General features: G+C 42.9%; 1 protein-coding gene across 5 annotated transcripts; it reads right to left on the minus strand.

Moving 5' to 3' along the window:
• Positions 1-14861: 14861 nt before the first annotated feature.
• Positions 14862-57851, minus strand: TTC12 (tetratricopeptide repeat domain 12). Of its 5 annotated transcripts, XM_036221153.1 has the most exons (22): positions 57810-57851; positions 56190-56262; positions 49616-49779; positions 49044-49065; positions 48343-48420; positions 47465-47586; positions 42648-42707; positions 37788-37859; positions 33717-33777; positions 33108-33296; positions 31857-31926; positions 30931-31019; positions 28770-28938; positions 24297-24389; positions 23140-23200; positions 22225-22362; positions 21625-21723; positions 21083-21151; positions 18541-18642; positions 17135-17234; positions 16056-16281; positions 14862-15015 (listed from the first exon to the last, which is right to left on the minus strand). In XM_036221153.1, exons 2-22 carry the CDS (start codon positions 56245-56247, stop codon positions 14940-14942), a joined length of 2118 nt encoding a protein of 705 aa, XP_036077046.1. In that variant the 5' UTR covers positions 56248-56262; positions 57810-57851; the 3' UTR covers positions 14862-14939. The 5 variants fall into 5 exon arrangements, with proteins under 5 accessions (XP_036077046.1, XP_036077048.1, XP_036077044.1 ...); XM_036221151.1 differs by lacking the exon at positions 14862-15015 and having other exon boundaries at positions 15032-16281; XM_036221152.1 differs by lacking the exon at positions 14862-15015 and having other exon boundaries at positions 15032-16281; positions 57556-57827.
• Between the last annotated feature and the right edge of the window lie 7331 nt (positions 57852-65182).

Below are 65182 nucleotides of genomic sequence, written 5' to 3' on the forward strand. Positions count from 1 at the left end.
ATGTGACTGACTCAAAATTTAAAATGTTCACTCTGTGAAAGGTCTTGTGAAAAGGGTGAAAAGTCAAGCTACAGATGGAAAGAAAATTGCAAACCACATATTTGACAAAGCGCTAATTTTCCAGAATATATAAAGGACTTGCCAAATCAATGAAACAGAAAAGACATGAACAGATATTCCGTTGAAGAGGATATACAGCTGGCAAATAAATGCATGAAAAGATGTTAAATAGCAATAGCCATTAAGGAAATGCAAGTTGAAATCACAGTGAGATATTACTATACACCTACCAAAATGGCTAGGAAAAAAAAAAAAAAGTGACAACACCCAGTGCTGGTGAGGATGCAAGGAAACTTGCTGGTGGGAATGTAAAATGATACAGCCACTCGAGAAAACAGTTTGGCAGTTTCTTATAAAACTAAACATGCAATTACCATACAATCCAGGGATTGCACTCTTCGGCATCTGTCCTAGAGAAATGAAAACCTATGTTCACACAAAAAAACTTAATTTTGATGTTCATAGCAACTTAATTTGTCATAGCTAAAATCTGGAAACAGCTTAGATGTCCTTCAACAGGTGAATGGTTAAACAAATTGTGGTGTGCTTATGTGTATCCCATGAAACACTACTCGGCAATGAAAAAGAACTGAACTATCGATACACATAACAAGTTGGATGAATCTCTAGGGAATTATATTGTCTCCATTTATATAACATTCTTGAAATAACAAGTTTATAGAGATAGAGCACAGATTAGTGCTTGTCAGAGGTTGGGGGAGGTGGGTGGGTGTGGCTAGGAAAAGGGTCCTCGCGATGAAACTGTTCTGTCTAGACACTGGTGGTTGTGGCATGTATTTACACATGTGATAAAACTGCATAGAACTAAACACACACAGAAATGAGTGCGCGTAAAACTGGTGAAATCTGAGTAAGGTCCACGCGTTGTATCACTGCCAATTTTCTGACTGTGATATTGTACTGTGCTTAGATAAGATGTTACCATTGGGGGAACTAGGCAAAGGGTATAGGAATCGCTGCATTACTTCTTACAATTACATGTTTATCTGTAATTACCTCAAAGTTTTTTCTAAGGCATGTCTTCTTCCTCCTCTAATTTTCTTCTCATCTTCTTTTCCTTCGCCACCTCCTCCTTTATCTCCTCCTCCTTGTTTTTGTTATTTCCAGTCAATATTACATTCTCAGAAGCAAAATCTTTCCATAACAGGAGAAAGGGAATAATCTAACATGCAGCATGTTAGCCTTGAGGAGGCTGCCTGGCCCCTTGTGAACACAGAGAAACCCTAAGGAAGGAGAGAAAAGGCCACTGTGATTAAGTGTCTGAGGTAGGAGAGGATGGTGGGATGATGATGACTAGTTTCCTCCAAGACTCGATATCTAACCAGGGTGCTTTGGTCAGATAAGCTGACACCTACTGATCACACCTGAATTACATCTGACTAACCAAATTTGAAACAGTCCTTCAGAGAAAGCCAGAAAAAAAGAAGATCAAATTGCCATTCTCAGAATCGTTTCTGGGCTCTATCTATTTGGCATACCTCACCGAAGCCCATGGGATTGTGTGTTGGCAGTTGACATGTGCAGGCATATAGACGTGGGCTGAGCTGCAAAGTGGGGGACACCAGGAATGGCTTCACTGGGGCCACGGCATGTCCCCATGGATCCTGCTACTGCTAGTCTGAAGTACCTAGATGGTGAGTGCCTGGCATACAGGTCTGATTGTTTCTACCCAGACAGATGGACTTGTTCCTGAAAAAAGAGCTCCTCTCAGGGTCAAGGTAGTATATGGAAGCAGGAGTGAGAATGGAAACAGACCAAGAACGGAGGAAGTGCATTTCTGGATTGATGGGATATTGATTCTCTCCCTGCAATATGGAAAACCAGACTCACCTTTGAAGGGCTTTTGATAAAAATGATCTTAAGTGTCGAGAAGCCAGAAACGGAAGTCCTGTGTTTCAGGAAAGAAAATTCTCATTGTCAAAATTATAACCACAGGTTCTCTGTGGACTTGGATGCTTGTGATCTTGGGTCAGGTCTATATAAAAACGAGAACCAAATGTGCCAAGAATTATGTTACCTTGAGCAGCTTAGAAGAAATACTTGACTATGGCAAGGCTTTAGAGAACTTTGGTCTTACATAGCTTCTTCACGCTTAGAGCTCATCACTGGATCCAAGAAGTCATGGTCAATACCTTCTTTGGGAGTTACGAAAGGGCTGTGAACTTAAATATGATCTCTTTTAATTTAAAAATGAGTCAGGAAGGGAGTGTAAAGAAATACCATGTGATTTCCTTCAGAGTGGATCCTGGTGGGAAAATACCCCCCAGATGTCAACTGTGAGAGTGGTCAGGGCTGTGTATTTGGGGCCAGGCCAGCCTCCCCCTTCCTCTAGGCCCTTCCAGGATAGATGAGAGCCAAGAAGAACTGGGACCAGGGAAGGACCTAAATACTGAAGGGCAGCTTTCTCAGCTTGTACAACAGGAAGCATTAGAAGATTTCTAGCTCCATAGAAAAGAAAGGGACTTCTAAGATGTGACTAACTTTATTCTATTTTCCTTACTGTTTAGTAAAGTTCCTTCTTCCTTACTTTTTCCTTTCTTCGTTTTCTCTGTGAGAAAATAGTCAGACTACTTTGGAGACACTAAAAAGGAACCAAGAAAAGATTTTGTCTGCTTGCTTGGCTTTTCACCAACTGGTTTAGGTGGTGGTAAAGAATGCAATTTTTTAAAAATCAAGGCCTATTCCCTGTCCTATACCAATTAAGACCGATTGAACCCCAGGAATGGGTTCAAGTATCAGCATAGATCATAACTCTTAAAAGTGAAAAAATAGACTAGTAGAACGTAGGCTCCTGGACAGGAATTGCAGTCTGTCTTGTTCATTGCTGTATCCTTAGCACTTGGTTATGCATGAGGGAGCTCATGTCATATATGATAATGAATGAACGAATGAATGGGAAGGTGGAACTCAGTGGGAAGAGGTCGATTTTTGCCGTCTCTCCCACCTTGCTATGGGGTCTTCTTTAGTTCCAATGAGCTCCTCCCTTTTCTTATAGTTTCCACTTCTGTCCACATCTCAGAACCAAACACCCCAGGCTGCTAAGACCTCTAGACAGTTAAGCTCCCTAGAAGTTAAGCTTCTGGAACTGCCAAGGACTTCTTTTCCCTGGGAAAGATTCCTCAGAGATGCCCATCACCACTGAACTCCAGTCAGATTCCTTATGATCATTAACAATGCTTTGTGCATGTTTTTATAAACACAGTTTTCTAAGCAAAGGGCTTTTCCGATAAATAAGAAATTGATAGTGAGGCTTTGGGGACCAAAGCAATAATAAGACCTGTCTTTGCTTTGTTCCCACATCATCTGCAGTAATCAACCTGCATTATCTCATTTAATCCAATTCTCTGAGGTAGGTACTATAATTATTTCCATTTTTTCAGACTTAGAGGAGCTAAGTCTATGGTGATGCAGTTGGTAATTAGGTGCTCCAGGATTTGAACTTGGCTTGCCTCTTGCCAAGTCACATGCTCTTAACACTGTAATATGACCAGACGAGCCTTGATAAAAATCAAATATGGACCCTCAGACTGTGAGGTGGAGTCATGGGCCTTGAGTCCAAGATAGAGGAAAAGGATCCCCTGGGGTATAAACCAGCTGTAGGTGTTCAGGGACATCCCCTATCTTCCATCAACCCCTCAGGCTAGTGTGAGGGTGAGTGGACTGGTACTAAAGGTTGATATGACAGGGTAGGTAGATATGAGTCAAAGGGAGAGGGACAATAAAGGGTTAACCAGGCCCCGAGACAACTCAGCAGAAGAATGTACAGAACAGGTTATCGTGATTAAACATATATCCAAACTAGGCAGGCAGGTACCTTGCTTCCTTGCTTCCCACCTGCATGGTTAATTAACTGCAGATGACCATTTTATGAACTCATTCTGGGTGCACTTGACAGTATGGGCAAAATTAGTTAACTGAGCATGTGCCTACCCTCAAAATCCCCAGGGTGCAAGCATATAGCATCTATGTGCACACGCTACTCATGCCCAGGCCAGAAGTAGATGGGTCTGAGATGGAACCAGGGAATTCAAATCAAGGAATTCCAGGTAGGAGGGAGCAAAGGAGAACAAAGAAACTCTATGGCCCATTAAAACCCAGACCCCCGGTTTCTCAGTGCTCTCGACTTTTATCGAGCTGCCTGCTTGGACTTTCTTCCAAGTGTATTTTGAGAACATTACTTGATAAAATCGCTGTTTGCTACTTTTCATCTGCTCTTTCTTATCCCAGCTTTGGACTCCATGCAAATCTTTCAAGGGGGATCCAAGGACGGAGTCCCAGATTCTTACACAGCACAGACACGTGACTGCCGGTAACAGATCTTTGACTAATGTTAGTCATCAGGACTTTGCCTGAGGCTGAAAGACATCTTTGGAAGCTGTGCCTGTAGAAAAGTCTGTATTAGCTTAATCAAATTTGAGTTCTGGAGAAACTTTAGGATGACTTAGTCACAGTGGAAATGTGTCTTTGTTTCTGCCTTTTTTACTGGAAAGAAAGCACGGGTTTCTGGACTGTCAAAAACCCTTCCCATCAGTAAGAGCAGGTATGTGCTGGTAAATTTGCATCTGAGTGTGGAAACCTGGCACATAGGGTCTCAAGCAGATGGAGGTTTGGGCCAGGAGAAGAGAACCCTTTCTATTTCATCAGCTCTCAGTTATCTACTCTTTCCTGAAGGAGTCACTCAGGGATGACTTCAAAGAGGAAGGAGAGATAGTTGGTCCTGGGAACACTGAATCAGAGGCAGTTTGGAGTGAAGGAGGGGAGTTATTGAGGATGAGAACTGAAGCATTGTTCCCTTTCCAGGTATAGAGTGGTGGTGGGCATGGAGTGCAAGAGTTGGCTTTTCCTGGAAACCAAGACAAGAGCCTATGTATATTTCCAGATGATGGCATTGAATGACGTGGGAACAGGGAACCAAAGGAGACCATGTTTTTTGTTGTTGTTGTTTGGTTTTTGTTTGTTTGTTTATTTGTTTGTTTTCTTTGCTATGAAATTCAAAAGAGAAAAAGACTCCCCTTTACAGGCCTAAGAGGGAGAATCTGGTCTGGTGGCAGAGAATGGAGCTATCTTTAGGTCAGTCCAGACCAAAAAAAAAAAATACAGTGAAATTGGTAATCAGAACACTTTTTCCTGTTCCAGGCTTTGGTTTAGTTTGAGTTTCATTCATTTCCCCACATCTTCTCTCCCTACACACAACCCATGTCCATTTCCACCATGTCTTCCTTCCAAACTGGGAAAGGGACAGTGCTCAGATAGCACCCCTTCTAGGAAGTAGTCGCTGACTCCTGTGTTCCTTGCTGGACTAAAGGCCCTATCTCTGTATTGCAAACACTGCACGAGGCCCGCTGATATGTGATTATCTCTGTGATTATTCCTTCTATCTTGACCAGGCACGCCTTGCTTGAAAGAAGAGATTGTCTTATGTGTGTGCCCAGCACTTATCTCAATGAGTGGCATATAGTGGGCACTTAGAGGGAAGCCGTAGTGTTTTAGCCCAAACCATTACGGCCATTGGGGAGTTGGAGGCGCATGGAGAGTTTAAAGTGGGTGGATAACCAGACTCTACCCCTGGCTGGCACTGGCAAAAGTTCCCTAATGCTGTCCCCTGCTAAATTTTAATTATTTAAGCAACAAACGTTTATCAAGCATCTATTATGTGTCAGCACTTTTCTAGGCACTTGGTCATGTTAGTGATCAAAACCAACAAAAATCCTGAAGTTCGCATTTTGGCAGCAAGAGACGTAGAGTGCAAACAATAAATAATATATCCTGTTAAGTAAATTGTGTAGTGTGTTAGAATGACATGTACCTATTAGGATATTATGTTGTGGAAAGAAAGGAGCTGGGGGACATAGGACAGGAACACAGCATTTAAACTGATACTTAAAGGGTAAGTAGAACTTAAGCAAGATAAAAGGGACAAGCGGAAAAGGTGACGGGTATCGTTAAGGGCTCTTTCGGTACTGAGTTTCACTCATTTCCCCCTATCTTCTCTTCCTACCCACAACCCATGCCCATTTCTGCCATGTCTTCCTTCCAAATTGGGAAAGGAAGGGAAAGTGACATCTCATATAACTGGAAGCCCAGTGATATCCTTAGGCGCAACTGGAGCTGGAGGCTCAGTGATGTCAGGGCTCTCCTTAACTCTATCTCCTGGTCCTGCTTTTCTCTATTTTGACTCCATTCTCATTGAAGCCCTCCTCAAGGATGGTAAAGTCACCCACACAGCTCCAAACTTATGTCCTATCCCCTGAGCCACCTCAGTGAAAAAAGAGCTTCTCTCCTTTGCTCTGGCACAAGTCTGGGCTGAGCTCTGATTGGCACTCTTCAGGTCACACGACCATCTCTGCACCAATCACTGTTATGAAAGTGATATGCAATGCTGTGGATTCCATGCTTGTCTCTGGAATCAGGGTTAGAATTGCTGTACCTGCATTGTGTGGTCTAAGTACGGAGGAGGCATAGTTCCCTAAGAAACATTAAGGTGGCATTAGTGGAACAGGGGGAGTGGGTACTGGGTAAACAAAAACTAATTGTCCAGTCTACAAGGAAATAGAAGCCAAAGGCCCAGACCCAGAGAAGTGAGCCAATCAGTCCGAGGTCATAAAACTATTGAGCGCAGGGCTGGGACTCTGGCTCTTGGCCTATGCTGGTTGAAGAGTGCCTTCAGGAAGAACGCACTGGGCCCACCTCATCTAGTCTTTCGTTGCCGAACAAATGACATTTCTCTACTAATCCCTGCAGATAGTGATTCTCCTTTCTCAGCGACTCCAGTTACAGCAGCACACAGCCCAGCTATTTGGAAAGTCCTTATTTCAAAAAAACACCATTCCTGTTTCAGTTTCTGATCTGAATTTCTTTTAACACTAGTTTGAGAAACACCCCGCCCCCCTCTCCCCCACCCCCCGCCCCACCAAAGGCACATGTTTCTTTATTGCTTTTTTAATGATCCAGAGCCTCAGATGTGTGGTCCACCCAGGACTAGAGACCCTACACTTAGCACTTTAATGGAGTAGGGTGTCCCCAACAAACATATAAATGAAAGACAAGACCAGGTCTAACTTCGATTGTCAGAGGTTATGCATCGGTACTCCAAGGATGTCACTGCTTCTGCTGATTGGACAAATAGGGTAGACCAGAGTTCTCTTGGTGTACTTCCAAACTGCCCTCAGAAGAAAAAGTCACAGCTGAGTTCAGTGCAAATAAAGACTACGAAGGAGAGGCTCTGTTTCAGCAGCCATGATTCCTCTGTTTATAAACTGCTGTGGTACCGACAGCACACTGATGGGAGTCTGAAGACTTCTAAATGCCTCCATTTGCTTGCAGGACACCAGGCACCCTGCATATCTGGACTTTGGAGTGACAGCCCCCCATAATCCGAGGGCCAGGGTTTGGAGGACCTCTGCCTTCAGTGGACATTCCTTGAATCCTTGATGAGGCCAAGACCGCATTAGCTCCAAGGGGAGGTTTTGCTAAGTGTCTGATTTGTTTTTCACCCTGATGATGCCCTGCTACTATCATGATAGAAGTATTATACCTTTTACCCAAAGTCATTTTATACTTTGTAACACAGTGCTTGGCAGCAGTAGGTACTTGATAAGTATTTATTTAATGAATGAGGAGCTTTTCAGGACCTTGGCTGAGGAGCTGCTTGATACAAGAACAGACCCTGGGCTACCCTCTTCCCCCATCTGAGGGAGGACAGCAGCATCTGGAAATCTCAGCACCTCCATTTTCACAAAGAAAGTGAACTGGCCTCCTCACGCTTATCTCCATCCTATGCCTCCTTTAATGTGTCTTGCTGATCAGATGGGAGGGTAATCCTTTGCAGTGGGGGAGATTTAGCTGTTATCTAACAGACTGTTGATAGATTAGCAGGGCTTTCAGATAAAACCTTAAAGGGGTTAGAGTTTCATTTTCCCCTTCACGCTCAGGGAGCAAGTGAGAAGAACTGGCTACTTCACCCAGCCATAGTCTGGGCCAGAGTGTTAATGACAGGCGAGACAGGGCTGGGCAGTGGGCAGTGGGGATCAGTGGAAGGCTGGATTCTGGTCCCGGCTCAGCCAAATTTCTTTGGGAAATTTTGGAAAAGGCATTGAATCTCAGATGAGGAATAATACCTGCCTGACAGGGGCGTTGTGCACATGAAATGAGAACAGTGACGTGAAAGCCCTTTGAAGCAATTTAAAAGAAATTTTTCTGTGTGAGGCTATTATTATCTTGCTACAGGAAACAGACTGTAAGGCAGAGGGCTGTGCCTAAAACACCAGGATGTCTGGGTGGGACTTTGAATGAGACCACTTGGCCTATATATGCTCAGAGAAAGCTTCCCATTCTATGTCCTCTGGATATTATGAGGGAGAATCGTGATAGTAGCCACACACTTCTTTGAGGAGCAGAGGACCCAGCGGCTTGGGAGCCAGATGAGAAAATGCCATAACCAAGAGGGAAGCCACTATCATTACTGGTGACTTACCCACCAGTAATGATCTTGAGGACATGACCAAGCACAAACTCAAGGACGTGCCATTCCAAATGATGTGTGCTTAGAGTAATGTCATTAAACACCTTCTGTATACACCTAATTCTCTTTTTATTGTCTATAAGGTTTCTCATAAAAGAAATCTTCCAGGGCCTCCTATGGAATTTAAATTCTAGTTGTAGAGAAAAAAATAAATAAATGAAGTATTAAAAAGGACAGCACATACCACAGTAGGATGTCAGAGAAAGGACGAACAGTGTGGGATGAGGCAGGCTTCGTGCCAAGTGCATGAGTGCCTGGATGGACTCACTGCTTCATTCCTTCGTGCCTCAGTTTCCTCATCTGTAAATGGAAGATAGTAATAGTACCCACCTCATTAGGTAGGATCTGAAATCTAGTAAGTATTTAATGAAAGGTACCAGCCACGCTTGTTGTGTCAGGGCTTCAAAGACGTGTAGGATTTCAAGAGAGGGAAGGAGAAACGGTGGGATGGCCGGAGAAGGAGCAGGAGGACGGGTGTGAGCCTAAGAGAAACGAGAACGTGGTGGGGAGCCACCATTTAACAAAGAAGCCTCAGGCTTCCATGAGGCGCTGGGGTGCCACATGAACCACAAAGACAGGGGACCCAGGGTCAATACTGAAGACTGGCTAGCTTAAGTGGGGACCAGAACCAGACCCTAAAACCAAGCTGACTTTAAGGCTCAGCAAGATCACACTGGATGCGAATGTGCAAACACTGTCTGTAGTTTTATTAATATTTGTGGGGTAATAATAGATACACTTATTTTAAATTATACCTAAAACTTATGAGTCATAGCTCTTATTCATACTTAGCACAAGAAATGTATATAATTCTTACAGTAGTTTAAGTAAGATAATGTGAGTGCTTTATCAGCAAAATACCATAAAATTATAAAAGCCCTATGATCTTATTACCTCTTTACCCATCTGTATCACACACACCCACACACATGTGCACATGCCTACACCCACATGCACACACGCCAGCAGAGGGGCTGCCATTATCGTGTTGGCAGTTGTGAGAAGGTGCCTGAGAAGGAGAGCGACATCATGAAAGTGAAATTTAAGAGGATTATTTTGGCTTCAGTGCAGAATGGCTTAGAAGCTGGAGTGAGACAGGAAGATCTGCAAGGAAGCTATTACAGTAATGCAAGTCAACCTAATCGGGTGCCTGTCTTTGGCTTATTCCTTCCCACCCCACAATGATAGTGTAGTGCAGAGTTCAGCAAAGTCTGATTCCATCGAATGCACACCTCAATCCTTCATTCCTTCCTGTGCATGCCCCCTGCTCCACCTGGACTACCACCAACCTTCCTCAGCAACCCAACCCTCCACTTCTGCCAGCCGGTCTACATTCTGGATCACATTGAACTTAGAAGCCTGTTCTCTATCCTACACCTTTTGGTAAAGTCAGACCCTTTCAATCCTGACAAAAATCCTCGTTTTTAAGAACTTTGGGAAAGAGCACACATAGGTGGCTAGGCAGGGGCATCTATAGAAGCAATGCACTCTAGTATAATGACAACAATGGTGGCTGCCATTTCCTGAGAGCTACCGTGTGCCCAGAAGGATGCTGAGAGCTTTACAGAAATCATCTCATTTAATCCTTATGACAAACCCATGAAGTAGACATTATACTTCCCACTCCCACCTTTTATAGACAAGGCAAGTACAGGACCCAGCGATGTAAGAGGTGGGGTCGGGCTTTGAGCCCGGGCCTCAGCATGGCTGCCTGCAGTCCGGCCACCGCACTTGCTGTTTCCCAGCGACGGCCTTGAGTCCCAGCCCTTTTTGGTTCGGAGAGTTCTGCCACACTGGGGACAGCTCACCTGGCCTTTCAGAGCCCTGATCTCCTTATTTGTAAAAAGGGGGGGTGCACGTGGCCTACACATTTTTGAGCCGTGAATCGTATTTAGCAAATGACATCAGATGGATTCCAATAAAACAGAGACCGGATTAAATGGTCCCTGAAATATATTTTCGGCTTAGATATTTTAGAAGCCTTTGTCCTCACCGCCTGTTCCAATATTTCTCATTATCTTGCCATGCTTTTGATCTAGTTTAAATCCTCATTGTACGTGAACTTACCCATTTTTATGTGGAAATCCATCTCTTGGCAGCAGAGAGATGGAAGCTGCATGTGCGTGTGTGTCTGGGTGGACGCGTGGCTCAAGGGGAAGCGAGGGATCTAAATGAGCAGATGGAGCTGCTGAAGGTTAAAAGCACAAATGTGAAGTTGAAGACAGACGAGTGGCGAGGGGAGTGATGCTCAGGCTGAGCCGAATCGGCACATGTGGCAGACTGGCAGGCTTACGCGGGCCACCTCCTTGCAACCCAGCTCCAGAGCTGGGCAGACCAGGGACTGGGGGTGGCTGTCAGAGCTGATCATCAGTCACTGCTCCCACTGCTCTGCTGGCACCTAGGAGTCCCTTCCTGACTCGTGCCCCAGGGCAAAATCAAACCCAGGGGCAGAATGCCTCCAGGAAGAACCCATTCTTCATTTTGCTATTTTGATTGAGATTAAATTTGAGGTCTTGTTAAAAAAAAGTCATTCAGCAGACTTCAGATCACAGAAGGCCAGCGCTTCCCTGGCGTGTAGCAGCAGTAGGACTGGGAGCTGTCAGAGGTGACGGTCAGCTGTCCTGCTATTCTTTATGCCTCCTTTCCAGGGCACTCAGGGAGCGGGGTGGTTGTAGCCCCTGGGGCTTGAGGAGAAAATAACTAAAGAGATCCTGATGAATATGTACTTGGAGTTGCAATCTTTGAAATCAATAGGTTTTCCTGAGTCTAAATTAAGGACAAGCAGTAAATGACAGAGGAACATCTGTTTGGGGAGGGGACTTAGGGGTATGGCTCCCAGCACCTATGGCTCTTCCAGTGTCATGGCTGCCAGTCCACTGCACACTGAGTCTTGCTGATATAAACGCAGCCTGGCCCCTGGCCCTGGCAGGCCCTAGCCATGCAGTTCCCGGTCAGGAGCACTGCCACCACACTCAGGGGAACCCTAGGCATGCTCAGAACCCCACCCTGCCCAGGCCTGGTGCCGGCAGCACTTGCTGCCTCAGACGGTGTATAAGAAGGCAGACTGCTGGCAGGCAGCTGGGTCTTGGGGGACCCTCACGTTTGCCACTGGGTACAGGAGAGAGGGAAAGGCAAATAGAACAGCCACATAACTGCTTGCCTTCCTTAAGATGGAGTACCTAGGAGGATGAACAGATTGGTGAGGGTGGCAGGGGGAAGATAATGAGGCCATGGTAATTTCTTGCCTAAAAATAATAGTCACCATTAAGCAACTGCCTTCTACTTTTCCAGTTACCTATGCCAGGCGATGCATATAATTATATCTAAACCACAGAACTCTGTAGGTAGGAAATATTGCTCCCATTTTATAAGAAAGGACACTGAGGCTCAGGAAAATTAGATGACTTTTTTCATGCCACATTTAGTAAGTGGAGGGAAGTTTTACATGCAGAAGTTAAAAACACAGGCTGAGGGCAAATTCTGACTTCTCTACTCATCGGCGATGTTGACCTGGGTAAGAAGTATGTGTTGTCTTTCTTTTCCTATCTTAGCTTCTTTACCTGTGAAGTGGAGATGATGCCTACCTCACAGGGTCTTTGTGAAGCAGAGTCCTTAGGCACTTACTAAAGTGCTGAGTGCAGAGCACATGCTGAGTGTTTGGGAAGGATTTACTCTCTGCAGGCTTGCAGGACACATGTAGACGAGGACAAAGAGCCTCTCACATTAGAGAAGGGAGTGAATTGGGAGTGAATTGGGAAGGGGTGTGAATTACTGGACCATCTGAAGAGCCTGTATTTTCAAGGCATTCAGAATACGGGACCTTTTGGAAAAAGGTCATGGAAGATTAGTTGTCATCTGGCCTCAGGATACTTGTCAGGTAGTAAATACTATTCTTCACTGTTCTCCAAGCCCAGTTTTTGTCCTAACAAATCCTCAGGAAAGTGCTTACAAAAGCGTCCTGACCTAACGCAGCGCGTCCTGCCCTTCCTGTCCTTTCTGCCCAACATTTAACCTTCACCCTGCTTTGCTGCCCTCCGGAACTGCCATCGTCACATTGTCTAGGACAGCTGTGACCATTCATTACCTAACCCCTCTGCTATGGCTTCAGGGTGGTTAGTAAGTTCCACCTTGGTCACATCCTCCTTAGGAGGGGCAATCCCAACTTTTCGCTGGTGGAACCAGCAGACTGCGTTCCCAGAATAAAGTGTGCCCCTCCGCCCGCCCCCCCTCCTGCCCCCACAGCGTGGTGCAGACCTTGTGCTAGTGGCTCTTAGCACAAAGAGGTGAGCCCTGTCTTCGACATGTAATTTGATTTTTCCCATGCTGCCTGGGAGCCCCCTGTATGCGTATGCTAGAGGTGATGAGATTTAGGAGGGCTGGCTCTGCACTGGGGATGGAGCACATGGTATGTAAAACATCTCTCCACCTGCAAGAGGAGGGAGCCGCTCAGGTGCAGCCAAACCACCCTCAGAAGCAGAGATTACTGCTCTCAGCAGGAACTCGGAAGCAGAGATAATAATATAATTTGACATTCCCCACTCTTTGGGGAAGAGATTACATGTATAATAGCCATTATCAAGAGCTGGGAAGGAGGAGTGCAGCCAAAGACGGGGAGAAGGAGGGGCTCGAACTTCAAATCAGAGGAGACAAGCCTGCTGGTTTGTTCACAGGCAGCCTTTTCCATTTTTAAAGCTCCACTGAACCCTCTCTGAAAATAGCAAATTTTGCGGCCTCTAATTTTCTTCTCTGCGCTGTTTAGCATCAAGTCATCTCTCTTTGCAAGTCTGTAACCTCTTGACGTGTTTGTTTGTATGGTGAGACTAAGTGGCAAGGTCCTGGCCTCTCTCCTGTGGCCTATCACTTGCCTGCCACCCAGGGACAGTGCGGTGGCACCATCGCAAAGTGCTCCAGTGAGCTTACTGCAGCCCCGAGGGGTGCGCTGATCCCAGGGAGGGGCTTGGGGCTACTCATTTCCTTCTAGCCCCACAGAGTGCCAATTGTCTATCTTGATTTCAGGAGCAAAGTTCTTAATTTAAGCTAAGAACTACCTCACTTATGTAGAACCATTTCTTTGGGTGTGATGAGTAAAATCTCCTAGGAGAATTTCCTTTCCTACATGGTTTCAAATTATCCTTAAAGGACATGTGCTTTACCTTTTCCAAGGTCCCTCAAATTTAACCCAACTGACGGCATAGTGAATCCCTTCAACAAGACAGAGCCTGGTCATCTCTTATATTTGTGTGTAGCACTTTATAATTCCCAAAGTGCCTTAACCTCTAAAATGTCGTTTAATCTTCACAACAATATAAGAGATAGGTTGGACGGGTATGGTTCGAGCTTTTCCAGAAGCAGCAACCAAAGCTCAGAGAGGTTAAGGGACTTGCCCAAAGTCACATATCTGCCAGGTAGCAGGGTACAATCATCAGTCTTTGGAACTTTAGTCCAGGACTCTTGGCATTCACCGTTTCATGCAGGTCATGCCCCCTAAAATGGCCGAGTGAAGGTACTGAGAAGTGGAAGAGTCCTGTCACTTATTGGACTTTTCGATTAGGATCTTGGGGTCCAGAGGTGGCCTTAACAGTTTAAGTGGATCTGGGGCAACTGCAAGGGAGCAGGGCCTTTTGGGCAAGGGGTGAGAACGCAAGGTAGATAAGGAAAATAAATATCACTGTATTCGTGAGAGTTCAGTGCCGATATAGATGCCCCCTAACACATGAAATGGTGTGCTCACACCACCACTGGACGGGCTGGAGCGGGGCACCAGGTGGCACTTCCAGGAATGATTTCCCGATTGTACAGAGCTCCCTGCAGGGGAGCCACCGCCCACCACTGGACCCACCAGATTCAAGAGCACGTGGCACAGTGCCAGGCCAGGCCTCAGGAAGCGGCCAGCACGGCTGCTGCTGCTGCCGCTGTCTCTCGGCACTTTAGGTCTGGAAAACGAATGCTGAAATGCTGCTGTTGACAACTTGCTGTTTCTAGCATGTTACCACCAGAAAACAGCAAAAGGGGCAGGAAGGGTGTTAGGTTGGCAGAATTTAGTTCCTGTCTAGAACCACTGCTTACGAGGGAATCTGCGAAGTGTTGGATTTTGTTTGCTGGTGTCCAGACTCTATGGAACAGGAAGGGACATTACAAGGAGGGCATGATGGACACAGGCCAGTGCAGTTCCCACCATGGCAGCCAGCCTGATGTCCACTCCCTTGCTACCAAGGAAAACCATCAGATGAGCACTCTGAAAATCAATGTTTAGTTCTGGAGTGAATATTTTAAAAGTCTTTATTAGCACAGGAACAACCCTGAGCATACAGTCATGTGTTTGCATACACACCATGTCTCAAGAATCATTGAGGTACTTCATGGTAGAGTTGAGAATTTCTATCCCGTGAAGCTCTCTCAGTTGAGCAGCAAACCTGTCATAATCAGAACACAAACTCCAGTACATAAATGCCATAGTGTAGACACTTGGTGCCTGGAACCATCCCCCTTTAAGAAGCCATCCCCCCTTAAGGTGGAAAGGGGCAGTGGCTATGGCCCTGGGAGCCTTCAGGGAGGCCCGCAAAATAGTGCGGACACTCTTGCTGTGAGTGGCAGATATGACAGGCTGATCTGAATGGGACCTTGGTCTCAGAGACGCCCCAGGAGGTTGCCACTTTGAGCTCAGGCTAACTAATGTGCCTTGCTTTCTGTGGAAGAGTTTATCCATTCCTTCCGCTTGAACCATCAGACAGAATGTGAAAGGACCTTAGATGTCATCCAGGCCAACCCTCTCATTTCTGAGGAGGAATCAGAGGCTGGAGGCTGTAAAGGCAGCTCAGGAAGGCACCCCACAGCTATGCCGGGGCTCCATCACTCAGCCACAGGTGGGCGCCTTCCAGGACTATGAATGATAGGTGTTTAAGTGAATCAGAATAAGATCAGATCAGAACAGAAGTCTGAGCTAAAGAGAAGCAATGTATACAGTTAAAGCAAAGATCTCCTGCCCTGGCTTGTCAGGTGGTCTTCAATGCGCCGCTCTGTACCTCCCTTCTGTTTTCTTCATCATGGGAGATCTAACTTCTTCTAGAAAAATTGAGGACAGAGAAGGAGGGAGAGAGAAGAGGATACGGTGTGGGAGGGAAAGGAGGCAGGAGTCCAAAGAGGGGAAGAGAAAGACTGAGAGAGTGGAATGGAGATAAGATAAAGGCAGCATGTGCCTCGAATAAATCCCTGCCACATAAACAAATATCTTCCCTCCCTCTGGGTGGAGCCCGAGGGTTCCCAGTTCCCTCTGGGAAGTCTTCCCCCAGAGGAGCAGCTACTGGGGCCCAACACCTGTCTGCACAGAAGGAACAGGGACTTCTGAGCTCCCTACCCAGTTCTGTGTGGCAGGGTCCTAGCCACAGCATGGCGCCTCGGCTGGGCCTGGCCTGCTTGTTCTGAGATGTGACTGACACGGGGTACCCCATCATACCTTGGCTCGGCGGTACACAGCTTCCCCAGAGCGATCCCTGCGTTCAGCTGCACAGCTGTCTTTTGCGCATCGCCGCCTGCGAGCTTCAACAAGACCTGCACGATGTCTGTCTTCAGCAGGGAGGACGCCGCCTGCGGCACCTCCATGCAGTTCCCTAGGCAGAGGGCAGCGTTGCCCACCAGAATCTCATCCTCGGAGCTGAGCAGCTCCTTCAGAACACTGAACTCTGCAGGGAGGGAGGAGAACAAGCATCGGTCCCTCTAAACCCCAAGCAGGAGGCTGGGAAGGGAACACGAGTGGCGCAGGGAGGTGTCAGTGGATGCCGAGTTCCACGAAGCTCCTCGGCTCCTTACTGTGTCCCTGACGTATCTCAGGGGCCCAGAGCAGTTCCCAGCACAACACAGACGGTGCGTGGATGAATGCTCTGCAGCACCCGGACAGGTCTGCCTTCTCTAAAGTCCTCGGTCTGAATCTCTACTCCCTACCTGACAGCCCCTGATGTGGAGGCCACCGGCCTGCATCCTGGACTGTGGGGCAAGTGACAGGCTCCAGAAGAAAGGTTCCTATTTCTGTGGCGGGACCCCATTCAGTTCTCTTCCCAGTTCCCTTCCCGTGCAGCCAGAGGAGGTGTTAAGGAAAACAGTAGGCTGCATCTGTTGGGAATTCTGCTTCCAATGACTGCAGCCAATTTCAGTTACTAGACAAAAGCTAGGCTCAGACTATGATGTTTTCCTTATTTCCTAATCATCGAGGCCCTGTCTCTCTCCCTTCCTCTGGAGAGGGAAGAGAACCGGTGTTAGGTCAGTTTAAGCAGAATGTTTTACATACAATTTCAATTTAACTTGGTAGCCCCTAGCTTCGACTGGGCCTGCTCCCTGCGTGCCGCCGAAGCCTAATTAAATACTGTCAGAGCCCGAGGTAAAATGACATCTTACTCTGCAAACACTGCTGAAGTGTGGGGTGAGGTTTGAGACATTATGCTAAGTCTTTCCTCACTGCTCATCCGCAGTTCCCTTTGCAGCTCTGAGGCTAGATTAACCTCTGGGACGTGGGCTCCACTAAATGAAACCATCACTTACTTTTATCCAGTCTTGTCACTTCTTCTCGCGCTTCGTGATAACTATTAGTGCAGATGGCTAGTGTCTTTACTGCATAACGTGATGCAGTCTGGCCACCCGTCTAGATTTCCAAATGAAATTAGAAAAATAAAATCAATCCTATGATTGTCCTTGGCCAGAAACCACCGTGAGCGGCTATGATTGTGCCAGTGTGTTCCTGAACTCCTAAAAGAGAGTTCCACTGAGAACGCCATGCGTTTCCTGGTGAGTGGGCCTGGTCCCTGCCGGACGGAGTGTCACTCACATCCTTTCTAACACAGCCCACACCCCCAGCATGCATGTAGGCCTGTCGTGTACACCTGAGTGATCAGCTGTGGAAGGCTTTCTGAGAGAGTGGCTGAGAAGAGAATGATGCTGCCTACCGGCAGGTCTACCAAAAAGGGAGGACAGGCCCTCCCGTGTCAGTTCGCCATTTGCGAATGAGGGCTGACTTGCCAAGGCTGTTAGGCTGACAGGCCTGTACAGAGAACATCACAAACCTAGATCATTTTAAGAAGTCACGGCTGTCAAATCATAACCCTTAATATCGCCCACTGAAGGGTCTTTAAAATGCCTATGTACGTGTATGCATGCATAATGTACATGTGTGTGCATGCAATCAGCAGCCTCTGACAGATATGCAAGAGCTACACAGAGTAAGTGATAGTCATTATGCAACTGGCAGCCTAAACTCAGACCCACTGTCCTGCCCCCTCAACACTGCCCTGCCTGGAAGCAGCCCCCACAACAGAGCATGCTTCCTGGCCCCACTCAACTTGGAGTTTTATGAATAAGTCTCCCGTGGGGTCACCATACTGGTGTAGGTGAGTGAACCTCACTGGGCACATATATCGGCAGCAGGATCCAGTTATGGCAGCCAAATAAGTCACCTCGCCCTGTCAGGCGAGTCTAGTTAACTGCTGTACTGACTTGCTTAGGTGCACTGGACTCACATCACAAGGAAAATCTGAACGTCCTTTTGTCACGTGGTAGCTCTACACCATACACATCTCATAATGGAGTTACATCCCACGTTCTCCAGCTAACTAGAAAAAACATCACGAGTGGGAAAACACAAGCAAAATAAGGGGCCTGAGAAACGGTTGAAAGTCACTCAGATCATCTTTTTCAAGGACAGAGGCTGTGCATTTTTAAGTTCGGCTTGAATGGGAGGCAATTTTTATGGATGTGTCTAATGAATAGTCTGTTGATTTATTCAACAATCTTTTGCTGAAATTCCGAGCACAGTCTGGGTAGACAGGCGGAAGCGAATCCCATCCAAGAAGCTTAAACTCTAACAGGGGAAAAACAGCAGCACCTCAGTTCTGTTCTCCAAATAAGATGTTCCTGGAGATTCAAGAGGTTGTAACCCGATGGCGTTATTTTACCTTCAGGAATTTAATCATTTTCTTCACAATTCCTGCTCTGAGGGCTTCCTCAACAATTTTCAGAGAGGAAGAAAGGGTGCGGCTGAGAACGCCAGCAGCTCTCTGAGGGAAGCAGAAGGTAAAGGATGATTAAAAGTTCTTTTCAGAGGCAAAAACAACCACTAGTATTAGAAGCAAAATATGCACCTTGATTTTAAAAATACAATAATGGCCAAGTAATACAGAGCAAGCACTGTTCTTTTTCATACAACTGCTGGATAGGCAATTCGAAAAGCTGCAAACGTTGCCCCTTGGCACACAGAGGCCTGACTTCCTTCAACTTTCCACAGGACCAACCAGCTCGCCTCTGGGAAAGCAAGTCATGCCCTGGATACTCCGAGGTGCTGGTATTGTCAGCACCCTTATTAGGTGGGAGACCTCCCAGATTGATCCTTCTGGTCTCTTAGCTTTTCTTTTATCTGTTCTGACTCTTTGTCTTTTTTGTCCGATTTTCTGGGAGACTTCATTTACTTTTTTTCCCTATTTTTTTTTTTTTTTTTAAATAGAAAGCCATTATTGTTTTATGGCTATAACACTATTTTGATTTTTTTTTTTGAGGCTACAAATGATTATTATTAATTTTTTGTTTCCTATCTCATCTCTATTTTTATGGAGGCAATTTTTTCCATTATCTTGGTTTTCCTATTTATGTGTATGACTTCCCCGAAATGCCTGATAACCCGTAGCTGCCCAGTCACATTTGTGAAAAAGCAATAAAAATGTTTCAGTCTGCTGTGTTTATGGGGAGTCTGTTGGCTAGCACGCAAAAAGGTGGCACTACTAAATAAGGAGAGCAAATTTTTTTCCCCCTGGTCTTTCAATTCCTTTAGAGAAAGAGTAACCTGAACGTACGCCTAAGGGATAGACCAGGTGCCTGCCTGGCTGCCAAATGTAGTCTCCTCATCTCTTACTTCTGCCCTCTGCTGGACCTGACAGTTTGAAGTTTCAATCTTCCCTGGTTGCTGCAAGACAAAGCTGCCGCCTTCCCACCTGTGCTACCCGCATCTGCACCCTACACCAAGGTTTCTTCAGCCCTGCTTCATTAATTACCACTCTTCCAGCTGTTTGGCATCTTCCAGAAACTACTTACCCACTGGTGGCCTCCTTCCTCTTCACTCTGCCCATATGAGTTTTCTACTCCCCCCCACCCCTAATGCCTTTCATCTCATTTTAAAGTGGTCTCCAGAGGGAGAAGGGATAAACTTGTACATTACCGTGTTATCAAACTTGTTTCCCTAACCTGCTTCCTATAGGTGCTAGAAGTGGCTACAGTTGACACTACAGGTCTTTTTTCAGTCCCAAAATAATAGAGAAAGCACCCTATCGAAATCCCAGATTCCTCTGCTGAAGCCACTGCCCTGCTTAACAAGCTGATCAGCACCCAACTGTGGCACACGCAGAGTCCTGGGGAAATGTGACCAAGGAAGTCCCTGAAGGGTGAGAGTAAAACTAGTGTAAACCCAGCTTTAGGTTTAGACCATCCGGAAAAGTCCTAAGTACCCAAGAACAGTGGTGCTTACCGTTTTGGGATTTATTTTTTTGAGGATCTGAGGAAAGCTATGCTGCTCCCCACAACCCCATGAAAATGCACATATACTCAGAATTTGCTACCCAACTGCAGAGGTTCCACATAACTGAAGACCTACCACGCATTCCTGGAGTTCAGGTTAAAAACCTTTGCCCTACGATGTCTGAGTTGACTTCAGGGAAGTCGTGGTTATCCCAGCTACAAACAGGACACACTGGATCTACCTAAAACTTTTATTATAACCCTGAAGCTGGTCCCAGTCTTAGATCCTTAAAGGGCTGATTTCCCAGATTTGCCTTGGATGTGACCCCAATTATTTCTCTAGGCTTTAGGGCTCTGACCTAACAACTGAAAAAGTTGGGGGTGATTCTTAATGTGAGTGAATAATACATCCTAGACTGATGGCAAATAGCTTCTTGTATCATATTAATATTCTCCTGATGCACTGTGTTAACCACTGGCCTTTCTCAGTTTTCTTATCCAAATGTCAGAAACAGAAGTAAGAAAGCCATTCCAGCATATATCTCCAAGGGGGCTAAAACTATTATGCATAAACAACCTGCAGGATCACTGGCTTCAAGATACGGGCCTGGCTTTGTTGATTATGGAAAAAGAGATTCTACATAAAATCACCCGGCCTCCTTCCATTTGCACAAGGATATCTTGAAATAGGACAAATCAGGTTACACTGTACAAGCTGTTCAGACCAGACAGAAAAGAGATTCTTAACTCGGGCTCCTGGGTTCTAGGGGATAGACAGATGTGCACTGGGTAGGGGTTATCAAATCCCCTGAAACTATAGGTAAATTTGGTATTTATGTGATTATGGGCATCATTCTGAGGAGTTTGTCCTCCCTGTACCTCAGATTAGCAGAATTCCAAAGGTGTGGTCACTTCTAAAGGGTAACAAAAAAAACAAAACAAAACAAAAACAACAAAAGAAGCTGTTTCTGGAACTCCCTGGGAGAAGCTTACTGTCAGGATTCCTCCATCCTGGCTGTTCAGTAGAGACATGCACCTCCTGCTCACCTCCATGGCCCAAACCTGCAACAACGGGCACAGGGCGGAGGCAACGTCAATGTTCTGGTTACGTGGATCCTCCACGGAGCTCCTTCTGAGCATGCGAATAAACTGGCCACTGCCTCCTTCTCACCCCTGCCACATTTCTCTCTCAGCACCTTCTATTGCTCTTATTCATTCCCATGTCTGTCTCTCCTATCTACAGGGCGATACCTCCGGGGCAGAGACCACATTTTATTTGACTTGGTAAATGCAGGGCCTAGCACCATGCTCAGCACTCCCTGGACACTCGGTTTTCTGAATGGATACCTGACTGAGTGACTCACTTATCCCTCAGTGGAGCAAAGCGACAGAGCATCCACCCAGCCTTCCCCATCTCCACCGCCAGTGTTGGAGTCCTGGGCTTCTATTCTCTTTGTGAAAATGAGAACAGTTCTGTGCAACAGCAGGTGCTTAGGTTGTCCCAGGATTTCACGTAAGGAGAAAAAATGCCGTACCTCAGAGACAAAGGGGGACTGAAGGCACAAGTTCATCATGAATCCCAGGAGTGCATATATGACCTCTCTAAACAGGTCCACATCCTCCTCACACCTGGTCTTTGGAAACAAAACAAGGTAATCCGTGACCTTTCTGCCTTGCAGCTTCGTTTGGTCATCTCTTCCCCCTGGAAATGGTCTCAGCGTTACTCGTACTCCCTAAATTGTCAGTGTCATAAACCTGAGTGATGGTGGAAGCTCAGAGAACAGTCTACGGGCTAGCGTTAGTATAGGAGACTCACAGGGAGTCTCTCATGACTCTGGTTCAGCCTGGTCCTCTGTTTAAGCTGAAGAGTGACCTGCTCAAATGGGTGGTCACACCAACTGTACCAGAAAACCCCTCCGGCCTCTCCAGGGAGGATAAGACCTGATGTGAAGGGCTCTTTAAAGCCAGCTGCTCATGAAATCTATGGTTACAGAGAAGGGATAAGCCACTGGCTCCAGCATCTTCAAAAAGAAATTTTGAAAAAGCCAGATAATTAAGAAGAAACCAACTCTCCCCGCCCCCAAACCAAAGCAGATAAAAAATCAACTAAAATTTAAAAAGAAAATCTAAAATACCATGAGGCTCAAGCAGGCATTTCCAAATTCTTCAGAGGCAGACATCTGTCCTCGGGTGCTAGCCTCGGCACTAAGGTTTCCCATGAGGGCAATGCACTGGCTGAGAGCCGAGGTATTGGTTACCCTGGGATCTCTCTTCTAAAAGTCAATCAAGAGAAAGCAGATCAGCAGGGAGCAGGCCGTGATACCAGTATAACCCCTCACTCACAAAGATGCCCAGGAACCAGACAGCACAGTATCATACGGGGGCATCAATGGGGTCACGCTGGCAACAGGACAGAAACACACAGGGGTAGACCCCAGAGCACCTCGGCCTAGAATAGGGAGGCCTTGGGCTTAATCCCAGCAAACCACCAATCAGCTCAGAGCACGTGGGCAAGCCCCATCCCTTCCCGGAGCTTCCATTCCCCATCTGAGACACTGGGGTTTGGACGTGCTCTCTAAGGTCCCCTGAAACTCCCATGGCTCACTAGGGACAGGGCCTGATCGCAGCACACTCTCCTGGAGAGCCCTCTATCCCCTCGCTATTTTCTGTCTCATCAGCTCAAATCACCATATTTGCCCTTCTGACCAGGATGATGACTTCCATTCAGGGGACAGGGCTGCATGTGGTGCTTGTGCCAGGACTTAGGGTCAGAAGGGGCCTGCTGGAGACTGGCAAACTCTGCCTTCACCTAAGGTAGAGTCCACATCCAGCTTTTTCTCCCCTGTAATTAGCTTTGTCCATATGCCGTCTCTACCTGCCCTAACTACAGTTGTTTCAGTAACTAAGAATTGTGTAAATTCCAGCCATGAATGAATGATTAATCAACCTGATAGACAACAGGAGTTCCGGGGTGTAAACTGTGTTTAAACAGCTTTGCTCATGCTCTTGAGAGTGCCTGTCCTAGACAATAAAAACAAGGACTTGCTCACCAGAACACCTGTGAGTGCTGGGAGAACACTTGGAAGGTTGGCCTGGAACCAGACTTGGAATCTGTTGAGAAAACATCAGCCATGATTTATTTCTACATTATACAAACTATACGGTAAATACAGTGTCTTGGGTGATGGAGCAGACAGCCATAAACTCTGGGCCCATGTGATTTGCAGTGTGCCTGGATGGTTCATTCTGAACCATTCACTCTGAAAGAGAATATTCCTAGGCATATAAATGTGGCTTTAATTTCCCTAAGTCTGAAAAACTGCCTTTGATGTTAAACAACAGATCCAGACAGCAGCTCTCTTATGCAAAACTTGCTTGAATTTCTAGGCTTCTACCAAACTGACCTACCACCACCCCTGCCTCCCCTCGCTCTGGTGTGTGCTGTACAAACAGGAAATACAGTGCAAGCATGTTTCCTTGTCACAGCCATGAGGAGGGCCCAGATATATACATGTCTACACATGCTGGAGCAGCTACTACACGTTTCCATCTTGTGCCGATGGCCTGTCTAGGATCACAAGCAGGTCTCTCTCAGATGACCATTTCTAAGCAAGATGTCCAAAATTGGTGAGGTAACTAAAACAAACAAATAAACAAACAAACAAAACAAACAAAACAAACAAACAGAAGCCCAAATACACTGGGGAAAAAAAAAACACTTAAGAATTATGAAAAACCTAAGACCTTTACTGTCTTCCCCAGCAGATAAACAAGAAAGACAATGGGGGGCGGGGGCGGGGAGGGGTTGGGAATGGTTACACATAATGCCATTGGCCACTCAAGAGAAGGCTACATTTTACTGTGAATTCTCTCCCTCTCACTTATATTTATTCAGTATACGTTTGCTAGGCAATTCCTATTAGGCTCCAATTAAGGGGAAGAAGCTTCTCCAACATACGGGAGGCTTGCTTACTGTGAGAAGTACTGTTTTAAGTACATTATTGCTTCCAAATTCATTGAGGACTGGGTCCTCCTCCAGCCAGGGGGACTGGAACAGGAGTGGCCAACCATAGCCCCGCTGGAAGGCATCAGCCCTCCTACTCAGTGAGCCTTGTGATACTCAGCTTCCCTGTATGCTGCACATTTCAACAGACCAGACAGTTTAACAAAGAGTGAAGAAATGTCAATTTCTGGAAATAAAAATTACCTTTCTTCCAGAGCCAAGTCTATGAGCAGTCCCATGGCTGAGTTGGCCTTCTTATCTGAGAACTTGAGAAATGACACCAGGGCTTCCAACAACCTGCAAAAAATCCGTAACAATTTCAGAGTGGGTTGTCCTCCAACTGACAGCATCCTCAACAAGGAGACCTTGGAGACCAGGAAAGAGTCAGCATCCAGGTGAAATAAGCTGAAAAAGTGGCCTTGCCATGCCCTCCTAGAAGCCCAGCTGCTTGCCCATCCTGACGAGACAGACATTTTCCTATGAGAATGGTTCCACCACTTAATGTGAAGTCCCAGGGGGTTGAATAGTTTTAACCAAAGTTCACTGATTCTGAGATGCCAACTTGGAAGAAATCTCTGGTGCTTCTGCCCTTTGACTCTGGCTCGGCCAAGTTCAATCACATGGATGACATCTAAATGGCATGCTTACTAATCTGCTAATAACTGAAGTGGGAGGGCACCCTGATGAGATGAGGGATGGAATAAAGACATCATGAGACTTTGACAGGCTGCCGAATCTATTAGTTGAAATTTAATATGGTTAAACTCAAATTCCTCCATTTAAGAGTTGGACATTCTGTATAAGTAACTGAATTGGGAGACCTGGTTTATAACTGTTTCATATGAAAAAAGATTTAAGGGTTATTAGCCAATTGAAAACCCATTATGAGCAGTCTGGTGCAGTTGCCCAAAAAAGCTACTGCAGTCTCAGGCTGCCCTAACAGACTGACTGGCACCAGGTCACTGGAAGTAGGAGTGGGACGCAGTACTGGGCTCCCGCTCTCCTACAGTTACATGTGTATTAGGTAAGCGGTCCCCAACCTTTTGGCACCAGGGACTGGCGCGTCTATGAGAATATAAAGCCTAATGATCTGACGTGGAGCCGAGGCGGTGATGCTAGTGCTAGGGAGCGGCTGCAAATACAGATGAAGATTCCCCTGCTCTCTGGCTCTCACCTCCTGCTGTGCGGCCTGGTTCTTAACAGGCCACAAATCAGTACCAGACCATGGCCCAGGGTTTGGGGACCCCTGTGTTACGTGATATGTTAGAAACAGACTCATGTAAAGTGGCACAGAGTCTAACTGGTGGGAGGTGTGGGATGATGGAGATGAGGAAAACTTCAGAAGGGAATGGGTGAATGCCAGAGATGCTGAGGACGCAGGACTGACCATATATCATCTCATTACAGATGTGGGGAGGGAGCCATCCAGGGCAGCTCTCAGGATTACAGCTTAGGCAGCTGGGGGATAGAAATGCCACCACCTATGAAGATAGGAAATTTAGGAAGAGGTCTGGTTTGAAAAACCACTTTGACTTACTAAGTTTATAATACCTGGGACAGTGAGATAGAGATGTACAGTGTTAGGATGATTCTTTCTAGCACTTAAGAGAGAGGGATTTATATATGATAAGGCCATGGATGAGAGGAGGTCCAAGGCTGGGATTCTGGGGTCCCTGACTTGGAAGGGTGACAGCACAAAGGGGGCTCACAAAGGAACCGAGAAGAAAAGCCAGAGAATGGGAGAAGGACGCTATCGACAGGGCCAAAGTTCACCAAGCGGAAACGGAAGATTAAGACAGTAAAGGTTTCATCGGATTGGACTCTTAGGAGTGTGGGCACTGGTCACCCACATCTATGTTACTGGCTCTACTCAGCAGCTTGTTCGAGAAGGATTCTGGAAATCGAGATGGATTCTGAAGGCACTACTTGCCATCGCCTGAGGGATGGATGGTCAAGGCAACCAGGGTGCTTATCCTGGTTATCAGTGTGTTTGGATACCTCAGGCTCTGCAAAGTGGGAGAGGTGGTGCATTCGGAAGGTCTGCGACAGACTGAACCAAGGCCTCGATACAAGGAGGCAGAACTGTGCCCAACTGGAATGCGGCAGTTTGTGGTCTGTGTAAGGAGATAATTTTATATTAACCAGAACTGTCCTGAATAAGATGGTCTGCCTTGGGAGGTGAGATCCACATCCTTTCATTAGCTGGGGAAAGACCCCTTCCTCCCAGGCTATTAACTGTTATAGCACCCATCCCAGTTAAATGGAGAAAAGTATAATGAAAACGCTAGAGTCATCCCTGAAGCACATCATGCACATCATGCACAGCCTGGGATACCCCAGAGGGAACACTGGTGCTAGCTAGGTGGGGCTGGATGGGATTGTTTTTAAGGTCCCAGGTAACTTCGAGCTTCTGCCAATCCCCAGCTTCTTCAGGAGTGTATTCCAGGATTCCTGCTGTCAAAATCACTTATTTTACAGTCAGTTCAGATTCTTCCTTTACCAATTTAAATCTGTTATCATCTTGGTTTTTATCCTGGGAAACACAAACAACTAGACTTCCTCTCCACGTGACAAAATGCACATCCTAACTGGACTAAAGAGGACAGGGTGTCCCTTTTTACCCTCTCATCTCCTTTTTTGGTTGCACATTTTCTGCTCTGCTGGCCAGCATCTGTCCCTGTAGATGAATCACACGTCAGAAAATGGTCTAGTGTAACCCATAAATGCACTTTCATGTCAGTTTAGGACCTTGAGCAACAGAACCTGAAGAGAGAAAATGAGTATAAATGTTATTACTGAGTCCACACCATGTGTCAGGCATGACACTAGCTGCTTTCTTTACTGTGGCGGATGTTGTTTGCTGGCAAACCCCGCAGACACCCTGCTCTCCCTTATCCTGCCTGACTCTACTATAGAAGCTGGAACCATTTTCCCCTCCAGGGGTGGCATGTGACACAATTCTGACCAAAGAGAAACAAAAGGGATAGCCCTGGCTGGCGCTAACCTGTTTTAAAGAGGGCTGTGATGCTTGGAGTTGCGGTAGCTTGTGTGACCATTATGGATGGGTCAAAAGAAGGATGAAGACCTTGACCCAGACATCTTTAAGCCACCATATACCAGCTTTTGCCGTCTTTAGTCTTTTTTGTTATGAGAAAAATAAGACCAGCTTCTCTTGGTCAAGTATTCTGTATGAATGCAACAGAAAAAAAAAAAAAAAACTTAACTGGCATATATATACTGGCTCTCTTAAGCTTCATCATACGTCTGTGATACAGATGAGACACTGGGCTCATCAAGGTGAAGTAACTCTTGGGTCACATAGGCAGACAAAGACAAGACCTGGGCTCTTAACTGCTCGCATCTAAAAACCTAGCACTTGCCACAAAGTGATGCTGGCCCTCACTCAGTACCTGTCAACGTACAATTGTTCCTTCAACATCTCATACAGGTAAAGCATTTTGGGAGGAATACATTATTATGCCTCTTTGTGAGGGTTATGGAACCTGTGTGTAGTCCTATCTTGCTGCAAACCATCTCATTTTGTTTTGGAGAACACATTCCATTTCTTTCTGGCTTAACTAGAGATAGAAATTAACTGGAATGGCAAGCATCAAGGTAAGAAGCTGATGTTTCTTTGACTCTCTAAAGAACTGCACAGGATGATCATGAGTGCTACTCCCCAAGACATGGGAAAAATTAAAATTGAAACTCAAGCAATTCAAAGGTAGCTTAGGGGAGAAAATCTTATGATAACTTTAGCTACATTTACTCAAAGAGACCAAAACCAAATGAAAAGATATATAATGAAGGTATTGAGGAAATGACTGCAGAGTTGTTCGGAATGTGAAGTGTGCTTTTGAGGATTTAACTCTGCGAACGATCCATCTGCCTGTGTATATCTTGCCTATATCCCAGGCTGAGAAGAGATAAAATGAGATAAAAAAAATCAGAAGCCAAATTCTGTCTTCAGATAAAGTATCAAGCATTCATAAAGCATGCTATAATTACTGCTACTATTTCTATTAGGTTGAATGACCCACGTGAAATTGCCAACATGCACCTTTCTTTATATATGAAAATGGAAATTTCACATATTCAAACTAATAAATCCTTAGGCTGAAGAGCACTGGGCAGAATCACTATGGCTTAGTATTTTTTTTTTTTAATAAAGTCTACTTAGGAGAGAGGCACGTTCTAATCCTATCATGGAAGACCTATATGTAACAGCATTTGAGATGTGTTTTATTTATTTATACTCTACCATGCTCCAGAAAGGGTTTAAAGATCAGAAAGTATTACCTCACACAGGAATGAAGAAGAAAAGTAAGGACAGGAATAGTGCTAAACCAGGATTGAGGCTCACAGGGCAGAAGCAAATAACCTATTTTAAAGTTAGTTCCCTAATCTGGCTTTGGAAGAGCTGTTGTCTACACCACCCGAGATGGAATGAACTCAGGAGAAGCAAATCCATCCACGGTACTAGGTTCAGACAGGTGTCTGTCCTGGAGGTCCTCATGAAGGAGTGTTCCTTTCAAAGGTTTTTGCTATTATTGATTCTTAATAAAGTCTGATGGCACCTCTCATGTCATGTGTGAGCAGGGAGACAGGCCATTCTTAACTTGGTAGGTGATGATGATCTGAGACGCTGCAGGGACAATCCCGCCAGCAGAGCCTTACCGGGTCAGGTCGAGATGGCTAACGACCAGGCTCCGGCCGTTCTCTGACTGGGTGAGCTGTAGCATCAGGGCCAGGCTCTGCTCCTGGATGGTCAGGACATCGGAGGCCAAGAGGGAGGAGAGCACCCTGCCTGTGTCAGGGCGCATGACAAGCAGGCGCTGGTTTTCCTCTGCAAGACACAGGGATCGCCTGCCTTGTGTACCTTATGACAGCAGTTAAACCATCCCAATGGGAAACATAATTCTTCTCCACTAATTTGAGAGGTGGGGTAATGAAGTATGAGAGCACAGACTAGAGACCCAGATTGCTGGGTCTGAATGACTGGTCAAATGGCCTTAGCCCAGTTATTAACTCCTCTGCTCCTCAGTTTCCTCATCAGTGAAATGAGGAAGATGACCTGCCTAACAGAGTTGTTGGGAGGCTTAAATGAGTTAGTACTTAGAGCAGGGACTGGTGCACATACATTAGCTATTATCATTATTCTTGTCAAAGGCTCCTTGGCATGTGTGTCTATCTGGAATTGTGAGAAAAGGAAAATAAATCAGCTGAATTACGGAATATCTTTAGACCATCAATTTTCAAGTAAAGGCCAGAGCAACCATTTGAGTTCTTTCTAGAAAACCAGAATAGCACAAAAACATTCATTATTAAAGCATGCCCTTCTTCCTAGACTATAAACTATTTCCAGGGTGGCAGCATCGGATTTACCCCCTCTCACCTGGTTCATTTTCTAACCAGGTATGTGAATTCGTTTGAGGGCAGGCAGGGGGACAGCTGGAGTATGAGGCTTAGTCATGAAACAGAGCAGAGTTTGTTTAGTTTATATATTTTTGCTTATACGGGAAAAGTGGCTTGTTGGAGGCAATTCAAATAACAAAGGAGAATAAAGCTGAAAATGAAACGGCCCCTTTTCTCTTACTCCCTTTTCTCTTATTCCCAAAAGGAAATATTATTTACTCTTCGTATGAATAATGTTAAAAATATGATCCATACACCCTACCCTGTAATTGGCTTCTCTCTCCCCCTTAACAACATATCACAGATATATGTCCTTACTTTTAGGTATTCCCTTGTTCTTTTTAAAAACTGCTGTGTATTTATTGAGTTGGATACGCCAAAACTTTACTGATCTGAGATAGAGTATTTACATCACTATATTTTCAGAAAAATGTGACCCCAAGGTTCACACAAAGTAGGATGTCGGCTAAGGAAGTCGGGACTGCATGAAAGGAGAGCTTTGTCTGCTTCACATCATCACCAAGCCCAGACTCCCTGACCGGCCTGTAGGGGGCCCTGCAAAGTCACCTCCCCAGGCAGCTAACACCCTGTAGTGATATTATTCTGAGGATAATTCCCTTCAGGAAAGAGGTCTCTGATTCTCTAGTTTTTTTAGAACTTAAGATGATGCCTCCACTTCACTAAATCAAAAAAAATATTACATTAGCTCATATTCAGCATGTTCTAGTTTACAAACTACATTTACAAGCTCTAATGCTGGCTCCCCACAGGAGCCCTGTGGAAAAAAGACAGCTATCATTATGCTCATTTTCCTATGAAAACACAATTTTTTAAAATAAAGGAAATATTAAATTTTTAAATTTACACTGAGGTCACAAAAGTGATAAAGATTCTACAAAAACTTAGTGAACCTCAGAAGATCCTAATATGTAAAAAGCTAAGAGTTAACAAGGTAAATGAAATCCCCATAGCATTTTGCTATCCCAATATTACACACTAATCAGTGTCACAAGATGCTGGCAGGGACAATAATAAAACTCATGATGCTGAAATGGGTACTGTGGTCTGAAAAAAAACCAAAACCAAAAACAAAAAAATAATATTTTTAGGCAGATAGCAAAATCTCTTCTACCCCACTGCAAACATATGAACAGAAGTTATGAGTCTGCATAGAGCACAGTGCCCAGGTAATGAGACCACTCATTATGCTGACAGTGACCTGGGCTATGGCGAAGGTGGCTGTAAGAGCCCGGGGGACATAACTTCAGTGCAGGGCTTGCTTATGATCCATCCAATTTTTCTTGGGAAAGGTCTAGAGATCAACTCTCCAGGGCCTGGCCTCCAGCGGAACAAACACGTCTGCCCATGGAGTTCCCAAATTAATGGACATTAATATCGATTCATGATGACGAGCCAGGCCTACCGTTCTCGGTGCACACTGCTTGCCAGAGCCTGAGAACAGACACACACACAGTCTCTTCCATTGCTTCTTTTCCTGCTGTGGAAAAGCACCTAGAATGAACAAGGGAGAGCAATATTAAAACTGGAAATTGGTCTTGATCTTCTTTTCAGTTGGTTTTATTTCACCTACAGGCTCCTCAAATGTGGGGTTAGGAAAGAAACTTTATAATACAGAGCTGCGGGGCCAAGGGACTGCTAAGCACTGAGCTGAGAGCTCCAGGACAAGGATGCAGGCTGAGGAAGTCGAAGCTGCACCGAGGGCGGGTGGTGAGCCAGGGGCCGTGGGCTATCGTCACACTGCAATCAACAGTGGCCCAGCAGACCACTTAGGATTCAAGGGCCACCTCATGCATGCAAACATGTGCTGGTGACCAACCCACAGCAGTGTCCTAAGCCTCAGGAATTATACCAGAACTGAAACACAAAATAAAATAAACATAAATTTACCAAACCACCTCCTACTATATAGGTCTTACTTTAGATGAAATTATAAATGGGATAAGCCAGGACTCAGCTGATCGCGTTTCCTGATATGATCAACAAATTCTAAAAGAAGAAAAGAACAAGTAGCAATCTTGCACCTGGTAGGAAACCAGCAAGAAATGGTCATTTCTGTGATCTGAAGTGCTTAGAGAAAACTTGGGAAAGTTTGCTGACCTTTTCTCTCTCTGAAGTTTTTAATTGTGGCATAATTCAAACTACCTGACGCTCAAAGTTCAGGGGTGTTCATGTAGCAGCTTTGCCTTCTTCAAGGGGCCACCAACATTGACTGAATGCGGTACCATCCTGTGGAGTCTCTGCCTGTGTGATTAGTGTCTGATTTTAAGAGAAAGGGTTGTCCTTCCTTGCTTTGATGCTGATGCTGGCTGTCTTTATAAACATTCCTACCTTCTTATGACCTCATTCCCACTGATGATACTGAATCCATTTTGTGTTCTGAATAAAGTTCGTTCTGTGCCTGAAAAAAATTCAGAGGAAGCCACATTAGACTCCTGAAATGTTGGCTGATGTCTAGCAGCTATAATAGTCAGCTAATAATGAGAAGCCCCATATGGAATGTCAAGGTCACCAAATTACAGTTTGAGCAGAAACAACTACCTTTACCTTCTATAGGTGTTGTGCACGAATACCTACAGCTGTCAGTAGCCACTTGGTGCCCCAGTGAGAGGGACGTCCTGCTCAGAGAAGGAGAACTAAGCCTGGTTGCCCTGTGGGTTATTTGACAATTCATCACTTTGTAATCTTTAGTCTCCAGAAGCTGCTTAACCTCTGGGAAGAACTGGCATATCCATCTCTTCTTAAATATTCACTTTGAAGCCCCTCTGGAGAGGAGCCTCTAATTTCCAAGAAACTACTGAAGGGAATATTTGAGTATCCTCCATTGTATACTAAAGGGAAGCAAGAAACTCCATTCGTATAAACAACATCCTGTCACTGAGTCACAAAAATGGTTTAAGGCCCGGTATCAGTGTTTATAAGAACTGCTAAAAGAGGACAGTATGGCTCTCCTTAGGAGCTGATGTTTGCTCGGAAACTATTTACATGTCCTAGGCAACCATTACGTGTTAACTGGGGTGAACATTATAGTTTAATAGTACAACATTTCATCTTCCATTTCCCTGTAGTTGGGGGGAGATTTGTGGGGGTGGTACAGGGTGTTTGGTGTGTATATAGGGTATGTGTGAAGTACGCAAAAGGTGTGTGTATTTGTGCAGGGCATATGGAGCACATGTGAGGGGTAAATATGTGTGGTGTGTTATGTGACAAAAGTATATATGGTGTGATATATGTCATGTGTACGTGTGTATATATGTGTATGATGTATATAAGTAGATATGTGAGTGCATGCTGTGTGTGTATGTGATGTAAGTACATATGGCATGAGTGTGTACTGTGTGTTTGTGTTGTATTTGTGTGTGGTGCTTACTGTATGTGTGTTGAGTGTATGCATGCTCTGAGGAGAGGATGGAACTGGGATGGGGGTATATTTCTTATGTCTTCCCTTTACCACCTACATTACAGTAGGTCTTCAGCCTACATTTGTAGAAGGAAGGGATTCTTTGCTTCATAAGGGCAGACCTCTAAACTCTGTCCCGTATGCTGACAATAGTCATGAAATCACACACATCTCTGGCTTACAGTCTTTCATCATTTCAGTCAGGATTTCAATGCCTCCTGCATAGAACAAGGGGTTCTGATCAGGCTTGGAAAGAGTCTCCAGGAGATTTTTGGTTGTGACGGCTGTGTTCTTTCCTGAATCCAGCAAGTCATGGGCTTCCTTCTCTTGGAGGTCAGCTTTCTCCCGAAGATCTACTTGATGCAAGTAATCTAGCGAACCAAGAAGAAAAACAGAAAACAAAACAGAACAAAACTCTAACATCGACATTACCAAAGAGTAACCTTTTTAGAGGAGGGGACATTGAGAGGTATAACACATTAAAGAATTTCAAACTTGTCTTCAGCAAGGAAAGCTCCAGGACTAGTGTACAGTTTAAACCCAGGCTTCAAGGACATTATTCCCTATAAATATATATGGAGGAGAGTGTAGAAAGAAGGAAGGGCAAAGACTTGAGTTGGAAAACAAAGGAAGAGTTGCACGGCAGCCTGCTAACATAGAGGACTTGGTTGTGTGGGCATGGCGAGGCTGTGGCTTTGTGGCCGAGTGCGGCGACGGTACAAAGGCAGCCTAAACCAGAGCATAAGGGAAAGCGGAATTCAAGCGAAGAACATCAGCAGGAACAGTCTCACCTTTCACCTGTGTCTGCAGCTGGGGGTTTATTTCTAAGATCTTCTGAAAACACTCTCTAGACTGGAAAAAGAAAAAAATGAGACCTTGACAAGTGTTTAGGTGATTACAAAAAAGACACTGGGTATCACAGGGCTTGGCTTCTTCATTACTTCCTCCCAGCCTCTTCCTGCTTCTAGCATAGGAGGTAGGCATGGGAATATAGCATGCATTCGACATTTTGTTTAGGCTCCTCTTATTCTGTGGGGCAGCAGGTATTATTTCAAAATTTATTTAAAAAAATAGTGTTGTCAGATACAGCCTGGAAAATATCCAGTCCTAAATTCCCATGGATCAAGTCTGGCTCGGATAGGAATAATCATAAGGTGAATGCAAAATTTAGATATGATATTTGCACTGAGAGAGAACAGGAGGCTACCTGTCAGATATGCCCTTAGGGAGTAAGAAAATAAAGCTGGAGACACTGCTGACAGAGACTTGGGCACAGGAAACAAGAACTACCTACTTAAACATACAAGGCTGCAAAGAGAGCCAGTAAGGGGTCCATTCACTGGCCATATAAGAGGCAGCCAGAAAACCTGAGAAGGAGGGGAACTCGTTCGATAGAAAGTTCCAGGAAGAAGAAAGATTCTAGTTCACAGGGCGCGATGATGCTAGGTTTAGGGCAGTACTGTTCTCAGGAATATCAAGAACTGCCTGGAGTATATAATATGACCAAGTAACAATGGAAAAAGCTCGGGGAAAAAAAAAAAATAGTTCTGAGACATTTTGAAAGCTCAACGCTTATCTAGAAGATTAGGACTAATAAACTGAAAACAAAAACAATAACGTCACATTAAAACAGAGAATAGTGTTGCAGAATAGAAGCATACATATCAAACATGGTAACTGCTACAGACTAAATGTTTGTGTGCCCCCAAAATTCACGTGGTGAAACCTAAACCTAATGTGACGCATTAGGAGGTGGGGCCTTTGGGAAGTGATTAGGTCATGAGGGTGGAGCCCACGTGAATGAGATTAGAACCCTTATGAAAAAGACCCCAGGGAACTCTCTCACCCTTCTGTCCTGTTTAGGAACTAGGAAGCAGGCCCTTATCAGACACCAAAACTGTGGTGTCTGGATCTGAGAGTTCTTAGCCTCCAGAACTGTGAGAAATATATGTTTGTTGTTTAAGCCGCCCAGTCTATGGTATTTTGTTATAACAGCTCAAATGGACTAAGATAATGACCCTGTATCCAACTTCTTTATAGCCCAAGATCTAATCTATCGGCAGTTTCTGTTGGCTTCACTGTTAGTATATATCCAGAATTCAATCACTTCTCATCACCTCCATCATCACCAACCAGGTCCGAGTCGTCATCACTTTACTTGGATAATTTGTTGCACAAGCCTTCTGACTGGTTCTCTGTTCTTTTTTTTATCATCCAAAATAATATTCTCCATATAGCAGAGTGATCCTTTAAAACATGAGTGAGATCATTTCACTCCTTTACTCAAAACTTTCCAATGGCTCTCAGCTCACTCAAAGTAGAAGCCAAGGTAGGGGTATAGCTCAGGGGTAGAGCATTTGACCACAAAGTAAAAGCCAAGGTCCTTCCAAAGCCTATAAGGCCCTAGCAAATCAGTCCCTGCACATGTCATCACCTGCCCGACCAACCTCACTCTTATCACTCTCTTCCTTGCTTCCCTTCACCTGGACCACTCCTCCATTATATATCCACAAATCTGGCTCACTTTATTTCCCCTTTCCTTTAGAGAGGCGCTCCTTGGCCATACTAGATAAAATCACTCTCACCTTCACTGATTGCTCAATAATACTTATCACTACGCAGCATACTACATGTCTACTCATTTTGTCTTTGTCTCCTGGTCACCTCTATCCTAAGAATGAGTTTAGTTAAGTCAAGGAGTTTGTTTTGTTCATTACTGTAATCCTTGCTTAGGACAGTGCCTGGAATATAGGAAGCATGCAACATATATTTGCTGAGTGGAAATGAATAAACGAATGAGGGAATAGAATTTGGTGGCCTTATTACAATACTACTTTTACAATTAAAACCCAACAAAGAAAATACATTTTTAAAAAAATGTACAACAGGAGGCAATTTCTTTTTTAAAATAAAATATAAACATAAAGACATCCCATATTCAGAGGTTGGCAGATCTAATATTGTTAAGATGGTAATACTCCCCAAACTGACTACAGATTCAATATGATCTATATCAAAATTCCATCTGGCTTCTTTATAGAAACTGACAAGCCGATCCTGAAATGTGTTTGGTAATCATGGGATCCAGAATAGCTAAAACAATCTTGAAAAGGCAAAGCAAAGTTAGAAGACTCACAATTCTCAATTTCAAAATTTACTATAAAGCTATAGGAATCAAGATAATGTGGTATAGGCATAAGAACAGACATATAGATCAATTGAGAGTCCAGAAATAAACTTATGCATTTATGATCAGTTGATTTTTTTGACAAGGGTGCCAAAATCACTCAATGGGAGATAGAATAGAGTCTTCTCGACAATGGTGCTGGGATGACTGGATACTCCCATGTACAAGAATGAAACTGGAACTCTTCCTCACATCATATAAAAATTAACTCAAAGTGGTCAGGGATCTAAATGTAACAGTTAAAACTACAAATCTCTTAGAAGAAAACTAAGTAAATCTTAGATTAGGCAATGGTTTCTTAGATATGACACCACAAGCAACCAAAGAAAAGTATAGGTAATTTATACCATATCAAAATTTAAAAATTTTATTCTACAAAAGACACCATCAAGAAAGTGAAACACAAAGAGTGGTAGAAATATTTGCAACTCATTTATCCAATAAGAAACTTGTATCCAGAATACAACTATAGCAAAGGATCTGAAGAGATATTTCTCCAAAGAAGAGATGCAAATGGCCAATAAGCATATGAAAAAATGCTCAACATCATTAGCCATCAGAGAAATGCAAATCAAAACAACAACGATATATCACTTCACACTCATTAGAATGGCTATAATAAAAAAACACATAATAACAAGTACTGTACAGAATATGGAGAAATTGGAACCATACATTGCTGGTGGGAATGTAAAATAATGGAGCCACTTTGGAAAACACTCTGGTAGTTTTTCCAAAGTTAACACAAAGTTATCACATGACTCAGCAGTTCCACTCATAGATAAATACTCAAGAGGATTGTAAACATACGTCCACACAAAAACTTGTACACGGATGTTCATAATCGTCAAAAGTGGAAACAACCCAAGTGGTCATCAACTGATGAACAGATAAATACAATGTGGTATATCCAGACAATGGAATATTATTCAGCAATAAAAGGAAGGAAGTACTGATATGTATCGCAACATGGAAGAACCTTGCAAACATTATGCTTAGTGAAAGAGGCCATTCACAAAAGACCACATAATGTATAACTCTCTTTATATGAAAATTCATTTATGTGAATTAATGTATAATTCCCTATATAAGAATAGGCAAATGTATAGAGACGGAAGTAGATTGTCCAGGGTTGGGATGGGGGTGGATGGATGGGGAGTGACTTCGAATAGGCATAGGGCTTTTTGAAGAAGTGACAAAAATGTTCGACAATTGACTGTGGTGATGGTTGCACAATGTTGTGACTACTCTAGAACCACTGAATTGTATATTTTTCATAGATGAATTGGTTAGTATGTGAATTATATCTCAAAAACGCCGCTATTAACAATATATAATATCTTAGTGTACATATGTATCTGCGTAACTTCTTTTGGATGATAAGATTACGAGTGAATTTTGTTTTTATCTTTTGCTTTGTCTTTTCCCTCTAGAGATGCTCTTCCTGGGGCTGAATGAACACTGGTAGAAGATATTGCAGAAGGGGTTCCACAGCAGGTGGCACTGTACTAGATGACGCTAAACATCTTTCTCAACTCTAAGATCTTAAGATTTACCCTGGAAAATATTAAAAGGTGGATTAATATCTAATCAACTTGGAGGAACATGGTTCTCCTCTGAGTTATCTGAAGTATCACTCTGTGATCAAACACATCACATTCTTTTAAGGACTTACCACACTGTAGTTCTTTAGGGCCAGGTGGGCTTTTCCCATGTGGAAATATGCTTTTGTGCATTTTTCATCACACTGCATAAAAGAGAATGACTAATCAGATGTTTCAGAAGATCTGAAGTCATCAGCATCCCCTAACTGCCTAGCTAATAGAGTTAAGGCTGAGCTGTGTTCTCAGGATAGCTCCCAGAGTTGACACCTAAAACTTCTCCGTTACTCTGTGATCAAACTAATTGATACTTGAAAGGATCCTGGATACACAAGAAAGCTCTCTATCAAATTAATTAATGATATTTGTCAGTATTCATTTCCACTTAATGACACTCAATCAGGAAACATACTAGAAACTCTTAACTTAGGAGAGCTCTTGACCTTGGTGGAATATAAGAATTACTTTCAGAGGCTTTTAAAAATCCTGATGGCCAGTCTGAACCCCATGCCAATTAAATCATACTTTGGGGCAGGCATCAATATTTTTAAAAACTCTCCAAGTGATGTAAATGTGCAGCCAAATTTGAGAACCACTAGTTTATTAGAAGAGAGGCAAATTTACTCAGGGTAAACAGCTGAGGTTACTATAATATCTCAGTAGGCCTGGGAAATTCCTCATCAGAAATAAAGCACAATATATATATTGGGAGCTTATACTCTTATCTTTTAAAGTCAAGAGGGATTCCTGTTTCTAAAGCCAGGGTTGAAACTCAAGGTTAAGACTGTACCATGTGCACAGGGGGCCCTGCCTCTACCTGCCCCTAAGTATTATAACTCCAGAGGGAATGATCTGGCTCAAACACATAAACTATAATTTAAAATATACGGTTAAGTAATTGAACCCCTTTTATGTACAAGACACTGTGCTGGGTCAGATGTGTCTTCGGGGGTTTAGATTTAAATAGATTAAGAGTGATGTTCATGAGTCTAAAAAGTCCTGGGTGATCTCCTGCTCTGCCTCTCACCGGAAGTGGGATGTTAGCTAGGCCACCTCACTTTTCAGATGCTCATTTTCCTCACTTTGGAAAGTGAAGACAGTAATAGCATTTCTCTCTCAGGTTGCTGTGAGGAGGAAATGCACCGGCTCATATGGCATCATTGGCTACTGCTGCAGTTATAATCGCAATCCATTCAAGGCAAAAGAGAGAGTTTAAAGGAAAGCTAAATAACAATAGAGGAGGTAGCAATAATTGTTATTGGAGAGCCTCTTACATATGCATTTTTGTGAGTGTCATTTCCTGACTTGTTGCTAAGTGAATGGCAGTAGTAAAAATAATAATAATCGTGTGCTAATTGGTCTTCGGTCCTTTTCATGTAGTTCATATGAATTTATCATATAAACCTTGTAACAACTCTATGAAGTACAGTTATTATTCCCATTTTATAGATGAGGAAATTAAGGGATGGAGAGGTTCCAGGTACATGATACACAGATACTAAGGAGAAGAGCTGGAATTTAAAATCTGGCCATTTGACTCCAGGTCCCAAAGGTTTAAAAATTATACCAAATCTCCTTTACAAAAGTGCTATAGCAGTTCAGTAGAAGGAAATAAACTGAAGAAATAGGCTGACAAAGGGCTTTCAAGGAAGGAGGGGTCAGAGCTGGACCCTGAATGATGCGAAGAGTTGAAAAGAGAAAGATGAAGGGAGAATGGGCTGAGCAAGGAAGTCCCAGAGGTCAGAGAGGGGCAGGTGCTGGGTGCAGGGCAGATCAGGATGGAAGGAGTGAGTTAGACAGTAGCTTCACGGGGAGACCTTGAATACCAGTCTAGAGGAGGGTGAGTGATCAATAGTCGTGTGTGGGAAAGTTGGACTGGAGGCGGTGTGCAGAACTGACTAGAGGAGGGAAAGGCAGGGAAATAAATGAGGGGATCAAAACAATCGCTTAGAATGAGGGGCTAAGGGGCTAACATCTGATGTCCTACTGATGCTGGGAGAGAAAGAAAAATGCAGACCCGGAGCTATGTCAAAGAGGGAATTAACCAGCATCAAATAATCATAAATGATAAGGGGGAAGGAGCATGTTAAGTCAAAAGTTTGGGGTTCAGATGCCTGGGAGACATCATGTGCCATTAGCAGAAAGAGGTAAGTCAGGGCAGGTAGTGAGGAAGGTTGAGTGGGAAGACGAAGAAATTGTTTCTAGACATACCGTGTTTCAGATGATGCCCAGGGAGGCAGCTGAAATGCAGCTCTGGAGCCCAGGGGGTGGTGGGGAATGGAGAAGTAGTTATAAGAGCCATTTGAAGAGATGAGAGTTGAACCCATGAGAAGAAATTAGAACTTTGAGGGAGAAACTGTAGAGAGAAGAAAGGCAGAGAGCCAAGGACTGAACCTCGGGGAATTCACAAAGGGTGGAATTGAGGAGGCAGGAAAGGAATGGTCAAGGGAAGGGAGAACTCCAGCACTGTGGCTCATGAAAGCCAAGTGTTCACAGAGCTGTCACTAGCAGAGCACTGGGGTTACAACAGGGGGAAACAGGCTCGAGCCTCGGAGCCTTGTCCAAGTCATTGTCACTGTGAATGGGAATCATTGTGACTACACTTCCCTCAGACACTGAGGCAAAGGGCTGCTGCTAATGGATTTTCTCCCTTTTCTTTCTTGACCATGTGTCAATCCTCATCAGGATTATCTTGGTTGAATCCCACATCCCCTTAAAAAGAATCCTGCCTTCAGAGGATGATGTATTTTATTGTGCAGGAAGTGCTTTGCTGAGAAAGAAATGATTCTGATCCGAATTGAAACCAGCTTTGCTGCCTTATCTTCTCTGACAAGGAACATTAGTCTTGAAATAGCACCACATGGGCTTGTCTCTGCCAATTTGGAAGTGTCAAAAAATATTAAACTGACATTAAAGTACTAATACTATTAATAATGCAGTGCCAATGACAGTCATTATTGATATATTACTTTTAAAGAGAGTGAAACTTTTAACTCACAGCTTTTACATAGGGCCAACCATTGTTAGATTTTTAGAACTCCTTTATCTATTTTTTTCCATCTCTCCAAGTGTTTATCCAAACCTCTTCAGCTGAGAGCCTCACTGGGCGCTTAACGAGATTGGCTGCTGAGTGTCAGCGTTTTTTAATGTCAGCTCTGCTGAACTTGCTTTGCCCCGGCTTCATTATTAATTACATTGTGCTTCAATTAACATTTGGGAAAAAAACAGTGTGTTATCATGAATCAGCACGATGGCGTGCCTACTTCTTTGGCCCTTTTCAGATAAGAAAAGATACTCCTGGAAGTCCGATGAGGAGAGACCCCCAGCCAGGGATTGTAGGGTTTAAGTTTTCAGCGGAGAGGCTGTTTTACCAAATGGTTCAAAGAACCAGCTTACAGTTAGATCAACATTAGCCGTGTGATCCTGCATAGGTTACTTAGTTAATCTCTGAAGCTAGGTTTCCATGTCAGAAAATAAGTCTTGAACATAAATGAATAGACTGTTGTGAGGCTCAAATGAGACAGCTCATGGCCAGCAAGCAGCAAACGGTGGCTTTTGCTGTTATTGTTAGAACAACTGAGGAAAACATCCTTGCCTCTGCTGAATGATGGTAGAAAAAGAAATCAGAATCAAATAATGTGACAAAGCAGGTTAGTGGTTCTATGCTGGAACTGTGAAGAACCTGATGTCGTTAGTGTTCAGCAGTTCCTGTAACTTAAAGACTGTAAGGACGCAACAGGACAGGATTTGCCGTCACACTGTCTAAGGGATAAAGAAATTAAGCACTCCAGATGGCAGTTTTGGACAATTTCTAGTGTTTTATAAACCGTTATTAGTAAAAGTGAATTTCTAATTCACCCCTTTCCCTAGCTTACCCTCTTATTAAAAAATAAGGAAGTAGGTGTGGCCAATATGTTGCTATAAAAATGTGCTCTTGTCTTGGGCCACGTGTTCACTCAGCTAGGGGAGGTGTGCTGTACTGGGGGAATCATGTCACAAGATAACCTGGCATGTTCTCCTGGCACTTCAACTTTACTTGATTGTAAGTTATTTAAAATAATATAGATATATTAAGACGAACATAAATTTTATGGAGTACAATGCAAAATTCACAAGGATTCTTAGAATAAAACACACGTCTAACAAGAAATTTCATGCTCTCTGCTTCTAGGTCCTTTAGGGGCTCCTATCTGTCCTGCTGGCAGCACTTCAGCAGGAAAGTCTGGGTGGCACTGGTTTGGCTTATTTAGTTAAAGCCCCTAATCATAAGAGTAATAATTTAGGGGAACGAATTAAGGATTATTTAGATATTTCCTCACCTAAGAAGTGATCATGACATTTCTTTTTTAAAAACTCTTTGAATATTTCCACCTTACTTCTCCCCATCTCTGACTGTCTATTTTGGTAAATTTTGGAGGAAACACCATGCACAGTATTATGCTGTCTGCCTGAGGACTGATGAGTATTCAGGCTGAACAACAGGAATTCTTTTTTCTGATTAATCCTCTACAAATAGGGGATGCCATAATACATTTCTAAATTATTAGAGCTGGAAAGAAAAAGTACTAACTGATGAGGAAAAATGACACTTGCAGAAACAAGCGCCATGGTTGGCTCTGGAAAGAGGAGGAGGCATTACCACTATCACATGAAGCAGATGTCTGGTAATGCAACAGCAAAGGATGAGTCACTGCAATATAAGCCTTGAAAACCAATATTAACAGCAGCTTCTTTGGAGTACTAGGAGCTAAGCGTTTTGTGTATATTGTCATAATCCTCAAAACAATTCTATGCTACCTATTTTACAGATGAGGCAACTGAGGCTCTGATCGCAGAACCGGTACCATTTCCCCCCATGATACGCTGGTAGTTTCCCTCTATTCTGGCCCAGGGAAGCCCAACTCCATAATGTGGAAAAGGAAATATCTTCTTACCTTCAGAGCCCAGTCACAATCCACTAGTGCCTTTTGGTAGTCCCCAAGTTTTATATAAGCCTGTAATGACACAAAAAGCTGATATTCACACACAACCCAGTATCAAGCAGTCCTTAGTTAACACAGAAAGAGCAGTTGAGCAGCAGAATGATGATGAGAAATAACTGGTCCCTATCAATATCAGTCAGGGTCCCTGCAGGAAACAGATGGCATACTCATGCTCAGATGGTAGCTGAGAAGAGTTTAATAAAGGGACTATTTACAAGGTGAGGGCAAGGGAAACCAACAGGAACGCTAAAGAATTTCAGGGCTGGCAACGGCGGACAGCCATTACCACTGCTAGAACTGCAGGGGCGGAAAGAGGAGCAATGACCAAAACAGGAGAGGGCAGCTTTGTGAAGAGCACCGCCTGATGGGACCTGAGGCCTTTAGTAGAGACGAAGCTGAGATACCCAATGTCACTGTCCTCTTTCCTCTGATCTCATTTGCTAAACCCAAAACGGAAGCTAGAAAGCAGGGAAGTCAAGGGGCCAGTCCAGAGAGGTCAGTCCTCAGGGTATAGGGCAGGCCAGAGAAGATTTGGAGAAGCAAAAGAAAATACCCAGCACACAAAAAACATCCACAAAGGTAGAGTTAGCTTCTAGATTCTTCTCCCTGTGAATATTCCAGGAGGAAACTAAATGACAATGGGAATCAAAAAGACAATAACGAATGTTGGCAAGAATGTAGAAAAATCAAAACCCTCATACACAGCTGGTGGGAATGTAAAATGATGCAGCCGTTGTGGAAAACAATCTGGCAGTTCTTCAAAAGACTAAACATTGAGTTACCACACCATATGATCTAGCAATGCCACTCCTGGGTAGATACCCAAGAGGATTGTAAACATATGTTCACAAAAAATTAAACTGGTACACAAATGTTCACAGAAGCATTATTCATAATGGTCAAAAAGTAGAAAAAATTCACATGTCCATCAATGGATGAATGGAAAAATGGGATATAGCCATGCGATGTTATATTCTGCAGCAATAAATATATAACATAGATGAGCCTTGAAAACATTATATTAAATAAAAGGAGCCAGACAAAAAAGGAAAAATATATGATTTCATTTATATGAAATATCCAGAAAAGGCATATCATATATAGAGACAGAAGGTACAGCAAGTCATGAGATAACATTGTTTTGTTCAATGTCATTTCATTATTACGTTGATAAAAAGTGATAGGAACTTAACTCTTGTTTCTACATTCATTAGCCTGTGGTAAAACTGGTTTCGTTATATGTTATTTTGGTAAAAGTTGCAGAATTTAGACTTACTATAGATTAGTGGTTGCCTAGGACTGAGGGTGGGGCGGTATTGGGGTTGGTGGTGAAATGCCTAAAGGGTTTCTTTTTGGGATAACAAAAATGTTCTAAAATTGGTTGCAGTGATTGTTGTACAGCTCTGTGAGTATACTAAAACCCACTGAATTGTATACTTTAAATGGGTGAATTATACATCAATTATATTTCAATAAAGCCGTTACCAAAAAAAAAAAAGAAAGAAAGAAAGAAAGAAAGAAAGAAAGAAAGAAAGAAAGAAAGAAAGAAAAAAAGTTGTGCATCTTTCCTCATGAACAGAGCAAGAAGGAAGTGACACAGGAAGTAGCCTGACATTTATGAGTCAGGCGATCAAGCACCATGAGCCCTTGGTGCCAAATGCCTTGGGGTTCTCTTTTGGAATCCCCTAAAATTGAGGAAAATCTGGAAAATAAAGAATTGATTCAGAATTCCATGGTCTACTCAAGCTAAACTGAATTTAGTTCACTTGTAATTTCAAAGAACTAGTGGCATATAAACAAATGAAAGGCTGTTTAACATCAAGCACGGTGGCTACGGTACCCTCTACTAATTACTGGACACAACAGGTGGGCAATAAATTCTTATCAAGTTGCACTAAGTAGCCTTTAAGCACTCTTCTTTCAGAAAGTTCCCTAAGAAACAGCAATGATCATCCGTTATAAGAAAGAAAAACCAGGCACCAGGAGGATAAGTAACTTTCCCAGGGTTCCATCAATCATCAATAGAAGAGCCAATGCCCATGATCAAAACTGTACCAGGGCACTGTGACATTCTTAACAATAAATCTGATGAGATATTTACACGGTAGAGCCAATTATGGGATCAGTGTTATAACTGATGGGGAATGCAAGCATTCAACCGTGAGGAGGGAGCAGGCAATAGCCAGCTAGTGAATTTATGCAGTGCAGCTCTTTGCATTGATAGGAAGGAAGCTGCTAAGTAGTGCTTTCATTGACTCAGGTTCTCTCCTAATTAAAGTTGATGACTCTGAGTTTTCTGTTCTATAAAGCACCATTCTTTCCTCCAGGGTTTGGGGCTGCATTTGAAGGTCAGAAGATACAAGGAAGAAAGTAGCATTCTTCTAGACAACCGTAACGATGAATTCATCACTTTGCTATTCAGGATACATACGAACTTGAAAAAAGACTATATGAGCTTCAACAAGTTCTCTACACAAGCCTTTTACTTTTTTCTCTTTTTAAGGCTTGGATGTTGAATCCAATAACTTCCCCATTCTCTTTTGCTTTTCTGCATTTTAAGAAGAACTACTACTTCCAAATGATTTATCTAAATTACACAGGCAATCTATTGATCATAACATTAGCTCCAGGAGAAAAACAAAGCTATGAAAGGGTAGGCTTTTTCTCTAGAAAGCAGAAACACTCAATTCACAGGGTCCTTATTAAGTGTTTTCTAACACGGCATGCAAACAGGGGAGGCATTTTAAAAACAGTCTATGGTTTAAATGATTCATAACACTAGGCAGCACGTTTTGCATTTATTTGTCTCTGAATAAGCTTTCTCCTTGGGAAAAGTAGGAGGAATTGTTTCCTCAAAGCTTCCATTGAATTTACTTATTTTTATCCACAGTTAGTCTTAATGTGGATAAAACTAATCACAGTGTTGTTTAAACTTGAGTATAGTAAAAAAGTAACTAATTTAGATTAGTTAATTAGGGCATAGACTTTCTGAATTAGACATATCTGAATTACATAACATTATAAAAGAATTCGATTTTACTGCTTTCAAATAAGTTCTGTGTAACAAGACTGAATAAGCATCACTAGGTAAATGCTTTGGAGACCCATTTTAGTGATAAATAAAAAGGAACTGTAATTATTATATTAATTGTTTGCATTTAAATGTTTCATTCGGAGTGTCAACAGAAACTTAAATTCCCTTAAATGGACTTATTGTGCTTCCAGTGTTACATAACTTAACAAGGATTTATTGAACACCGGTTATGAATAAAGCGGAAAAGTTTATGGCAGCTTTTGGCCTCAAAAAGTTTATGATTTTGTTAGGGGTATAAAATATACACTGTTAAATCAAACTCTGGCCATTTTATTTACTAACTCGCTTCTTTATGACAATTTTTTTCTACAATTGGGACTAAATGACATCTCGACTCTAGCCTGACTTATTTAAATTGCTGAACTTAGGGTAGGCTCCATAGTGTAGTAGTTAGTACGTCTGCTTTACATGCAGAAGGTCCAAGGTTCGCACCCCAGGTGGAGCCACGGACCATACCCCAGATGCGCCTGGCCCTGGGTGCACCAGGCCCCCCGAGGATGCTGGGGGTGCCAGGCCCTGGTGGGGCGCCAGGTCCTGGGTGCATGCCCTGACTGTGTGGGAGGAGATGCCCCGCCTTAAGAGATCCAGTTCTTAAGGTGAAATGGCAATATCCATAGGTCAGGAGAGGAAGTGGTAGGCAGGCGAGGTGGAGGACTAAAAGGGGAAAAAAATAAATAAATAAAAAATAAACTGTTGAACTAATGAGGTTATACTGTGCTTGGATTTATCATTAAGTCACTGTCACTTCTCAGACTTTTTGGCCTCCTAATGTCCTGTTTCTAGCTTTCAACACTCTCCCTCAGTGTACCACAGCAGGACGTTCTTAGTCTTGAGTTAAGGAAACAAGCTGATGAGGGCTCTTCTATAAATGACACGGCATCAAGTTCGTCTTGCACAGGTCCTACTGACATATCCTGACCATTGGATAATCATGTCCACAAATCTGTCAGATTTTGAGGCCTAAGCAACTCAAGTACTTTTCAAAATATAAGATCACAGATCATTTTTTTTTTTTTTCAAATAAGAACTATCAACCTTATCTCTTCTTTAAGTAGTAGATAATAAACATACAGGTGATAGTTCTTACCTGGCATTCCAGGAAACTGAGCTCATCTGAGATACAAAACTGAGGTATTAGGGATTTGAGAAACTCCAAATTTCTGAGAAATTTGACTCTAGGCCCATCAGCTATTCAGTCTACCCCAGTCACAGAATCTGAATCAAAGAGGGGTTGATATAATGAAAAAGAATTAACAGGAGAGTAACCTTCAAAAGTTTAGACTACCATTAAAAAGGAAGCTGGACAAATCCAGCGGGGCAGAATTCCAAGGTCTCACAGGTCATTTCATTCCTCTAGTTTTCTCCTTCACACACATGGAAAAGTGCCTGGTTACCATCAGTGTTGCACTGGAGCAGACTTCTACTACAGAGAGAACTGATTATATGTAGCTCTTCCCAAGTCCCCCTTCAATTATTTTAAGTTGGTAGCTGACACGGGACCACGGTAAGAGTACTTACACCATGGAAACTGGCAAATGCTCCCTCAACAAGAACAAGCTGTTAAACATTTACCAACATACCATTGGCACCGATAAGTCTTGGTTTCTCTGATTTCACAGGTTTAGTGGCTACTGTTGCCCAAAAAACCCCATGGATACCGTCTTGGCTCACTGACCTGGGCTCGGTTGGTGTACAGCACTTTCATGTCCTTCAGCTTCTCCAACCCCTCACTGTAGCACAGGATGGCCGTTTCATAATCACCTCTAACAAATGCTTCATTTCCCTTTTCTTTTAGGGCTAAGAGAATAAGAATCATACAGGTGAGCCCTCCCCACACACTGGAAGATTCCTTCAGACTTTATTCCCCCAATTTCCCAATTTCACACAGAAGGTCCCAGCTTCCATCGACCCAAAGGGGACCTGTCACTTGTTTCTCTCTGCAGGTATGGCAGGATCTGTTTCTTTAAGGATTTTTTTCTCTAAATGTATCCCAAGTCGTCTAAGTAGCTTCTCAGAAAAAGTAAATGTTTCTGCCTCAAAGCTCAGAAACACTCCACACTTGCCACAAAGACCAAGTCTACACATTTAACGTTTCATAAAAAGGGTCAAACAACTCATTTTCTAGCAAATATGGAATCGTTCAGATCTGCAGCTTACATACCACTGGTGGTATAAGATCGATGCTGAAAGCATTCTTTTGTTATGTATGTCTCCCACCACACACGCCAACTCATCTCTTCTCAACCTTTGTTTTTGGTTTCATTTTTCATTTTCACCTTTTCATCTATGCCTCAAGCTAGCCAGTGGTACCTCACTCCCGTCTCAATCCCTACATTCCAAGTATTGTTTAGCATTGGTCAGTCTGACCTGCTAAGTCCACTCAAATGACTTAAAAAGAGATTTGACTATAGAGGCTGACTGATGGCTATGTCCTACTCCCTGCTTGTTGTAGCAGAGAGAGAGGACAGACCACAATGGTTTCTGCTTGGTCAGGTCCCACTGCCTCAGGCCCACCATGAACCCAGCTATGGAAAAGTGAAGACTGATAATTACCATCTGCTAAGACTCTGTTTTCTCTTCTTCTCTTGGCACGTTCCTTTGCATCCTTCTCCACAAATGCCAAGAAAGCCTCTGACAGCAGAGTAATTTCAAATATTAAAAAGAAAAATCCAAATACTATAATCAGTTTTTTAGCTTGAATTTAGAAGCTACTTTTAAGATTTAGAGCCATACTTCTCATACATATACATGTAGGCACATACACACGTACACACATTCTGAGGCAACTAAAATGACATCTTCTTAATTTGACATGGTAATCTGTGTGATGTATTATTATACATGATGACTATGTCTGTGCTTTGAATATGAATTATGTCTTTTAAAAGAGTTTTTCCCTTAAAAAAAAAAAAAGGTTTTTTTCCCTGAAGGCAGACTTTTTGTTCCATTTAGCATAATGAATTTCTGAGCTGAGCAACGGAAAAACGATTTGGATTGCTCGAGCAGCTAAGAGTAAACTGGAAGATACAGAATAACTGGATTCAGTTTACAAAAGACTGGCCAGGAGAAAATAGAGAAAAACCTCTGATAGGTGTTCCCTCTAACCACCAGGAACAGAACTGGGGGTCAGGAGGTTTTTGTTCATGGGTTGTTTGTAAATGCAGAGGCTATAATTTAAGGGTCTGGAAGCTACGGTCAATAAACACTGTTCTTAAATAAATAACACACATTGGGAAGAGAGATGCTATCCTTACCTGAGTTCATTTCATCTGCATTCTGTAGGGCACAGGTTATCATAAAAACAAAGAAACAAATTTTAAAACCACTCTGATTTATAAGTATACAAACCAAGAAAGCATTAATTACATATGGGAGCAGAGTCATTTCCTTTCATCGCCAATACTGACGGGCCTAAAATTCAGGGGACTTACTTTAAATCAGGAGATCTGATTATGGGCACAACTGTCATAAAACTAGGTCTGCAGAAACAAGGGTGACCAAGTCAAGGGACCCCAGCTGTGGCTCTGTGAGTTGGAAACATAAGTTTGTAGAGTATATTATCCTAACAGCTTAAATGTGGTCACAAGCTTAGGGGATGTAGAAGCCAAATTTTCATTAACACCAAAAGATTTGTTTAAGGATGACCCAGAAGGAGCAAGAAAAAAAATCAGTGTTTATATTTCCTTGTAGAAAATATAGTGAATCTAAAAAACAAGATTATTTCAGTCTCACCAGACAATTTGATATTAAACTACTATTTCCTCTGCTTCAATGTGGAACTCTTCACTGTATCTACTTATGTAACTCCATAAAAGAAAAAGGAAACCTTAGTAAGAGCTTGTGGAGGACTGATCATGGTCTTGTTCAAGGTGGTCCTGCATCCATCCTCCTCTTGGTCTTCCTCTGTAAGTAGTAGTCTCTTTTCTGTATTGAGGACAGCTTTCTCTTGTACAATTGGGTCAGCAGAATTCATACCTTGGATTAAATTGGCTAAAGAAGAAATCAGATTGTAAATCATTCAAACAAGGTATTCAAAAAGAAAGACTGTTCCCTAGAAAGGATGGTGTAGAACATTTACAATAACTCTTATTTTTCCAGCTTTATTGAGATATCGACATATAACTGTGTAAGTTTAAGATATACAATGTGGTGATTTGATAAATATTATGAAATGGTTCCCGGCATAAGACTAGTTAATATGTCCATCTCCTCGTATAATTACAACTTATTTTGTGTGTGTGGTGAGAACATTTGAGATTACTCTCTTAGCAACTTTCAAGTATAGAATACAGTATTCTTAACTATAGTCACCATGCTGTATGTTAGATCTCCAGAACTTACTCATCTTATAACTAAAAGTTTATAGCCTTTAACCAACATCTCCCTATTTCTTAAAGAGGGTTCTGAATAGAAAGCAAAAATTCAAGTAATTAGAACCAATGAGAAAAAATTAAGAACCGGATTGGTTTTGCCTGGAAAAAGCTGCAGAAAAATTTAACCACGGCCTTCAATCAAGGAAAATAATTTTAAGCCATTTATGTAATTCAGCATCAATTTCTGAAGAGCTTATTATAAATTAGATATTATGCAGAATGCTGTAGATAACAATGATGAATAAAAAAGGTTCTTATTCTTGAAGAGCTTATAATCTTGTATGAGAGACAAACTGGTAAATAAAGGCAGCTCCAAGATCACAAAACAACAGTCCTTAACCCTATCCTTATCTGTCTTCATTTTACTGCCCACACGGCTTAGATCCCATGGTCCATCACTTAGTCATCATCCCGCTCACATGCTGAACTCCCTTGCCCACCCATGTGCCAGACAAAACTCCAAATCTAATGAATCCAACTCTCACCTCACCTTTATTAGGGATGCTGAATACTGACAGAGAAGGATAGATGGATGCCTGGGGGAATTGGTCCTAACTCAACTGGACTCTCACAGATGGCTCAGCAATCCTACTTTGTTATCCTAGTACAATTCTGACACCAATTCCAATGTGGGTTTTTCCCTCTACACCACCAAATAATTCTCTGGGTATCCTACAATTTACTCAATTCTGACACTATCTACCTAGTCCTACAAGACTGCCCAGCCCCCTCAAGCCCACACTTCAGGAGCCAAGAGAAAGCCCGGTTTTTACCTGTGCTTCTGACCAAACAGCTATAGATTGGAGGTTCCCAAGACCTCCCCATCTGGTTTGATTACTTTGCTAAAGGGGCTCACAAAACTCAGAGAAACATCTTACTTACCAGATTACCATTTCATTGTAAAAAAAAAAAAAAAGATATATATATATCTATATATCTATATCTATCTATATATCTATATCTATATCTATATCTATATATCTATATATCTATATAGATATAGATATATATATAATCAGGAACAGCCAGATTAAAGAAAGGCATAGGGCAAACTGGGAAGGGGGTGCAGAGCTTCCATGCCTTCTCTGAGTGCTCCACCCTTCCCCAAATCTCCGGGTGTTCACCAACCCAAAAGCTCTCTGAATCCCAGCCTTTGGGTTTTTATGGAGGTGTCACCACATTGGAATGACTGATGAAATCAATAGCTACTAGGGATTAATTCGAACTCCAGCTCCTATTCCCTCTCCAGAGGGTGGGACTGAAAGTTCCAGCCCTCCAATCACACCCTTGGTTCCCTTGGCAACCAGCTCTCACCCTTAGGATCCTAGTCAGTCATTAATATAAACTGGGCTATGATTGAAAGGGGTTTGTTATGAACATCAAGATACTTTGATCTGTTTTACCACCGAGAAAATCCCACAGGTTTTAGAAGCTCTGTTGACAGGAACAGAGATGATGAGCAAATATGTATTTCTTATTATAAATCATAATATCATGCCTAGGCAAGTCATCCTATCATTCTCCCAGGGGATTTAAAAAATTGTCTCCAAGTTAAACTTGACCATTTTAAACAGATGGCCTTATTAATGAAGGAAGACACCATCAGAACGGAACCCCTTTAACTATGTCGTCAAAACCACAAATTGCCTGCATCTGCCTCCATCCTTTTTCCTACTACAAGGAAAAAGTATCCCTCCCGCTATGTGAAGCTAATCCCTCATCCTGTGGTCATTATACCATCACCTTGTTTTGCATAGTCTGGAACCTTGTATCACCAATTAATGTAGCCATTTCCACAATATTTTTAACTTCTCCCATTTTCTCGGCTTCTTCCCATTGGTATTCATACACTTTAAATCTCTCCCAAGGTCCTATCTCCTCTTCTTTGCAACTAGCTTCTTAAAGGCATTTTCCTGTTCCTATTTCCTCATTTCCCACTGACTCAAGGTAATTTTTCACATCTTTCAGCTGTTGAATATTTGAAACAAAGAGAAAATAATAAAGACATTTTGTTTCTACACCACCTGTAAGTTAACAAGCATTCTTCTCCAGCATGTTTTGATGCTTATTATTTGTATTATTTAGCTTTTGCTGCATAACACACCACCCCAAAACTTCATGCTTAAAACAACTACCTGTTATTTAGCTTTATTTGGTTCACAATTCTCTAGGTCAGCAATTTGGCTGGGCTTAGCTGGCTAGTTCTTCTGGTTTCAGCTGGGGTCGTATATGTCCATGGCCAGCTGTCAATCAGCTAAGTGTCTCTTTTCTGAAAGTTGGTTGATTGTTGGCTCCAGTGATGGGAACAACTAAGAAAAGTATGTCTCATCTTCTGGCAGGGGTTTCCAAGAGTGCATGAGAGCAAGCCCTATTGCCTTATTGCACTTTTCAAGCTTCTGCTTGTGTCATGCTTACAAACATCCTTTTGGCCAAGGCAAGTCACATAGCCATTCCAGATTCAAGAGACAGAGAAACAGACTCTACTCTTGATGGGAAGAAAGGGATTTGTGACTGTATTTGCAATCTACTAGAGTATTTGTGTATGTATTTAATTATCCAAAATAAATGGTTTTGTAAAATGTGCATTCTTTCGCAACCCACACATAATTCTAGCTTACCACTTTAATCACTGTATATACCATAGTTAATCCATTCTCTTATTGATGGACATCCAGATGTTTTTAAATTTTCATTTTTTTTTGCTACATCAAATAAATGCTGAATTAAATATCTGTGCACATATTTCCTTGTGCACATATGCAACACATTCTTCAAGCTATGGCTGTTATCACTTTTTACTCCTATAAGCAGTGTACAAGAGTTCCCATTCCTCCACATCCTTGTCAACACTTGCTATTGTCAAACTTTCAAACTGTTGTCACTCTAATCAATGGGAATGGTGTCTCATTAATGTTTCCATCTGCATTTCTATCTGAATTGCTTGCTCCTATTCTTGGCCAATTTTCTGTTGGGTTGTCTTTTTCTTATTATATCTTTACATATTCTGAGTTTGTTACACATATTTACAAACACCTTCTCCTTAGGCATAGTTTGTTTCTTCATCTGTTTTTATAAAACCTTTCGTTAAAGAGAATTTCTTTTTAATTCTAAGGTGTTCAAATATTTTCCTTTATGATTTATGCCTTTTGGGTATTTCAAGATTACAAATATACCCTCTTGTGTTGTCTTCTAAAAGTTTCAAAGTTTTGTTTTTCTCATTAAGGTACTGAATTCGCCTAGAGTTGATTTTTGCATAGGGCACCAGCACCATTTGTTGAAGAGTCCCTGCCTTCCTCACTGATGTGCTTCGTCCCTGTTATACGTATGAATCTGCTGTAGGCTCTCTGTTCCATTCTACTGGATTAAAAGACTTTTCCAGCACCAAAACTTCCATGTATAATTACTATTGGTTTATAATAAATCTTGAACATCTGGTAGAAAGAACCTCCCCACTTTCTTCTTTTTCTGCAAAACTGTCTTATTTTTAAAACTTATTTATCGATTCTTCTTAGCCCTTTGCTATTCTGTGTGAACTCTGGAATCACCTTGTTAAATTCCAAAGAAAACACTTTTAAGATTTTGCCCAAAATTATCCTGAATGCAGAGAATAATTTGAAGAGAACCTTGATCTTAGACTTCTTGCTTCCAGAACTGTGAGAAAATAAAGTTCTGTTGCTTGAGCCCCCTAGCTTGTGGTAAGTTGTGAAGGCAGCCGGAACAGACTAATATACCTCCCTAAACTGAATTAGGATCTCTTGGACTTCACAAGTCTCCCTTTGTACCATACATGACACTTTGTATCATACATTGTGGGTCCCGGGTCTGGCTGTGATCCAGGTCTGTGGCTAGGGATAGGACTCTGGATTTAAAATGTTACATTAATGTAGTAGGGAGCCAGGACCTAATATAAGTTATGTAAATATGACTCAGCTTATTGTTTATTACGCCTGTGTGGCAGAATGCCGCTCTTGTTCTCTGACATATATAAAGCCCATGTGGTCCTCTAGCGCAGAACTGCACTCCTAGCGATAAAGTTGGTGCCTGCCGTTTCATTCTCATGTCAGCTCCTCGTATGTTTTCGACTGGGCATGTCACCACCGAAACCTCCCCTACTTGATCAGCTCAGAGATGACATACATCATTACTGGTTTAGTGTACGTTTTCCCCATTGGACTATAGATACCACGAAGGAAGGTAATTCTTGTTTATTGGTTCTGTATTCTCCAGTGCTTAGCAATACTCAATACACAGCAAGAACCCAAGCAATGAATGTATAGTATCTATACATATGTGGCTACATACACTTAAATATAAATGAAATAAAATTAGAAATTCAGTTCCTCAGTAGCGCTAGCCACATTTCAAATGCTCACTAGCCACATGTGGCTACTGGTTACTATTGTGGACAGTGCAGGCTATAGGACAGTTCCATCGTCACAGAAAGTTCTATTTGGAAGTACCTGAAGGAACTTTGAGTATAAATGAAAGTTAGCCAGGTAAAGAAAGATGGGGAGGCAGAGAGAATGACAAAAGCAACATGCAGAATATAAACCATCAGTCCGTTCAGGGATCTAAAAGCATTTTGTTGCAGCTCAAGTGTGAGGTAGAGAGAGGAGCAAGGTAACAAGAGGTCATGGGAGGACTTAAGTCCTGATGAGAGCTTGAAATGTATTGTGACTGCAGAGAGAATCCAAGCAGAGAAGTGTCTGGGTCAGATTTGCATTTTAGATACATTACTCTGTGGGGAGTGTACGCCTGGAGGCAGGAAAAACAATCAGAGGGTTGTTGAAATAGTCTGGGTTAAGAGAACCAGAACAAAGGGAGGGTTGGGGAGGATGGAGCTGGAGAAAGAAGCCAAACTTGATGGCAGATGGAAAGTAGGGCTGAGAGAGGGAGGAGTCCGATGTGACTTGTAAATTTCTGGATGGTGGTACCACCTACTGAGACTAGAATGAAGGTGAAGGTAGGAAGCAGGTTTTGAGAGGAGGAGGACAGAAGGGGAAAGACATAACTCAATTTGGGACACATTAAGTTTGCAGTGTTTTATAGGATACAGTGGATATGACTGCACAGAGGCTGAGGCTCAGGAAAGAAGGCTGGGTGGCAACTGAGATGTGAGGGTCATCAGCAGACAGGAGGTAGTTAAAACCACGTGCTTGGACTAGACAACAAGAGAAAGAGGAGTAGTGTGCCAAGGCCAGAACTCCACAAAACAACATTTAGGGGTGGGCAGAGGAGATGCCCATGCCGAGCATAAAGAACACATTATGGATGCATCATTTATCAAGTCACACAAACTATTTTTAAAATCTTTGAATTCACAGAATCTGCTGGAAGCAGCAATTTGACATATTTTATTTAATATGTAAGGTTTATTTATTTGCTTATTTCTATCCTCGAACAAACTCCCTGAAGTTTTAACAGAAACTAACTACTTTGGAATCTCTTGAATGTGTCTGTGGATTCAGTATATCCTTTGAGATCCCACTGTTTTAGTTGGGGAAGGGGTCTTTTTACCTAGAGAGAGACAGGGGTATGCCAACCATGAGCAATCAATGTAATTTCACTGATCCTGAGGGAAAGCCATTTGATTTTGCCTCTGCAGCTCAAAAACAGAAATGGCTCTATTCTCAAACAAGAAATCCCAGACTGATCAAGGGGGAGCCTGAGTGATCGCCTCAAAGGAAACAGCTAGGCTCACTGGCAACGGGGAAATAAAAGCTCCTTTTGACCTGATTCGACGTGGAAGGGGACAAAATATGGTAAAGTCAGAATATGGGTGTCAGCCTGAATTCCAAAAGAATGTTAACAGTTTCTCTGATACCAATTAAGTCAGAAAATACTACCCCCAGGCCCTAATATTACTTGCTTCTCAGTACCCTTTTTGTTTAATTTCTATTACATTTTTTCTTAAGAGTCATAAACCTGTCAGGCAACCCAAGAACTAATTTAGAGTAACCATTTTTCTTTAGTCATTACAGCTCTCTAAAGTAGAATTTAATTCGTTTATGATTCACTGGTACTTACTGATTTCATCCACATCTTTAAGAAATTTCTGCAAGTCTTCCTCTTGATAGTCAGCCATTGTAAACCAGAATCCCTGAGGGAAGCAGCATAAATGATGAAAATTAATAATAATGAAATACTGAACAGAATTTGTCAGGCTTATTAGCCTTCTAAGACTAAGAGCCAAGTGGTTATTTAAGATGGATTTATGTTTATAAATGTCATGAATAAACAGCAGGATGATCTATTTCATACTGACTGCTATTAGGGCCAGGGGACATTCATTATTTGTGGTGATTCCTCCAGAAAGCTAGTCTGCAAAATGTTCCTGCAAAGCCAACATCAACCACTATGACTCGGAGACTTGGCGGGAAGGAGACCAGTAGGAGGGCAGTTGACAGGCCCCCAGAGATGATAGAAGACGCTAATGCTTGACTTTGAGCAGAAGCTTGGACCTGGCACTGTGACAGGTAACCAGAGATGAAACAATTTGCATCCAAATGTCCAAAATTGTTTAAAATATAGCCTTCTGGCTTGTTTCTGAGGAGTGAAGAGAAGCTACAAATTGGCTGAAAGGATTAGAATTTGATGGCACCATGCACCAGCATCTCTTCTGTTCTGAGTACTTTAGATTTATTACCTCTCAGCTGTTTCTGAGGGGAAAGGCGTATGGTCTATGTACCCAGTGGTTCCCAAAGGCCCATCAACAGACCATAAAAATCATCCAAAAACTTGTTAAATATACAGATTCCTCAGCCTTAGCGCTAGAGCTCCTCCATCAGTAAACCCGAGATAGTACACAGAAATGTTTTAAACACTCTCCAGGTGATTCTGATTTACAGCTAGGTTTAGCAGTCGTGTAAGGCACCTGCACCTGGGAATTTGAAATCTGCCACAAACAAGCTGTGAGTTATTTGATCTGAGACTCCACAAATTACAAGCTTGTGTGACCTCAAGCTAAAGTCACAACCTCTTAGGCCTCAGAGTCCTCAGTCATTTTATGGAAACGGTAATTACAGACTGTGAAGGCTATCCTGGGTATAATTTAAAGCTCCAGGCACACTATAAGTGGTAAATGCCAGGCACCCTTATCTATAAAATGGAGGTGGAGTTGTGTGGCTTAAATAAAAGATTGCTGGGGTTCTTTTCAGCTCTAATATTTTACACTCTCAAGGAACTAGGGCCTTGTGGAGTGAGTTAACTTGCCCCAGGTTAGGACGGACAAAAGGCTCAGAACCTCCACGGACAGGGCCAAACCCTCTGCTCCCAGAGCAGGGGGCTAAGGGCGCGCACTGCTTGGGCAGTGAACCCACTACAGGACGAGGCCAGGCCAAGTGATGCCACGATGATCCAACGTTCGGAGTTTCACTCCGCGGCAGCTGCTCACCGCCTAGACGAGCGCTATAGCCCGCGACGTATTCGCCCCAGATGCCCCGCCCCGCGCGAAGGGGTGGGGCCGACGGCGCCGTTGCCCCGCAACCGCTCCAACGCGTTCAGCAGCCGGTGCCCGCCGTGGAGGTCCGAGCCCACAGCCGATACAGTCCCATTCGCTGGGGCCCTAACAACGTCCTCTGCTTGGCTCCGAGGGTCGGAGCAGAACCAGGTCCCAGCGCAGACCCCGAGCCACCCCGCTGCACTGACCTGACGCGCCCAGGGTAGGACAGGAAATGGCGGCTGCGCGCGGCCGGTGACCGACCTGGGCCGGGGGGGCGTGGCCAGAGGCGGGGCGCCGCCTTCAGACCCTACCCTCGCGCTTTAGTTCCGGAGCGTGCGGCTAAGTTCTTGGAGTTTGGGTCTGGGGTCCCCGATTAGGGCCCGGGAACCGGGAGGAAGCAAAAGAAGCTCTTTGTGATCTGCCCAGGTCCCTAAATCAGCGCCAAGTTTTCGTCTCTTTTTCTTTTAAGGAGGGCGGGAGAGTGGGTGTCTCACTCTCGTCCCTGACCAAAAGGGGCGAAATCGCCTGTGTGCTTTGTAGAGATAGGCTTGGGTGTGAATCCAGTTTTAAGTATAGTAAATGTGAGACCTTCGGAGAGTAATATAACCTCTTGGATCTTCGGGTTTTCTCATCCTTATCCAGGGAATGATAGGATTCAGAGCAGAATGAGACATTGAACACATTCACACTTAGAACACATGCACATACCCTTAAAGAGATTCCAGTCAATTATTTTTTAAATGTAAGTTCAGTATTATGTACTGGATTAAAAAAGGGAGGAAAGCAGTTTTGGGGAAAGTGCCATTTTGAGCTTAAGGTGCTATTCAGAAACACTTGGGACTTGCTGACAAATTCATGAGCACTTCACAGAAACAAACCTGTTTGATAGGGATTGAGGAGTCCCTGGGCATGGAATTTAACGGGAGGGGAGTGAATCCAGCCTGGGACCCCTCTAGATCAACTAGGTGGATTAAAGGTTCAGCTAGATCCAACACTGATTCTGAGTACAGTTTGTCAGCTCTGTCCTGCAGCCTAGGCCCTGTAGGATACATGTTTGAGCCCCACTGAGAACAGGAGGCTATTTGACACCTTCCCATGGCATTAGTACACATTCGCTCCTGCTTGAGTACCCCCATAATGGAGTGTAGCACAGAGGGGCTAGGGGATTCTCTTAGGAGCAGACCAGATGCAGCTTCTGCAGTCCTTTAGCATGTGGGCTGTGGCAGGAGGCAGTGACAGCGGCTGTCCTGAGGGATTGAGATGCCTCATGAGAGGTAGCAGGGAGGGTTGTTAGTGCTACACTCTGGTAATTCTCAGAAAGACATGGGATACTTTACGGTGACCTTGGGGTATGTAGGAATTGATGGAGACAAGAAAAGTGACAGGTTATTATTGTTAGTATCACCCCATTTTCCTCTCAGACTTGTGCGGCCTTCAGCACACACAGGCATAGTCTTCGACCTCAGTTTTTCTTGTCACTTTGGGGCTAACAGTCTTAACTCCAAATCACTTTCTTTTCCACTACTCTTTTCACCAAACTTCTGTACCTGGACTCCAGAGATATGGGTAAGGCACAGGATATCAAGGACAGAACCACAGGAAGAATATGAAGCAAAGAAGAGAATATAGGAGCCTAGGCAAAAGATGGGAGAGATGGCTGAGCAGGAGGGATGCAAAAGAGGAAGCAGGTGTGTTTGCTTCTAGATCAAGCTGGAATAATAATACTTAGCAGCCACAGACACTTGTAGTATCTTCAGAAGTCATTTTCATCTTGATGACTCCTACATGGATCTGTTGAGCCTAGACCTCCCTCGAAGCCCCAGCCTTATAAATCTGACAGGATAATTAGACTGCAAATCTCTTAGGAGTAGGGATTTTGTTTTATTTTGTCTTAGCATTCCCAGCACCTGGTGTTTAGTTGGAGCTAAATAAAGATTCATTGAATAAGTGAGTTAATCTCTTGCTCTGCATGGAAGAAGGCTCAAATCTAAGTTATTCTAGGTAGAAAAAGAATAAATGTGTTAATAATTTCTCTACTTCAGACTTCCCAGAGAGGTTCAACCTGTAGGACAAACATTGTTACAGTCAGAAAATACATTTTAGAGTAAATCACATACTTAAAAAATGCCAGAAGTCCTAGTTACCCCTGGATTGTCTGTCAACTAGGCTACCTACAAAGATCCTCATCTTCCTCCCTACAGGCACATGGGAGGATCTCACTTTGTTCTATGCCATATTGGAAGAAGTGAGGTGGGCAGGACCTTTAAGAACCAGTGTGTGACTCACCATACAAGACAGCCCTTCCCATTGCCCCGGCAAGCAGATGGTAGAGACTGTGTCTGCCTGAGTCCCTAAGTGAGGGGAAATGGACCAGAGATGACTGTCTACCTTTGATAGACATGTAGCACAATTGAGCAATAGATATTTCTTGTTATAATCCACAACAGTTTTGGACCTGCTTGTTACACAGCATAACATGGCTTTCATGTCTAATATGGCCAGCCAGACCATTATTCTTCACTTGCTACAAAGGCAAAACCTAGGGACCTTGTGCATGAGTGTACATAGATTGTGATCATTGTGATTTATATTTTAAGTATCAATGTCTGCATTTTTCATGCATATGCAAATGCATAGAAGAAAACAGACTTAAAATGTGTGTGACTTGTATGTCAAATATATTCCTCCTAGAGAACCTTTACGGATACTTTCACAATTCCTACTTCAACCTGACCCAAATCTCTTGTGTGATACTTAAGTTTTACTTTTTTCCTCATGTCCTCCGTAAAAATTGGAGAATACTTGGTCAGCTTCCAAATCCGAGACTTGGAAATTATTATTGTAAGGCATTTCCTCTCTCTTTTCCTCTGCTCTCCCTTTTGTGTAAATAGTCCTAGCTCTTTGCCTTTTCTCATCAATCATACTTTATAAGTTTAGGAGAGATAAAGAAGAAAAAAATATTTTTTGAGGATACCTACACAAGGAATAAAGGGATCCTACTTTTGACTGCTGGATGTGAAAGGTACAGACAAGGTCAGCCTGGAGCCAGGAGCCACAGAGATTACAAAGATGTCCTATTGGACAAAACTCGTCACCATGGGAGCTGAGGCTGAATTCATTGACGACTTTGGCTTTAAGATTAAAAAGGGGACAAAGCTGAAGGAATTCTGTAATGTTTCTTCTCTCCCTAACGAGAATTCAAAAACTTCATTTGAATTTTCCCCCTTAAACATGTCATTTTATTAAAAAAAAAAAAAAAGGAGCTAAAATTCTTCCCTCTTGGACCCACCCTTTGCTCTTTCAGTTTCTACCTTATAGATGAAGAAATAATTTCAGGATCTAGTCACAGATTTAGTCTGTGTGTTCATAGGGGGCCAAGAGGTTTTCTTGGGATTTCAATGTATAATTAATGACACCACAACTACTAATAATAGAAACAATAACAATGGTGATGATGGTAGCCAACACTCTCCGAGATGCTGTGTGACAGGTATCTGCTTAATCCTTTACAAATGTTATCAAACTAAATCTCTCAACAGCCTACAAGGTCCCATTTTCATTTCATAGACCTAAATGAATGAATAAATGAATGGATGCAGCCCAGGAGGTTATGTGACTTGCCTGAAGCTGAGCCAAGATGTGAACCCTGGTCTGAGCAGCTTCCTAACTCTCGTATTACCCCATATCACACATACCCACGTGTCATCCTATCCCCGAGAGCTCTGTTTTCAACTCTATCATCAGCGACCATCCTGAGAGCCTCTGGCCCTACTTTGGTCTTGTGGATTTATAAGCTTCCCTATAGGAGGCTTCTATCTGCTTCGCAGGCTGGTTGAACCCCTCAAAGGTGATGGATGCATCCGATAGCTAGGAGGTCATATCTCCCACTCCATTAAGAAAGGCAGGGTGACTCCAACAATGGCCTCCTTTGGAGGCTTTCCGAGGATCTCAGGACTTCTTTGTCTGAGGTGGAAAGCAGAGTTGGGCATTTAGTGCCAGGTGGAAACTGTGCCTACCCAATTCTACCTGGTGTAGAGTAATACTGCCACCTTGTGGGCAAGTAGGCTACATTTGAACAACCATGATGGCAGAGAAAGATGGACTTCAGTGAGCAGTCAGCTTGCCCTTTGGGCATTTATTTAATGTTTGCTGAGTACCTACTATTGTCATGTACTTGGCTAGGCTCCTTCTATTGCTGCTGCTACTGCTGCTGCTACTCCTTCTCTGGGTAGTGAATCAAATGATGTCAAAGATTTAGGTTCTGGTGAGTGTTTAATATTCAGTTATCCTTCATTTGGAGTGCTTTTATCCAGGGGTGATTCATACCATCCCAAAATTATAACAATGCACCAGCTTTGCACAGTGGGATTTTCTTTGCTTCTAGAGTTTTGGAGGACACATGGAGAACTATAGGACCCCAGAGGTACTTACTGTCCTGATACGGGCTCCATCTCAATTTTTAAAAGTCTAAGGATGTGTTTCTAGCAAATGCCTTTGCTTTCGCTTTTTTTTTTTTTTGTATTAACAGTTTAATAGTAGATTAAAAGCATGTCATAAAAACAGAAAATAGAGAAAAATGAAAATTCATTCATGATCTTTACCCTGACACTATCACTGTTAACATTTTGATGTATTTCCTTTCTGTCTATTTTCTGTATTTTTTGCAATGATGTAACCATTGCAAAAAATATGCTTACATATGATTTATGGTTTACTTTATTAGTATGTTACAATATCGTCATCATGATAATAGCTTACCTATGACATAATTAACATTCTGAGTGTTCATGATGTCCCATGCCCTTTAGTAGGGGTTTTAAATGTCATCTCATTAAGCCACATAACAATCTTAGGAGATGGAATTATTTATTCCCCTTTTAAGAGACAAGACAACTGAGCCTTAGAGGGGATCTTTAACATATCTTGCCTCTCATAAGTCTGCGCCATGTTGTTGCATTGTTTTGCTAACAATCATTTTAATATCTGCATTGCATTCCATTTATCTATGTACTTCATGTGATTACTTGCCATCATTTTATATCTTTAGTTACTGCTAATATTTTCTATTAATGTAAGTATTGTTGTGATAAGCATCTGTAAATATAACTTTTTACACATCTAGGATTAATTTCTTAGGGCTGCTATTTGGAAGTGGGTTTCTCAATCAAGATTTTGAATTTTTATTACTATAAAAATATTATAATATTTCTGAATTGCTTTTCAGTGGGGTTGCACAAATTTGTACACATTAGCTCTGTAACCAGTAATGTATGAGAGTGCCAGTTTCACAGCATTTTCATCAGCACTGAGTGTGGATGAAAAGATCTAAATCTAAAAGATGATAGTTGCCTGATAAATAAATCTGCGATAAATGGATTGCTTTGAATGTCTTTCAATATTAGAGAGGGTGAAATCCCTTTTCCTTCTCACCACCCGCACTGGTACTTTCCACCTTCTTTTGCACGATCCTTGAACATCTCTGATGTCTTGGATCCTTCTAAATCAGGGGTTCTTCACCTAGGGCCCAGGGATCCTCCCAGTGGTCCATGGATAGAATTCAGGAGCCTGTGAACTTGTTTGCGGAAAATATTACATGTTTACAAACCTGTCACTGAAGAGCTCTTCTTTCATGGTTAACATAGGCAACAAACCATCGTGGTATGAGCAATAGCTGTGATATCATTTATGTTCAGCAACACTTGGAAATTACAGCAGGTACTAGACATGCTGCTAAAACTTGTGGTTTGGTGTTTTAATAAACAAACACATTTATCACTATATCACAAATTTGTTTATAAGATATTTTGACAATTATATTTTAATATAGTTATTTTCCTTTGTAATTCCATGATTTTATTTTTAAAATAAATACATTAAATTTTAAAATGTTATTCTGAGAAGAGGTCCATAGGCTTTACTTGATTACCAGTGGGGTCATGGCAAAAATAAAGTTTAAAAATCCTGTCCTACAAATCTTCATTATAGAGTTCCAAATAATATAGATGTAGGTACTACCCTTCTGGGGGTGGAACTCAATTCCTCTCCCCTTGAGAGTTCATCAGATTTAGTAATTCACTGCTAAAGACAAGCATATGGAAAGGGAAAACAGTAACTGCACAGTGGAGAAACCTGGCAGACACCACCTTAACCAAGTGACCAAGGTCAACCTGACCAGCGAGAAGTCATGTTGATATTGTGCATCCTGATATGATGTGATGAGAAGGGCACTTCATCTCCGTGGCCTTCTTCCCCCAAAATCCATAACCTGGGTATAATCATGAGGAAACATCAACCAAGCCAAATTCAGGGATATTCTATAAAATACCTGACCAGTATTCTTCAAAAGTGTCAGGGTCATGAAAAATAACAAAAGTCTGAAAAATTGCCTCAGACTGGAGTAGATTAAGGAGATAAAATGACTAAATACAACATGGTACCCTGGATTAGATTCTAGCACAGTAAAAAGGCATTGATAGAAAAACAGGTGCAATCTAAATGAAGTCTGCAGTTCAGTTAGTAGTATTGTATCAATGCTAATTCTCTAGTTTTGATAAACCTACTCTGGTTATATGAGATGCTAATGTTAAAGGAAGGTGGGTGAAGGGTATACAGGAATCATCTGTACTACATTTGCAATTTTTCTGTATCTAAACAACAACAATAAAAATCTAAACAAACATAAAACCCTCCTGTCTGAAGCCAGTCTCTCCTCTCAATTTCTAGTTTGTCCATTTGTTTGTTCATCTATTCAACACATATTAAAAAGCTACTTTATGGCATGGGGAATGGGCAGGGGTATGAAGACAATGATGAGATAACAGGAGCTTAGTCTTTCATGCAGACCTATAAGACCTGCAGGGAGCTAAGATGCAGTGGGATGGATACCACAGTGGAGATTTCTACAGGGCACAGCACAAGCATAGGAGAAGAAAGAGAAGTAGAAATTTGCTGGTGAACAAGGCACTGTAGGCAGAGTGGAAAGCTGGTATAAAGGAGGTTTAAGAGCATGGTGTCATCAGAAAACCATGAGTGATTTATTCAGTCTTGTAGGGGTGTGTATTGTAAGGGGAAATTGGAGAGAGAGAGAGAGAGAGAGAGAGAGAGAGAGAGAGAGAGAGAGAGAGAGAGAGAGAGAGAGAGATGGAGAGATGCAAACATTCCAAGGATTTAAATTTTATCCTGAAAGGTAAAAGGGAAGAACTGGAGTGTTCTAAACAAGTCAATCACAGATTTGCATTGCAGAAAGATAACTTCTCACTGTGAGGAAAGGATTTGACCAAGGTGAGGGCCATCTGGCAATGGGCAAAGGAATGACTCAGGTTCTTCTGTTTTGAGTCCTTTCTCCTGTTATGTCCCCTCGGTCGGGGCCTCATTGCCTATACACCCTCATTCTCCTTCTCTGCTTCCCTCCTTAGAGTATCCACACAGCCTCAGATCAAGTGCTTTCCTGTAGAAATGGCTTTCCAGATTTACACTCACACCTTTTACTCAACTTTCACCTTCTGACTTCTTAGTCTTGTGGTGGTATGTGCTCAGCCCCAAGGCCTTTGTCTGTGGGTAAGAAAGTATACACAATTGT

The sequence above is a fragment of the Rousettus aegyptiacus genome, unplaced genomic scaffold (assembly GCF_014176215.1).
Source record: "Rousettus aegyptiacus isolate mRouAeg1 unplaced genomic scaffold, mRouAeg1.p scaffold_m13_p_5, whole genome shotgun sequence".
In the NCBI taxonomy this organism is placed as follows: Eukaryota; Metazoa; Chordata; class Mammalia; order Chiroptera; family Pteropodidae; genus Rousettus; species Rousettus aegyptiacus.

Coding starts and splice junctions, on each gene's coding strand:
- TTC12 (XM_036221151.1), bottom strand. CDS start 56,247: ATGGCTGACTATCAAGAGGAAGACTTGCAGAAATTTCTTAAAGATGTG. Junction 24,390..28,769: donor AGCCATCTCGACCTGACCCG/GTAAGGCTCTGC, acceptor GATTTTTTGCAG/GTTGTTGGAAGCCCTGGTGT. Junction 16,282..17,134: donor AGTGACAAGACTGGATAAAA/GTAAGTGATGGT, acceptor CCCTCCCTGCAG/AGTTCAGTGTTCTGAAGGAG.